A 72,089-nucleotide genomic window follows, 5' to 3' on the forward strand; every position below is an offset into this window, starting at 1 on the left:
TTGCATAAATGTGCCACATGCAGTACAAATTGCAGACACACAAAAGCAAAAGACATTCAAGTTGTATACTGCTGCAGAACAAAGCTCTGATGATGCAGAAGCTGAGTTTTTTGCTCGAGACTGTTAATAAATTTACTAGATTCTACAACAGATTGGTTTGTGGCAGAAATAAATTTACAAAACGTGAGTCCTAAAATATACAATGAAACTGAGTGCAAAGTAATTAGAGCAAGCTTATACAAAATGAATAGTGATGATTTGATGTTAAAAATAAAAAAACTAAGCTTGTTTAAAATAGCTCAAACAAGTCCATCTGACAAAGTCATCGTAGGATGTCCAGATAATGACAGATACAATTCAAAAGAGTTTGAAACGGTGAACAGGAAGTTCCAAGAGTGCTAAGCTGAAGATCCATCTGCCTATGCATATGATAAAATGGGTGTATGACTTGGTTACTTAACAAGATGCAAAACAAATTATTTAAAGATGTGATCAGGTATTTAACAGATTTGGATGCAGTAAGGTAATAATACATCCATTTGGTCAGTGTGCCACAAAAATACATATACTAGGTAGAGTGTCATTAACTCTGAAAAATAAGTTAAAAGCTGGCAAAATTCAATGTTACTGAGCAAATACAGATACTAGGTGCCAGGTTGGCACAATAGTCACCATGAAAAAACCAAACAAGTAAAGGATTCGTATAGATCCAAAAGATGCAAAAAAGTTTATAAAACATTAGCACTGCACTATAAAAAGAGTTGAAGTCATTTCTAGACTCCAGAATGCAAGATTATTTTTAGCTTTGAATATAAGTCAAAGGTTTGGGCAGGTCCAACTCAATGGTGATGTACTGCCTAACCTCTTGTGTCAATAAACGTGAATTACTGAATGATTGTTATACTGCATGTTATGATAAACCGCTTTCAGGTTTCAGTTAGACAAATTCTACATAATTGTCATTTCTACATATTTGACATTTCCAAGTATCAACAATTTCAAAAAGTTAAGAAAAAATTGGCAGGTCATATTTGTCTCACTTTGAAGTTTACTTTTCTCACATATTTAGCTCTTTTTGCATAAAAACTAAAGTTCGGACTATCTGGCCCACTCCATCCCCTTTGCACTGCTCCAGTGGTGCAAAGAACCAGAGCATCCCCTGATCTCCCTAGCTCAGCGTTCTTTTGATATGGAAATCCCAGTGGGCAAAGAGCTGGCATAGCCACCTGCTATACCACCCAATCTGCATACCCTGCCATGGGGTGTTCTGAGAACAGAAAGTAAAGAAGGGATGTGGCCAAAGGGTACTGCTAGGGGGGCCATAACCAACTGGCATATTTTAGAGCAGCAGGATTCTAAACCAGAGTCAGTGTACAGCCAGCCTCATAATCAGGGAGCTGTTTGCACAGCTGAGAAATTGGGCCCAAGTTTCCAGCATGATGAATCTCAAGACAAATCACCTGAAGAACTGTCACAGCAGTTTTCACTGATGCCTGGTGAGGTCTTAGTCCTCTGCTATTATAGATTCACTTAGACAAGATGTTGATATTTGTAAGTGTGCTTCATTAAACTTTATATTGAATGCCCTGTGATAGTATAAACATCTGCTGTTTCATGCAGTTCAGGTCTCAATGATTCCACTGAATAGCACACTGGAAATAACTGGTTTGGTGCAAGTTCTGCTCCTAAATAGGAGTTGCTATTTTGCTTTTATGATGGATGTTAATTAATGAAGGAAGATAAAACTGAAGTATCAGTCTATTTTTAATGCCAGAATCTCACTAGTTTTCCTATGTCCCTGTTTGTGCATGCATTTTTTAAAGCATCTGCTCTTTAAATATAGGACCTTTCATTATTAATAGAAATTACGGTAGTCATCCTCTAACACAGTTTGTGACAACAGCACTCACTATTATGATGGTCTTTTCAGTGCTGAGTTAAGTACAAGTTACAAAATATCAGGTGCAGCCAAGTAGATAGGAGCACATAATGGTGCTACAATGAAACTAGACAACCTGTCTATCCATTTATTACAACACTTGGACTTGTTTCAAAACACGTGAACCAACAACACGGACAAAAGAAAATTAATCTGTATCTAGAGCATTTCAGTAAATGCAAATTTAAATCATTGCAAACTCTGTCACCACAATGGGCCAAATTCATTGCTGGTGTAACTCCCCTGGGGTCAATGGAGAAACTCTATAGATTAATTTGGCTCAGTAACTCCTTTTTCCTCCCATTCAAGTGTTTTAAGCTGCTGTTGAGTTAAAATAATAGAATTATACCACATATAAACAAAGCCTGTATATAAAGGCTCCAGCAAGCCAAGAATACACCCCCACACAATTTTTTCCAGTGGAGATGAGCAGCTAGCACAATCCATTTTAACCTTTTTCAGTACATGAACTCCGTAAAGCCCCAATTTTTTTTTTATTATTATTTTTTTTTTTGCAGAATTTGTTCACATACTTGAATTCAGCATTACATCATGTTCTCTGTTCTGGACAAGCTGCTCACAGTGTAGACTGAACGGTGAGGAGGAGTGAGGGTGTGTGGGGAGTGAGAACAGTGGCTTTCTGCCACCTTTGCAGCTCCCCCATCCTGGACTGGTCTTAGTTACACCTGGCTACCTCTGGTCCCAAGGTAACTTTCCAACAATTATGGAATTACTGGAGAACAGCAGCAGTTTAGCCCTGGTGCCAGCCAGGGGAAGCTGATGGAGCTAGAACCAGTCCCTGGGGATTCGGAGGGAGCAGGCTGAACTAACTTTTTGGCTACTTTCACCTCTGGGAACAGCATAAAGCAGCTGAAGCAAAGGAATGAATCAGGGCGGCTCCTTTTTTGTATAACATGAAAATATTCCCATAAATGTGATTTGGCTAGAGGCATATCTTAGTTTTAATTGTCAAGATTCAAAAGGTAAATTTCTGAATTTATTTTGAAAATCAAATAATCTTCCGAACAGTTATGAGCAGTAATTCTTCCAGTTAAACTCTATAGTATAACTGTGGTTAAAAATTAATTTTTTTAAAAATGTGACCACCATATATACTGTACCCTGATCCAATACCTACATAATTACAATGTGCAGTTATATTGCACCTATAAACTAAGGTAACCATCAATTTTGTATGAACAACATACAGTATATTTTCAACACAACCTGAGGCAACTCTACAGATAGTGCAGATGCTAAATTAATGTGCTTGGTAAATTTCATTAGCCTAGGCTGTGTTGATGGAAGTTAACAACCTCCAACAGAGACAAACTGTCTCAACTAATCTTGGAATAAGGGTAAGAAGGAATTTATTATTTCTTAACATTTGAAATATTCCCTTAAAGAAACAAATTGCCTATTCAGCTGATTTCTACAGATGCCAGCTGCAGCAGTGCCAAAGTTGTGTGTAGTTCAGAACCTGCTGAGACTGCTCTTAATTCTGATTCAGGAAAAAAGAACTGATTTCATCTGCCGTGAATCTTTTACTCTTGGTTTTGGCCAAACCCTCCAGAATGCCAGAAAACAGGAAAGCATTATTTCCCCTTCGTCCAAACAGAGAAGGAACAGATGATATTTTACAGTCCAAACTGATCATGAACTATATGAATAGTAAGAGATACACCAGGAAAGGCTTGAAAGAACCTGTCCAACAATACTAGTACAAATAAATATTGCATGCCAGATCATATATGTTAGGGCTACAGAAACAGGCTTTTCTAGACTCTGCAATGTAACTTTCACATTAAATAGGGTAGTAAGTACTTCCAAACACACCTTGGCAGGGAAGAGAAAGAACTGCATTTTAAACTTCAGTTCTTTACAAAGCAATAATAATGCATTGCATACACTAAGTTCCTTACCAAGAAAATGGATAGCACTGTGACTGTTTAGGCAAACCCAGTAATCATTATGCAGGTAGTAATAGTTTTGTGCAGTATTGGCCATTAAAATTCATTTAACTGAGAAAGATAGAGAGAGAGATATTGAGCAAGATACCATGATGATTTGCTGCTTTTTTCAATTTCACCTATATTTCAGCAACAGATATCCCACTGATTTCACAGGGGGTGCACAGCTGTAAATGAGAGTAGAATTTGCCCCATGTTGCTTATTAAATAGTACCTTGCCATCCTCAAAGTCCAGAAGGGTTGACATACTCGTGGTGTTTTCCTCCTGCTATCTCTTTCTATATTCAGATTGAATATGCTATAGCTTACTGCACACCATTTTATTTTGTGTACATGTTAAAAAAGACAAAACAAAACATGCACAATCCAAACTATCAGACAATACCCCCATGTACATCATCAATGACCGAGATGAATGGTGCTCAAAAAATCAAATGAGAAACCAAATCTGACTCCCCTATACTCCCAGACACTATAAATCAATGGATCCTGAGAGGGTCAGCTGATGTGGGTTGCATGAATCTAAACCTTCAATATTCATGGATGAATACAAGGCCTTCAGATTTATTTGGAAGTTTGGGTTCTACTAAAAAATTCAACAAAATCTGACTTCCAAGGGATAAGCTTAATCTCTCAGGACACTCCATCAACTGTCTCACATTTGCTGTCTTTGGGGGAGGAAGGCAGTAGCTTGAACATCCCTGTGCTTGGACCAAGTGACCTGCTTCCAAGACCTCAAAGGGTTGCATATGACTGCATGCATGCAGAAATGGAGAGCATCAAAGACAGACTTAAATACCCTGCAACCAGTCATAGATCTGGGCTGATTGTTGGCAATTTTGGTTATAACGTTGGGTTCTTTAGGGCAGGAACAGTTGTTATTATATATTTGTACAGCACAATGGGCCTCAACCAGATTGAGTCTCTTTATATTGTGACAACAATATAAATAATAACTATGTGTGCCCACACAAGGTTCAGTTCTAGTAGACATCTGGTTCCTCTGTGGCCACTTCCTGTTTAGCATCAGTAGCATTATAATTTTCTGTAAATCTAAAATACATACATAAGAACATCTCAGAGTTTACAGTTACATGCAGTTCCCTACCTTTTCTTCAGCTGTAAACCAGTTAACAGAATTACGTGGTAAAACAGAACATCTATGAAATAGAAACTGATATGCAGAACATAATGAAGTGAGACATTTTAGTGCCTTTATTACATAGATGCTCTGAAAACAGACTCTGCTGCCTACAGTTAACAACTATTGAGGGATCCTGAATATATGAAAGCAGGGTCCCTCACAGCCTCTAAGATCATGAAGACTAGAGGTAATAAGCAGAATATTTTATGGATAGTACACAGTTCAGGGAAGAATACACTACCATTTAATTCTACCAGTGATTTGCATATCAAATATGTTCAATTTACTAGTAAAAAGATGGCATTTCTGGCTGCCAGCTTTGCAAATTAACTTAGGATATGAGAGTCAAGCTAGGTGTCTTTCATTCTCACAATCACTTGCCATAAAGCTTCTGCAGTCCAGATTTACTGCCAGTAAAAATAGTAAATTGACTACTACATAGATAATTGTGAAAGTTTCACACAACAGCCCATTTTAAAGATAAAGATACCAGCTAATAGGCAAGATAATTTTTTCACTTTTCATCAATCCCTTCCTCGCATATGCCAGAACTCACAGTTGTCCATCTTACTCTTGGTAGACAGCTACTCCCCATCCTGGAAGTATTCCAGTAGAGGATATAATGGCAGGTGCCAAGATAGGTGTTGTGGTTAACCTCTGTGAGGCATTCAAAACCTTCCAGATATTCCTTTATCCATCACTTTTCAAGAGACTTTTTACAGTCACTTGGGGTACCTTTTGAGGCCTCTGGTAGTTCTTCCCGTCTGTTTTTGGTGGAAGATAGCCCTCTGAGAGTTGATTCAAAGGTCAGGTTATCCTTGATATACCCTCAATAAAATGGTGATGGCAGCCTGTGACACCTAAGCAGCATTTCAGTTCTGTACATTTATAGCAGATTGCTATTCTTTCATGGCACTGCTCTTATCTGTCCCAGTGTCTAGATTCCATCAGCACCCATTGCAGGCACAAGTCTGATTCTTCAGAAGACAATTTCAAGCTATACACTTTCAGATGATTTAAGACCTCCAGTAGCCTGCTACTGCATTTCTGTAAAGGTTTGGAAAACAAGCCAGCACGCAGGTATAAGAGTATTTAACTGAAATGCATGTCTGCAGGCATTTCTTTATTAAATGCTCGAATGTGTTGGGTGCATTGGTGACACTTTGTAGCAATTTATTGAACTCTCAAAAACCCGAAGAGCAGACAAGAATAGTTTTGTTTATTTTTCTCCCTCTCAGACTGATAGTACTAGTTTTAGGACAACGATTGAAAGCCCAGGGGATCCATTTAGAGAATAAAATGATTCTTCTGTACCAAGTTAAATATAAGCACCTCCGATAGTCCTTAGATTCATCTTCCGATAATTGACAAGTCTGACTTTACCATTCTCCTTCTCACCTCTACTGTTGGAAATGCAGACGGGCTCTCAGATTCCCTTATAATTGCAAATTCCAACAGTATGTGAAGATGCTGCCTGCCAACTTTCTTATCACAAGGGTGCATTGCTTTTAAAGTGTCTGATCAGTGAGACAAATACAGTACTTAACAGCTATATTGTGTCAAAATCATAAGTCATCTAGGGCAAATTATTTCAGAATTGCATACAGCTTGCAAGTTCACTACTTCTACTTCACAGGAATCAGAGATTCTTCAGTCAAAAAGTAAGGTTAGCATTCTTAAAGCTTCCATTACCCCCTTTCTCTTGTCACACATGCTAATTGAAAGTTTGGCTTTCAAAGGCAAGGCATAGGCAGGGTCTGACACCTCAGTAATTATGCACTATGGTTGAAGAATTATGCTGTGGCATGAACTGTTCTTCTGAATCATTATCTTGTTTACTTACACCATAGAAACACTCAAAAGGGCACTCTCAACAGTCTCGATGCTAGGTAACAGACCTCCAACATGCTGTTCTTGTAAAAGGGATAGATTGTGGAAATCCTGAACGATCCCCATTGTACCAGAAACATGGACTCTTTGACCCACTGACACAATCTTGTTTCCTTTGTCTCATACCTACAATATGGAACAGCTGACTGCAATTCTCATACAGAGTTTCCCTTAAAATAAAAAATGCATCCTTTTCTGTGGTTGCTGCATCTCATAATTTACTGACAATTACATTGATGACCAATGTGACTCAATTAGATTGACCCAAGTTTCATAATTGCCTATGCAAAAATACATGTTTACATTTGCGCACAAAATTATCAGGTTTGTGCATACAACCACAATAATTATGAATGGTGATTATACTCATGCATTTTGTGAGCACAGAACTTGGTCACAATTCTGAAAGTCTGGGCGTTCATTTTCTTCTTTGTGTAAAGGATGGGTACTATTTTAATGGACTTACTACAGTAAGTTGTAAATTTCATGAATATTTTAAGAGATCTCTACCAGATATACAGATAGAACACAGACAGTGTTCTGCAATCACATCCATATTTGTTATTATATTTAACAAGACAGACAAAAAAGCCACAAAACCCAAACGTTTAATAGAAAAATAGAGTATCTGACTTTAAGTAACAAGTGAAAGTCTCTTGTCTGTGCTAACCCTGTAGACTGATTTGGATAGTTAGTTGGATAGCTGTCAGCAAAACCTGCTGCTGTACTTCCCACCACCTCTCTAATTGCACTGCATTGACTCATACTAGCAAATCCTTTAGAAAAATCTGTGAGGAATTTATAAACATTGTCAAATACACTCAGCTGCTCCATATTTGTGTGCTGATAGCAACTCTCTGGCTGCATTAAGAAATAGCAAAAAAACACAAACATATAAAAGCTGCTGATGTAATCAAAGTATTATTTATAGAGGTGATTTTAATACTGATGGTTAAAAATAGGTGAAGACAGACACTGGGTATTAACCTATAATGCACCAGTATTTATTTGCAATATGCAATGAGCCCCCTTATAAAGAGATGGTTATTTTCTCTAAAAACTTCACAACCAGCAGAGTAGTCTCACCTTGTCTACACTACAACTTACTTTAGTATAATTTACGTCACTCAGGGGTGTGAAAAAACACCCCTAAGCAACATAAGTTACACCAACCTAAGCGCCAGTGCAGACAGCACTATTTCAGCGTGAGAGCCTCTTCCGCTGACATAGCTACTGACTCTATGGGACATGGAGTAATTAAACCAATGGGAGAGCTCTCTCACGTCAGTTTAGAACATCTTCATCACAAGCTCTACAGTGGTGCAGTTGTCCTGCTGTAAGTGCTGTAGTGTGATGTAGCCTCGGCTTGTCTACATTGGCGCCTATGCTGGCAAAAGTTTTGTCGCTCAGGGGTGTGAAAAAACACCCCTTGAGCAACACAAGTTTTATTGGCATAAGTGCCAGTGGAGACAAGCCCTCACTGTAAAAGGAGAAGGATTATCTCTCTTTCTTTTCATCTCAGAGAAAGAATAGCGTATGCTCACTGTGATCATATGCCTGAATATAAATCTCAGAGCCAGTTCAATAAAACTTTGTTGGAGAAGGGGTTCAGAATCCAAATCCAGATCCCAGATGGAGGAGGTCCTGCCACTTGGTGTCAGGGTGCGACACGAGGATAAGGAAGTAAAGGGGATGGATCATGAGCACATACAACTGTTTCTTTTGTGCGATTCAGACACAGGCCAGCTGCAGGTCTCATAGCCAGCTCAGGTGGTACAAAGGGGTGGCTGGGGAGGCTCATGGAGCAGAGGCCCAATGGTAAGATCTGGAGGGCCAGGGTAAGGCACGGGCAAGGAGCACCCTCCCACAAGACCCACTTCAGGAAAGCATGAGAGGCAGGCAGTAAGGCTACCCTCACCTAGGTTACATGCTGGGAGATTCGAGGGGCGGAGAGCCCCATACACTGGCTGAGCACCAGGGGGTCCACCCAGTCCCTACAGTCATAAAATCACAGAAGACTCAGGTTGGAAGGGACCTCAGATGGTCATTTAGTCCAACCCTCTGCTCAAAGCAAGACCAACCCCAACTAAATCATCCCAGCCAGGGCTTTGTCAAGCTGGGCCTTAAAAACCTCTAAGGATGGAGATTCCATCACATCCCTACGTAACCCATTCCAGTGCTTCACCACCCTCGTAGTGAAATTTTTTTCCTAATACCCCCATTGCAACTTGAAACCATTGCTCCTTGTTCTGTCATCTATCACCACTGAGAACAGCCTAGCTCCATCCTCTTTGGAACCCCCTCCTTCAGGTAGTTGAAGGTCGCTATCAAATCCCCCCTCACTCTTTTCTTCTGCAGACTAAATAAGTCTACTTCTCTCAGCCTCTCCTCGTAAGTCATGTGCCCCATCCTCCTAATCATTTCTGTTGCCCTATGCTGGACTCTCTCCAATTTGTCCACGTCCTTTCTGTAGTGGGGGGGCCCAAAACTGGACACAATACTCCAGATGTGGCTTCACCAGTGCCGAACAAAGGGGAATAATCACGTCCCTCAATCTACTGGCAACGCTCCTACTAATGCAGCCCAATATGCCATTAGCCTTCTTCGCAACAAGGGAACACTGTTGACTCATATCCAGCTTCTTGTCCATTGTAACCCCCAGGTCTTTTTCTGCAGAACTGCTGCTTAGCCAGTCAGTCCCCAGCCCGTAGCAGTGCATACTGAGATTCTTCACGCCTAAGTGCAGAACTCTGCGTTTCTCCTTGTTGAACCTCATCACATTTCTTTTGGCCTAATCCTCCAATTTGTCTACGTCATTCTGAATCGTATCCCTACCCTCCAGTGTATCTACCACTCCCCGCAGCTTAGTGTCATATGCAAACTTGCTGTGGGTACAATCCATCCCATCATCCAGATCATTAATGAAGATGCTGAAGAAAACCAGCCCCAGGACAGACCCCGGGGCACTCCACTTGATACTGGCTTCCAACTAGACATCGAGCCATAGACCACTACCTATTGAGCCCAATGACCTAACCAGCTCTCTATCCACCTTATAATCCATTCATCCAATCCATACTTCTTTAACTTGCTAGCAAGAATACTGTAGGAGACCATATCAACAAATTTGCTAAAGTCAAGGTATATCACATCCACCACTTTCCCCACATCCACAGAGTCACTCCTCTCATCATAGAAGGCAATTGGGTTGGTCAGGTATGACTTGCCCTTGGTGAATCCATGCTGACTTTTCCTGATCACCTTTCTCTCCTCCAAGTGCCTCAAAATGGATTCATTGAGGACCTGTTCCATGATTTTTCTGGGAACTAAGGTGAGGCTGACCAGTCTGCAGTTCCCCGGATCCTCCTTCTTCCCTTTTTTAAAGATGGCCACTATATTTACCTTTTTCCAATTGTCCAGGACCTCCCACAATCACCACAAGTTTTTAAAGATAATGGCCAATGGCTCTGCAATCACATTAGCCAACTCCACATTCAGCACCCGTGGATGCATTGCATCCGGTCCCATGGACTTGTGCATGTCCAGCTTTTCTGAATAGACCTAAACCTGTTCTTTCACCACTGAGGGCTGCTCACCTCCTCCCTGTACTGTGCTGCCCAGTGCAGTATTCTGGGAGCTGACCTTGTCTGTGAAGACAGAGGCAAAAAAACATTGACTACTTCAGCTTTTTCCACATTATCTATCACTAGGTTGCCTCCACCAGTCAGTAAGGGGCACACATTTTCCCTGACCTTCTTCTTGTTGCTAACATACCTGTAAAAACCCTTCTTGTTACCCTTCACGTCCCATGCTAGCTGCAACTCCAGTTGTACTTTGGCCTTCCTGATTCCATCTCTCTGTGCTCGAGCAATATTTTTATACTCCTCCCTAGTCATCTGTCCCTGCTTCCACTTCTTGTAAGCTTCCTTTTTGTGTTTAAGCTCACCGAAGATTTCTCTGTTAAGCCAAGTTGGTTGCCTGCCATATTTGCTATTCTTTCTGCACATTGGGATTGTTTGTTCCTGTGCCCTCAATAAGGTTTTTTTAAAATACAGCCAGAACTCCTTTCCCCCTCATATTAGGCTCCCAGGGTATCCTGCCCATCAGTTCCCTGAGGGAGTCAAAGTCTGTATTTCTGAAGTGCAGGGTCCATATTCTGCTGCTCTCCTTTCTTCCTTTTGTTGGGATCCTGAATTCGACCATCTTATGGTTACTGCTGCCCAGGTTGCCACCCACTTCTACTTTCCCTACCAATTCTTCCCTGTTTGTGAGCAGCAGGTCAAAAGGAGCACGGCCCCTAGTTGGTTCCTCCAGCACTTGCACCAGGAAGTTGTCCCCAACACTCTCCAAAAACTTCCTGGATTGTCTGTGCACTGCTATATTACTATCCCAGCAGATGTCAGAATGATTGAAGTCCCCCATGAGAACCAGGGCCTGTGATCTGGAAACTTCCATTAATTGTCTGAAGAAAGCCTCATGTACCCCATCCTCCTTGTAAGGTGGTCTATAGCAGATGCCCATCACAACATCACCCTTGTTGCTCTCGCTTCTAAATTTAACCCAGAGACTCTCAACAAGCTTTTCTTCAGTTTCGTACTAGAGCTCTGAGCAATCATAGAGCTCTCTTACATATAAGACATCTCCTCTGCCTTTTCTCCCCTGCCTGTCCTTCCTGAACAGTTTATACCCATCCATGACAGTGCTCCAGTCATGTAAGTTACCCCACCAAGTCTCTGTTATTCCAATCACATCATAGTTCCTTGACTGCCAGAATTCTTCCTGCTTGTTTCTCAGGCATCTTGTGTTCATGTACAGGCACCTAAGATAACTAGCCAATTGCCCTACCTTCTCAGTATGAATCAGGAGCTTCCTCCTGGTATCCCACTTCCCCACTTATAGTCATACTCCAGTAGGACCCACCTCTGGCACACCAAGGGGGACTCCGCCACCTCCCACACCAAGATGGGGGTTGTGTAGCAGGGGTTTGCAAGGAGATCCTCCCCTTCAGTGGCCACCATGGACCTGGTCGCCAAGATTAGCTTCCAGGTCCAGAGAAGTCTTGGAAAAAGACCAGCAGTTCGGAAAGATCTCTTGGGAGACCCCCTCCAATGGAGGCGAAAAGATGTCAGTAGTATCAGAGCCCTCAGAGGCAGTGGAAGACGGAGTGCACCACGCTGGACTACCTGCACTATAAGGGAATCTCTGAAAGGCTTGGAGGTGGAAGACATGGACCTGACTGCAGTGAGTCATGGCACCTATTGAGTTTCTGGGGAATGCGCCTGCCCACATCTAAAAGACCCTCTCCCAGCCTAAGACAAGCAGCTACTGAACCTAGGGCTCAAGTAAATTTGGGGGGCAACAAATGAGAAAACAGGGATGGGAATGAGGGTCACAGGTTAAAAGCAAGAAGTCAGAGGGGAACACCAAGCAGAGAACCCTGGAGAGCACTCACTGTTCCTCAAAGATGTCCAGGGAGCCAGCAGACATGGCCCAAAGGAACTCCACCCAAATACATGACCTAAAGTAAACTTCACAGTTGCAGAGCACCCCGAGTCCGATATCCTCCTGCTGGTATGATAGATAGCCACCTTGGCCAGCGCCAAGAGGTGATTGATGAGGAGGTCTTGTGACTTCTTGGGGCCACGGATGGGTGTACGTAAAGCAGGAGGTGTGGGGAAAAGTGCAGCCAGAACCTTTTCCTCAGGTTCTCGAGGAGCCGGAAAAGGGGCTGCAATCTGGCACTCTTGAGACAGATGTGCACCAGGGTCTCTCATGCCACAAAATGGGCAAGTATCGCAAAGGGGGATGAACCACGCCAGGTGCACGTCTGCGCTCACGGCTCCATGAAGGAGCTGCCAACTAATATCCCCGGCGAGCTGGGGGACCAAGCTAGAGTATAGACTGAACCACAAGGGCACCTCATCCTCCATAGATGGAGAAGGTCCCACCCCTTGGTGTCGGGGTGGGGCACGAGGGTGAGGAAGTGATGGGTATGGCGCATGAGCATGTACAGATGTTTCCTTGATGCAATTTGGAGGTGGCTTGGCTGCAGGTCACACAGCTGGCTCAGGTGATGTGGAAAGGGAAGCTTGCAGGGCAGGAGCCCAATGATAAGGCCAGATGGCCAGGGGTGAGGCATGGGCGGGAGCACCCTCCCACAGGGTGGGAGAAAGCATCAGAGGTGGGTGGTAAGGCTGTCCTTACCTCCTGGAATATACTTCGGGGTATGTGAGGAGTTGAGAGCCCCATGCACCAGTCGAGTGCCAGGGAGGTCCATCCAGTCACTCTAATCATAGTCCAGGAGGTCTCCAATCCTGGTGGTACCAGGCAGGACCAACCTCCGGCACACCAAGGGGGCGCCACCTTCACACCAAGACAGGGATTGTGTAGCAGGTCCTCCCCTTTGCCACCACAGACCTGGTTGCCAAGACTAGCTTCCAGGTCTAGAGGAGGTCCTGGAAAAAGATAGGCAGCTTGAAGAGGTCTTGCAGGAGACCCCTTGGCTGGAGGTAGAAAAGCTGCCAGTCGTATTGGAGCCCTTGGAGGTGGCAGAGGAAGGCGTGCACCAGTGCACTCCATGCTGGACTACCTGCACCATAAAGATGTCTCTGCAGGGCCTGCAGGAGGAAGATATGGACCTGACTGCGGTGAGTCATGGCAGGTGAGTGAGCAGCCCTGGTCTAGCTGTGGGTTTATCTCACACTGCATTGGAGCTGGAATTCCCAGCTCAGATAGACATACAAGTTCTAGCCTTGATCTAGCTAGTGAGCTACAAAAATAATATACGTGGATGGCAGGTATAAGAGGCTAGGGGAAGGTAAGCCTCCCCAAACAGAATGTGGCACACTTCCCTTTGGAGGCGTACCGGCCCACCACCTTTGGAACGTTGCCATCAAAAGGATGCCGGGGTTGTGGCTCCAGCCATGTTCCACCCCAAGGCCTTATTCCTGCTCGTCCTCTTCCCCTGTGGCCCCGCCCATGCTGTTCCTCTTCCCATCCTCGCTCCGCCTCTTCCCCTGAGACCCCCTCCCCCCCGTTCACCACCCACCACCTCTTCGCACCCAAGGGCCTTCCCCCGCCTGCCACTCGTGCCTCTCCATACCTGAGGTCCTCACCCACTGGAGAGGTGTGAGTAGGGGCTTTGGGGTAGAGGGCAGAAAGGCACAGGCATGTGGGGGCTTCGAGAGAGGGGGCTTTGAGCAAGCAGTGGACCAGTGCAAGCAGTGGACCAGGAGGCCTCAGGAAAGGAGGCAGAGAGGTGCAGGTGGCGAGCAGGGAGGCCTCAGGGTAGGGGACAGAGAGGCGTGAGCAGTGGGGCCTCAGGGGAGGAGGCAAAAAGGCATGAGCGGTGGGCAGGGAGGGAGCCAAGCAGGAGCGGGACCTGGATTGGAGCATGGGCAGGACCTCAGGGGGAGGAGGCTGAGCAGGAGCGGGCCTTGGGGCAGAGCAGCAGGGCAGGGTCATGGTCTGGGTGCCAATGCGTCCCCCCCCCCCCCCCCACACTCATGCCCAGCCTCCTAAACGCAGGAGTCACGCGCCACCCATGGCAATATAGCCACAGTGACATGGGCAGTGGGACCAGCTAGCCACTCCAGTACAGCCCCATCCAAGACCGAAGGTACATACTCCAGGCAGCTCAGTCTTATTCTGAGACAGAAATACTTTGTGAGTATTATAGCTTTGTGAGCCACATGGAAAATAGGTAGAGTTGCAGAATAGGAGTGATCCAATTTGAGACCTTCTACTATATGTACAGTGACATTAAGGGGCTTCTTAGCAGTCCTGACACCTTATTAGCTTGACAGAGTTCATTTCCATAAACAGATACATGGTCATCTGTGGCCTGATGACACCCTATTTTGTGCCTTTCTAGTTGATAATTAACTGACCAGATTCAGCTTTGTGCATTTTCCTTAGTAACTCTGACTTAATGTTCTCCCTAATGTAATGTGCAGATCACTCCCAATGAGAGCTATCACATATATCTCCCTTCATATTATGGATACAAATGTAAAAGTTTTTGATAAATGATGCTACGATGCCTCCATCCATCTGCCCATCCATACATTAATAATGACAGTAACCATTATATATAATATACTTGAGGTTCATCGGCAATCTAAATACATGCTTACTGTAACTTGCCTAACTGCTGTCTATTAAACTTGAAAACTGCCCTTGCCATAATCTTTATAAGACAAAATATTGGCTCCTAAGAACACAACAGTAAGGATGACACAAGATATCAAAAAAGATTTAAAAACACTCTGCAACATACGTTTTCACAAATACAATTATCTCTGTACCTCTCTTAGTTCTTTATATAACATGTCTCGCATTTAACAATGTTCATAGCTCCTATTACAATTCTGAGACCCAGAACTAAGGCCCAGATCCACAAAGGAACTTGGGTGTTGCAACACTGAGCATAGTGCTGAATAGAAAATCCCTGGAACACTTCTATTTTTAACCCAAGCCACATGAGCCCAAGTCAGTTGTCCAAGGCTCTGACACCCACCCTCATCACCAGATGTCAGAGCCCGGGTTCCAGTCCATGCCCAAATGTTTACACTACTATTTTCAGCCCTAGAGTGCAAGCTTGATTCAGTTAACTCAGTTGACTCGCTGTGTGGGACTTTTTTTGTAGTATAGACACACCCTAAGTGTACAATCTTCCTTCAGATGTGAATGTATAACATAGAACTTTGTATGGGATGCCATTTCAGTTTTTGGTAGGGAGCAGGCAACTTTACCCATGATTCCAGGGGCTACTTAGGCACCTAAAAACTCGAGGGTTTGGGGGGTTTTTGTTTTTGTTTTGTTTTGGGGGGGGGGGGGTTGGGTTTTTTTTGCAGATAATAACTTAGAAATTAGCTGACAGGAGCCCTGTATCTAATTCCTATATAAAGAAAGGAAATTAAATAAATATTAGACCCACTCAGCTCTAATACTAACATGTTCTGACATTTTGTAGCAAGTCATTTAAGGGACAGGAGTTAGATTTAAAAGTTTAATGTATAGTCTTACTTTGTTACTAACTCTTGAATACAACATTTGTAGAAAACTCTAGATTACTTTCTATCATTTAGACTACTTACTTTTTGCAGTTCATCAAGTTTGGAATAGATCATTTAACTACTGGAAACATTCTACTAAAGCAAGGCCCCATTCATTTATATCATCTGCCTGGGCTCTAGGGGTGTTACCATACTAAAAATAATAGACTAGAAACTGACAGGAGTGAAACTGACACTTTAAAGTCACTTTTACAGCATTGCCAACCCAAACTGTTCAAACATCATGACATGGGCTTAAAATAATGAGATTATGTAAAAATAATAGATTTGGTGTTCTTTTTATTTGTCTTCTGTTTTATGAGCACTTAGGGTGCACTGGGGTCACATTTGAAGTTTTCTGCACAGCCTCGAGGGCTAGAAAGTTACTTTTTCTTTAAAAACGAAGGCTGAAGTCATCACATATCCACTTGATTCCTGGAGCTGGGGCTTTAAGGAAAACAATAACTATCATGAGACTTATGACAAAATCATGAGAATTGGCAACACTGCTTTCACTTCTGTTTAAAGGCTAGTTACTTTCCAGAAGGCTCTTAAACGCAACACTACAATGATGGAGTTGCAGTTCTCACAGCAGAATCTTTAAAACCAAACACCAAGAAAATAAAAGTTGAGAAAAAAAATTGAGTGTTCTGAGGTGTATCAGGGCCGCTGCGGGCAGAAAAGGAAAATAAACGGGTACAGGCAGTTCTGGGCAGCTCATCCTCTTGAAAGAAAGTTGGAGGGTCAAATCTCCTAGTCCTTAATCAGATAAAACTTCTATTGCTGTCAGCGCCTCCACTCAGAGATATTAATGCATGTTCAATAACTATACACTTCATAATTAAATATCTGAGCCATCTTATCCAGGGTACACATCTTATACACATTGGCTCAGGAAATATATTTTCTGGCATATTCTGAACAGTGCTGAGCACATAGATGGTGTCCAGTGAATAATACAAATCATGACAACAATCATTGACTTTATGGACTCTGTGGATGCAATTTCTGTTTCTTTGTTCTGGAATTGGCCAGAATATAGCTCAAATCCTAAGAATTTGAGGCATAAACACATCTGATATTCATACAACACTTTTTCATTCCTTCCTTTTCTCAAACTCAGAACAAAAAAATGACAAAACAAAATGGTTTTCAGTTAAAAATGTAAAACTGCACAACAGCCATTGCTCTACAACCCAGCATGAGGCAGAACCTGCCACCCAGTGGGGGCTAAGTGATCTCTCATCTGTCTCTCATGTTCTCTCTTTCTTCATTCTTCCTGATCTCTGTGCTGCTTTTCATCCTGTCAACCATGACATCCTTCCCAACAGCCTGGGACCATTTGCTGGACTCTCAGAGAACTGGCCTTCTTGGTTTTGCTCCCATCTATCAGAATCCTCTTTTTTTTTTTTTTTTTTTTTGCACCATGCAGCAGAGAGAAAGGCTGATCCAATGGATGGGATGCTAGCCCTGAAAGACCTGGGTTCTACTTCCCCCATGGACTTTCTGTATGTCCTCAGGCCAGTGCCTTAGGGACAGAGTTTTAAAAGTTTTTTGGCATCCAACGATGCAGCTAGGCATTTAGTGGGGTTTACAAAGCATCTAACCTTTTAGGTGCTTTTGAAAATTCCACTTGGTGCCTAAATACCTTCGAAAATCTGGCCCCTAGTCTCTCTGTGCCTTAGTGCCCCATCTGTACAATGGGGATAATAACACTGCTCTATCTCACAGAGACACTGTGAGGAGAAATAGGTTAGACATTGTGAGGCTCTCAGCTATTACAGTGATGGGGCCACATAAATACCACAGGTAGAGTGGGAACTTATACCACTGCTATCCCTTCCCTTGGTTTTGGCCCCTTCTTTTCACCTATTCCCCTCACATCTCCCTTTTTTCTGAATGTAACCTTGGCTATATTGCTTCTATGCTGATAGGCAGCACATGAACCGCCCCTTTGAGGAGGCTTGCCTCCCCTACTCCCACCCCTTCCACCAGAGGCTCCACCCACCTCCTCCACCCAGGCCCCTGCGGTGGCCAGAGGAGTCCCTCCCCAGCCAGCCTGAGTCCCAGGCCCCACCCCAGGTTGCCAGCCAGCCCCGGGCGACCCCAGCCCCAGAGTGCCAGGCCAGGCCAGCCCAGGCAGCCCTGGAGTGCCAGCCTGCTTCAGGATGGGGGATGCAGCAGGAGGGAGCAGGGCCATGCCTGGCTGTCAGGGAAGACTATGCCTTCACTGGCCTTATGGACCCACTGCCCGTGTCCTGTGGTCTCTCTTCAACAACAGCCCTGCAAAGGGATTCCTGTTTACAGACTCATCTAATGACTTCCAGAATTGCCCTACCCCACCCCAATTAAAATGAAAACCTTTCAGGCTGTCTTCTTATATAGTAAAAATGGGCACAAATCCTTTTTTCCCCCATTTGCAGTATAGCGAGTTCAATTTTGCCTCCTCTTTATTAAAAGACCATTTCCATCAAAGCTACTGATTGTTGTCAGTCCCTTAAGTGGTCACTGAGACCAGGTTTCATTGTAACATAGTAAGTAAGGGTTTACATAAAGTCTCAACACACATGGCTCTGTGTGTCAAGCTTTCAGAGATGGCACAGCACTAAGAGGCTGGAATGTCTGAGGAGCTAGCAAGGTGCTCAAAAGTCAGGCTTGCAGGCCAGGCAAAGGTACAGTTCCCTTTGTCAGACAAGGCAGAATAAATCATGGCTGTGGGCTATAACTATGTTTACTGCTATCATATTCATTCTGAAAGTTTAGATGTAATCTCATTCACTATTAAGAGTTGATGGTGTTCACTGATTAATCAGGAAGAGACTGAGACAATGTAGTCATAACTTGGGGTTAAAATCAATAAATGTGGGCTCAAACAACCAAGAAAAGGAGCCAAATCAGAAGCAGAAGTAGATCTCTTACCACCTACACGAGTGTTCTCCCAATCCCAAATCTCACTAGGCCTGCTCAGAAAGGGGCCTTGAAGAGCTGGCTCAGCAGAATAATGGAGGGGTGCCTTAAAGGTACAAGACACAAAGTGCTCTATTTCATTCAAAAGACAAAATTCCCTGGTCTCGGCTTTGACATATGACTACGATGTCATGAAAGTTTTGGTATTGATATACCTGTTTCTTGACTGCAGACCTCCACCAGTGTTCTAGATATGGTTTATAGATGGAGTAAGCATTCCTTACTTTGGCGGGGGTGGCGGAGGGCAATTGTAATTTAAAAACATATTTATAAACAGACCATTGTTATTCCTTAATATAAAAGAGTAAATGTCAATACATACACAACTAAAACATTAAAGGTTACTTCAAGGTACCTGAGCCTCCAAAAGTGGCTTAACAGGAATTTGTCTCTAGATTTTGCTTTTTTGTTTTGTTTTTAATTTAAAACCAATCCTTGCTCTACTCGAGAATTCGTAAGCAAAGCAAATACATGATTAACAGTAAAAAATTGGTGTCTGTGGGAGGAGTGCGTGTTTGTTTTCTGATATTAAGATAGCGGAAAATCACATTTCTGCTTTTTTAAACAAATATCCTATGGTACATGCACAGGAACTGAGCTCCCCCTCCCACTTTAGAAATACAGAGTTATTATACCAATGAAACATGATGGTAACAAACTATGGTATGTTAGCAGCTTGTTGTTGGGAAAAAGAGAGAGAAATCACTTTTCATAGCGGGACTTCTGAAGGTCATCACCTGCGGGTAATATTTCAGGCTGGATAGGAACCATGAGATGGAGAAGCAGCAGCATGTCTCCAAAACAAGTATAGATGTAGATTAATTTGTATATAGTTTTTAGTTTTATCAAGTGTATTCCAATACTAAAAAAAATAAAAATAAAAATCAGCAGAAAAGCGGTTGGAATTGGGGCAACACTCAGTTTTAACTCTGAAAAATTCTGCCATTTAGTCATTCTGCCTCCAGTTTCAGTCAATGTTTATTACAATTATTTTAACGCCAAGAACCATTTTATACCAGGCCTGGACTGCACCCTGATTTATGAATCAGTAACAGAGGGGGGAAGGTTCCAGTGGAGATGCTCCCCAAAGGCCTTGAAGCTGCACAGCAGGAAGGAGAGCAGCATTCAAGTACAGATTGTAAGAGCCAGCGGAAGCCATTCAACCCACCTCTTCAGCATCCTTGTCAGTTTCTGACAGGTTTTAATTGTTTACTTTCCATCCCCTCTGACCAAGAAAAGCTCTCCAAGTATGTCCCAGCTGCTGTGCCACCTCAGAGGCATGAGTTGCCCTCTCTGTACCAAGTGTTAACTCTGGAGCCTAATGGTGGTAACTTCTGCTTTCCTGGGGACTGTTCCCTATGAAACATTCTGCCATGACCCCACAGAAAGGAGACAATGCTACAGAGCTGGTTCTGGCTCTGCCGCTCACCGCACCCCCAACCCTGCCCCGAGCCTGGCCCCCGCCCCACAGGGCCAGCACCTTCAGGGGGCGAAGGGTGCCCCGCTGGGATACACACCTAGCAACGGCTGACACCACCCCACCTGCTAAGGAGGGGATCTGGGGCGGCTCAGGAACGGGGTGGAGGTTCAGCCTTGCGTAAGAAAGCAGGCAGGGGCGACACCTCCTAGCGGCGGGGCGGAGAGCAAGGGGTTAACCCCCAGTCCCACAAGGGGCTACGCCCTGCCCAGGAAGAGAACAAAGAACACGCAAAGGAGGGGGGGAATAGAAAGTGACATACACATACGCTCTCCCTATAGCGCATGCGCAGGGATGGATTCCCCCCGCTGCGCACCGACTCTTGTCTGGTCCGGTCACTCCCATTACAGTGCATGCGCGCTCCCTGGCCGGACACTGGAAGCCGTCGTGACGCCCAGTCCGTGTCACATGATTTCGGCGGCTGGGTGTTGACGGAGGTCAGGTGAGAAGGAACGCAGCTTGAATCACGTGACGTGATCCGGGCGATGCTGTCATATTGATGGCAGGCGCCCTTGTGGCGGTGGCTGCGCTGCGGCCGCGGCTGGCGGGGCTGGGGCGGAGGCTGGAGCGGCTGAGAAGAGTGGGTGGAGATGGTGGGTAGGGAGCTCTTCAGCGGGGGCTACCCCAGCGGCCCGACCCGCGGGAGGTAGCCGGTGTGGAGGCGTTCGGTCTCACAGCGGATCGCCCTGGCCCTCTAGGGACCTGCCCCATGTATAGGCGGGCTCTGCTATCCTGCCTGCGGAGAGAGGGGCACCTTCCCATGGGGCAGCCTAGCGAGAGCTCTAGACCCGGCTCCTCATGCAGACTTATTCCCACAGACCTCGGCTTGTCACTGGAGCAAGGACTGCCCTGGGTCCAAGAGAGACTTTTTCCATTACAAAAGTAGAATTCTAGTGTGTAACGTTTTCGTAAATCACCCTGCCTCAGGATCCGACTTCTGCTGCGCTGCTCTCAAAGCATCAGACCGTGAACGTGTTTAAAAAAAAAAAGGGGGGGGGGAGGTAAGGAGGGGTTCTAACTTTGGCACAAAAGCAGTAGGCTGACAAGAAAACATGCCTCTAGCCTGTTTCAGTATTTTTCTACTCAGCTGTTTGTGAGAACTAAAATTAAATATTTTAGGGCTAGGTTTACCTGTTAGGGGGCAGGTGTTACTGTCAATGTTGCAGGTGTTGTTATATACTATTGATAGATACGAAAGTGTAATGATACGGGAAAGCAGGCAGGGCTGTTGAAAGACTGACTGTGAGGCTGATTGTAGGTATTGCCAGACATTTTTGTGGCTTTCTAAGGAGGTCTTCCCCCCTCCCTCCTATAGATGCCTTTTTAGTGAAGGGTGCTCTCTCTCTGGAGAAGTTGAAAGACCTTTGTAAAGAAGATAAAGAAAATGTAAATCCTGCAAATCTTTTGCAGCTTTATACACAGGTATGGTATTTAAATAAGACATGCTTTAAGAAACTCTCAAATTTTATAATTAAAACTAAAGGAAAGGTGACTTAGCATGGAAAACATTCCTCCATGTTCTTATTAGTTAGGTGCCTGTAGTTTATTTTCTCGTGGTCACATCACAAGCATTTTCAGAAGACTCAGGTCACCTTTTGCCCTGGATCCAGAGACAAGCCAGAATTGATGGGAGTTGCACCAGTTAGTGGAGGACAAAACTGGGTCCTGTGTCTATTATGTAGATTGAAATTATTGTAAGAATTTTAACTTTGAGTGATTTTTCTAAATTCAATGTTACAATTTTTAAAGTTAATTATTTTGTAACATTAACAAGCTCATATTTCACTATATATAGTTTTTAATGAACTTGTTTGCTGACTATTTTGTTAATATTTTTTATGCCTTATGTTTCTCCCCTTTTTATAGATAGTCTTGGACATCACATATTTTGAGGAGAACCAACTTGTAGATGAAGATTTTCCAGAAGATTCTTCCATACAGAGAGTTAAAGAACTTATCAGTATTCTTTTAGAACCAGAAGTTTTAGTTAAAGAAAACAACATGCATCAAGATGTGAGTACTGAATTTATGTCAAACTACCTTATTTCAAATGTTTGGGGGGGTTTTAATAGAGAATGACACTTATTTTTATTTTTGATGGGTAAACCACAAAAGATTCTGAGGCCTTTTTAAAAGGTTCTGATCCTTCTATCTATAAGCAGTGATCCTTGAATGATGGTCCACAGACCATTTTTAGAATTAGTTCAGTGGACTACCACAGTGGGAAACAAATGGTTCTTCTTGCTAGTTGTTGTCCAGTCCAGAACTCACTTAGGGTTTCAAGAGACCTTTTTGGCTAACTAATTTCAAAAAAATAAACTCTGTGTCCTTCATAGTTGTCACCTGTTTCTTTGTTTTCCTAGGGATAAAACAACATTGTTTTATTTTTCTTTGTGAGGCTCAAAAACTTCATTTTTTTGTTCCGCTTTTGAGTTTTATTTCAGCTACTCAGTGTTCTTGGTGCAGAGTTGTTAGAATGTCTAGCTTGGAGACGAGGAGCTTTACTCTACATGTATTGTCACACTGTAAAAGAAAGAGGAGAGTGGCTAACAGAAAACATTGACTTGTTTAAAAAGGTAAAACCCTTTCTTATTTAAAATTTGTATTTCTAGCAGTCTGGTGATCATGGGGTAACTGTGATCCATAGACAAGCTGTTTGCTTTGAGTTAGAATCGGAGTTGTTGACAAAATCACAACAGCCACAAATTATATTAGATTTTGAATCTATCCATAGTTTTCTCTTCTGTCATTGGGCTGTCTCAGTTTGGATCACATTTGGAAACTTAGAGTAAAATTTTTAGAAGCAACTAAGTGACTTGGGGCTTGTCTGCGTGGGAAATGTTTATCAGTTATGCTGATATTGTTAAACCAATATGGTAACAATAAACCCCCTTGTGGATACTCTTTCAGTTTTCTTGAATGCCTTCCAAAGCAACATAGGCTAAACCAAAAGAAGGGCATTCCTAAATGGAATAACTCTATTGATTTAAATTTAAACTTGTAATGGTATAACTTTTCCATATAGATGAACCCTTAGGGATCCCAAATCCTATTGCACTTTTTGAGATTTAAGTGCCTAAATAAATATATCACACTTGAAAATAGGATTTAGGCTCCTAAATTACTTGGTCACTTTTTTGAAAATTTTACCCTTGGAGACTCAGTGTATTTAGAATAATAATTTATTGAACTTTTAATCTGTTTAGCAGCCATTTGAAAAGTTACTTGAAAATACCTCTCTTGTGTTACCAATTAGTACATAAAATTTCAGCTCAAATTACATTTTAAAACATAATTTCTGTAAAATAGCAGTTTATAATGGAAGGGCTGACAATCTTAACTAAAGTCATAAATATGCTACGTAATCCATATTAGTTTGCTGTATCTGAGCATGGGAAGATGAAAAATTAATTTCATGGATTTGTGACGATCCATAAATTAAAATGACTTTTGCCTTTAAAATTAATATACTCCTTTTTCTTTCCTTTCACATAAGTATTTGGGAAACATTTGATTTAAAATAATTCTGATTAGAACTGTTTAAATTACAGTTGATCTAATTTGTTACTGCTGTTCTAACACATCTCCATTTTCTGTGTAATTTACATTCAGTGTCTTAATGATGGAATCTATTACTTGCTGAAGATGCTAAGATTTAGATGCCTTACTCCGCTAAATGATATCTCATTTCAGGATACAGACACAGCTAGACTGCTCAGTGAAGGTAAATTGTTCTTCTCCTGTTCCCTCTCCTTTCTAAGATCCTCTACTATATAATTTTTAAAAAGGCAGGTTGAACTTCACTTAGATTAAAATTCTATCACCTTTTAAGAACAATAAATCATAGAAATAGGCAAGACTAGTGGACACAACAAGGTGTCCCCTTTTCCTGTTCTGAATTGTGGACTTGGGAATGGGGGCGGGAGAGAGAGAGGGGGAATAAGATAATTAGCTGACCTATAAATTCATCTAAGGAAAATGAACAGCTAAATTACCTCGTTATGGGATATAAAGCCTTTCACATCTAGGTCACTGGTCCAGATTATCAGTGCCCAAAAGTCATTAACATCTGAAGACTGTGCCAATATGTTTCGTGATCTGTCCAATTCTCAGTAGGCAAGTGTCAACAGCACAAAACCCACCACAATTGGCACTAAATGGTATCTTGCCAGCAGTCTCTGCAGACATGCCTATGATTAAATGGATGCAGTTAATGGATGCAGTTAAATGGATGCAGTTAACTGTGTTCACAGTGCTAGAGATGGTATTTCCAGAACTGGGTTGAGTCATACTGGGTAGAGTTGGGACAGTAAAACTGTCCCTGCCTATGCTGTACCTGTTCTATGGTTATATTATGATTAGTGTTTCTATAGTACTTTTCATTTACAGTAGAATCTTGAAGTTACAAACACCTTGGGAAGGGAGGTTGTTTGTAACTCTGAACAAAATGTTTATAACAGAACATTGACTTAATACAGCTTTGAAACTTTACTATGCAGAAGAAAAATGCTGCTTTTAACCATCTTAATTTAAGTGAAGCAAGCACAGAAAGTTTCCTTACCTGGTCAAATCTTTTTTGAAACTATCCTTCTTTTAGTAGTTTGTTGAACACAGTACTGTACTGTATTTGCGTGGGTTTTTTTTTTGTTTTTTGTCTCTGCTGCTGCCTGATTGCGTACTTCCAGTTCCAAATGAGGTGTGTGGTTGACCTGTCAGTTCGTAACTCTGGTTTCTTAACTCTGAGGTTCTACTGTAGTACTTTAAAAAACTCAATTTAGCTCCACCCCCACCCAAAAAAAGCACCATCTGTATATAACATTTTAGTCCGATGTTAAAAATAAATAAAAAACAGGGACTCATTATTCAACAAATCCTTTTTAGGTGGCATTATGCCTATTATATAAATGATGAAATTGAGGCACAGGCTGGCTAAATGTATTACACAAATTCAAATAGGAAGTGTTTTGGAGTCAAGATTAAGACAGTCACCAGAGCTTTCAGTTCACCCTTGCCATAGCATATAATTCACTTTTTAAAAAGTAAGAAGAGTTAATAGGACTTTTTATCTTACAGTCCTTCTCTTCACTTATTTAGTAATGTTGTTGTAAAAGGCCATGGATATCTAGTGTATGACACTATATCTAAATGCTAAATACTAAAGTTGCTGTTTGCTAACACTAGTGGGAAGCTGCTTTTTAAACACCACCTGCATCTGAGGAAGTGCAGAAAAAGTTTATCTGTTTAAAAAAAAATCTTCTGCCTCTGTAGTGACATTCTGCATTTTTATAAACCATTGCAATAAACAAACACTAGAAAATTGTGTATGGCAAAGTCAGTATTAAAACCCCTCTTTTACTGGAAGGCAAGTGAACATAGTTAACGAAATAGGACTCAGACTTGGATTCTTTTCTTGGCTTTGCCACTGGCCTGCTGGGTGACCTTGGACAAGTTACTTCACCTCTCTGTGCTTCCATGTACTCTTCTGTAAAATGAGGATGATACTTACTGTGTTTGTAAAATTCATTAGATCTGTTGAAAAGCACTAAGTTAGTGATTATTTGTTAAACTGAATAATTAAGGGGGGAGGGGGAAGGAGAATAGGTGTTATATTAGTCAGAGTCCTAAATACTAAACTGTTTTTGCAGGTATATTTAGTGATACCCATGTGCTGGCCATGATGTATAGTGGAGAAATGTGTTATTGGGGACTGAAGCACTGTGGAGAAGAAAAGCTTGGAAGCCATGAAATGGATTCTGAATCTAATACTGAACTGTATTGCAGCTCAGATAGTGCGGTGCTGGATTTCCGAGAAGTAGGAGAAAAGATGTTAATGAAGTATGTAGCTGTGTGTGAGGGACCCTTAAAAGGACAAGACTGGAATACAACAAATGCAAAACTAATCTTGGACTACTTCAAGAAATTCCATAACTAGCTTAATTAACCATTGCTGTTATCCATTCCTTAGAAGAAGGTTTCAATATATGAAGAACACAAGTAAAAATATCAACATTAAACTGAGACAAAACACTATTAAAACCTCAGTCTTGTGTCTATTTTTCTTTTTTTGTGGTGTTGGAAATTTTAAAGTTGCAGTTTGGAAAGCTAGTGGGGAGAATTACTACTCATTTGATTAAAAGCAATTTACACTTTAGCGAGCCTCCAACTACCTGCTTTCTCAGTATTAAATTCTGAAGCGGGTGGGTGGGCACACACAAGTTGTGTGTGTGTGTGTACACACACACTTCTGCTACTTAATGGTTAAGGAGGAGTCACAGGACTGTGCTGATTGTATAACCTGTTGAGGATAACACAGCTGCTCTACAATCGTTGTCATGGATAACTATGAGAGCACAGAAAACTGCTATTCAGGGGCATTTCATGATGTGTATGTATAGCTATTATCCACTACCCACCTCAGAGGCAAACAGTGAAAGTGAGAGACTGTTAAGGCTTGGCTTTAAATACTGTGGTTAAACCCTAAATATCCTCCCTCTGGTACAGGTGGTAGATAACAGAGAGGAGAGGGGTTGAGGGTGTTCATGGAGAAGCCCCTGTCCTGTTGTGGGGTGCCTCATCCAGCTCGTGTTAACAGGACACTGGCCCTGGGTGCCTACAGCTGCTGCGGCCCCTGTAGCAATACCCGGCCGCGGGGCTCAGTCTGAGGCCCAGACCCGCTGGGCTGAGCCTGCTCGCCGGGCTGGCTGCCGTGCGGCCGCGGGAAACCTGCGGCTTCCTCCAGCTCGCTGCCCCGAGCCGCAGGGGCAGGCGGGGCACCTGGGTGGCCACTGCTGGGGGCGCTTGGCGGAGCGGAGCAGAGCAGCCCGGGCGGGCAGGTGGTGACCCGGCAGTGCTCCCATCTTTCCTCTCCACGTCCCACTCGCAGCGGCCTCCCCGCCAGCGAGCGGGACCGTCAGTCGCCAGCGAGCTGGGGGGCGGGATCGCGGCACCGCCGGCCGAGAGCGAGCAGCCAGCAACCCGGGGGCTCCCCCGGCCGCCGCGGACGGGCGGGTGAGGCGATGGCAGCGGGCAACGCCGGAGACGGGAGCCGCCTGGAGTCCGCCTTGCGCAGCAGCCTCCGCTTCCTCAGGGATAAGTGGGCCCGGGGGCCGAGGCAGTGCGGCGGACAGGCGGCGGCCGTGGCCACGGAGGGGTCGAGCGGCGGCGTGGAGGAGGCCAGCGAAGAGATTTGCGCCCTGCAGGCGTTGCCGGTGAGTGACCTAGCGCCAGTGCTCTCTCCCGGGCCGGCTCCGGCCCAGACCACCAGCCTCCCTCCAATCGTTAACCCACCCACACCCCCGGGCTCTCCTCCCTGGCTCTCTTGATCCCTCTGGACCCATCCTGTGTGCAGCGTTTGGGTCCTCCTATAAATCAAACGCATGATCCTATTGCTATTCTTGCACACCCTCGGAATTCACCTGCTGCCCTGGTTTCATGGCTGATACTACCTGGGTTTTTAATCTCCAGCAGATAAAGGCATAGCAAAAATCCAATGGCTAGAAACGGAAGTCATCAGAGTTCAACTTGGAGATAAGGTGCACATTTTTTTTTAACAGTGAGGATAATCACCCATTTGGAGTCTAAATCCAGATGGGACCTCTTTCTAAAAACTATGCTCTAGTTCAACCACAAATTGTTGGACGGGGTGCACAGATAATCTGTGGCCCCTGTTATGCAAGAAGTCCCTTTTTGGCTTTGTAGTATATTGACCCATTTCATGTTTTACTTTTGCGTGAAATAATAATGCTTTTGCTCTTATTTTTCCTGCCTCATCTCTTATATTAGCATCAGTGAGGTCCTGCATCATTAAAACTGCTTTTCTTCAATGTTTTCAGATTGATGTGCAGTTATATGTTATGTCATTTCTCTCACCCCGAGACCTGTGCCACTTGGGGAGCACAAATCAGTACTGGAGTCTAGCTGTGCAGGATCCATTATTATGGCGATATATTCTCTTGAGGGATCTCCCTTCTTGGTCTTCTGTTGACTGGAAATCACTCCCCAAAGTGGAAATCTTTAATAAATCCTTTTGTGAACTAAATGATAACGCATTGTGTGACTATATGACAATGTAAGTATTTTACTTTTCTCCAATGTGTATAAAGCAGTATAACTTGCCTCAAAACCCAGATTTTAAAACCACACGAATACAGCTCTGCTACTCTAAATATAAGAAAATATTGCTTGACTCTTGAAGTGGTTTTGTGGATAAAATGCATTTCTGGTTCCTTGAAAGAAAGTTTCTAATTATGTAACAATTCTGTCAGTTCTTTCTGTTTATAATATTCTTACATTCCTATGTAAAATGCTTGAAATCCTTTGGAATTAAAAATAAGAAACATACAAAACCACAAAAATGCAGGCACCTTAGAATAGGAGCTAGCCAGCCAGCTCACAGCATGCTATTTAAAAAGTGTGATTCGGGAGGATTTTTGTCCAGAAGACTTAAGCAAACACCTACTCTTACCAAAAGTATTATGGAGAGCAAATGGGAATTGGGTTTTTAAAGTTTTATCTAACAGACCTGGATACAATAAATTGCATGGAACTCTGTCTATATACACATTCAATAAACTATATTAAAAGACTATTAATGTTGTAAAGTCAAGCACTCACCAAATAAATCAGGAGTCCTTTGTGGAAAAAATAGTATGTCATGTAAATAGTATAATATTGCATATGCACAAAGGGACTGAATTAAGGTTGTTTTGCAGTGCCATGCTTTCATGGCTATTTGCTGACAACAGAGGAATGTAGATGCTGAGGACTTCTGGGTTCAATTTTAGGTTTTGTTCTGAAGGGAGCAAAGACTCTTCTACTCCTGTGCTACTAGCCTGTCACTGTCTCCCTTTCTTCCTAGACATCTCCTGATCCTGCCGCTCTTCCACTCTACTCATAGTAAACTCCCCTACCCTGATTCTGCCCTCTTCCTCCTGCGCATCTGTATACTTCCCCTATTCCCCACCTCTGCAGCTGTCCACACGCTTACTCTTCTGCTGCATCCTGTCTGCTGGCCCTTCCATCCCCCTGCTCTTCTGGGTACAAATCCAGTGCCTTCACCACAAAAACATTCCTCACTGAACTGAGACTTCTAATGTATTTACATAGACTACATAACACCCATCAGTTAACTACTCTGTCACTATTGACTTGTGATTGAAATGAATCAGCAACCTAAAGGTAAGAAGTTAAATACATTTGAGACCTAATTTGGTTGACAGTAATTAATATTTGGGACCTAATTTGGTTGACAATAATTAATATTTCTTCTGTATTTTGTGTTTAATTTCTAGTTATGTATTTTATACAGATACAAAAAGAGCTGTCCTCAGAGTAGAAGATATTTGAAATCAAGCCGTCCCACATATGGGGCAGTGACTTCCTTTTTACAGTCACTGGTCACACAAGCAGAACCTCGCTTTGCCCTTTTTGGACCAGGTTTAGAAGAGTTGGATGAATCTTTGGTGCGAAGAATGATGACTTGCCCAGAAATTTTGCCTGTAGCTGGCTTACCTCAAAGACAAATCCATGGTAATACTCTGTAGTTTTTTAAAAACATATTCTACAAAAGAAAAGATGCTTTCTGTACCTTCCTTTAAAACTAATATCAGTTTTATGAATGGTGTTATACAGGAGATAAGACTAAATGATCACAATGACCCCTTCTGGCCTGGGAATTTATTAATCTAGACTAAAGCTTGATTTCTTTCTTTCTTGGTTTGATTGGAAGAATAAAATGCCATTATAGAACAATAAGCACTTGGGTTGAAATCCTGGCCCCTTGAAGTCAGTGGGAAAACTCGCATTGAAATCAGTGGGGTCAAGATTTTACACTTGGGGCTTGGATTTTGGTCCAAAACTTAATGTCAAGCATGCTGTGATCATGGATAAGTCTCAAGCCCAGCTTTGTTTAAGTGACATATACACTGTGTGTTTTGTTTTGTTTTTTTAATTACTTTTCCTTGTTTATATACAAAAAAGGAAAAGTGGATGAAAGACCCAATTTCCTACAATACTATCCTACTTCAATCTAAGTTAAATATGAGATTGGTCATGAAATGCCTTTATTAAAAAGACCTAGGGAAAAGGAGGGAGGTTATTAAATGATTAATCAACAGGAAAAACTTTTACATAAATCATAGTTCTAAACATCTGCAATTTCCCCTCACTCCAAACCAGAATATGAAAACTATCAAGAATTACTTGACTGGAAAACAATATTTATTTATTCATAACTGAATTGGAATAATAAAGTTGTGCTCATAGGTAGTATATGCAAACATGCATTCTTAGTGCTATTACCTTCCTCCTTTCCTGCTGTCATATGTCGCACTTGTTGCATCTTCCTTTAACTTAGGTGTAAGATATTTTGAGTGGGAACTTAATTTGTGATTTAAAAACAGGTAGTGCAGTAGAACTTGATCCTGATTGGGGCATCTCGGTGCTTCTTCAGTACAAATGTTAAATAACTACTTTAGGTACTTGAAATAATTGAAAGTGCCACCCAATCTTTTGTAGCAATACTGAATTAAATTCATACCAGCATCTCAGTGTGATCAATTTAGTGTATGTGTGAAATAATTAATATATTTTCTTGTAATATAGAGACACTTTTGTTAGATGTATCCAATTTATAATCTCTGTGGATTTTTCAGCCTTTGGCTTTAGCTGTCTTCAGCACCTGAATATTTTGATATCCTAAATTCATTTTGTTTCTCCTGTAGGGATTGGATCAGGAGTTAGTTTTGAGCTGAATAACCACCAAAAATTCAATATTCTGACATTGTATTCAACTACCAGGTAACGCTTGTTCCCTACAAAAATAAAGCTAAATGTTCTCAGTTATTTCTGCTTTTTCTCCTAGTCTCAGCTGCTGATGTAATTCGGATATCACAGTACTTGATTGTTTCTGTAAATCAGGTGGGTGGACATCTCTAAATTACATCAATTGCCATAGCAAAATATAATTTTTTTGACCCACAAATTGTATGGCAGAAGATAGACCTAGTTTTTCAAATCTAGCCCAAAGAATCTCTGATCAGCATGAGTATGTGTGTGTAATGCATAAAGGCAGTGCCTTTCCTTTTTGAGTGTCTTGATCACTTTTTTTTTTCAATTTATAATCATGAATCTACCCATTGGGGCATGTTAGTGTGGATTTTGCAAAGCTGGTTATCAATACGTACAAATTATAAAATGTTGTTTCAGGGATGAAATGTTCTGCATGTTTTGGCCATCCCCCACTCTTCTCTTTGTGGAGTGCCTACTCCTGGCTTCACCTTTCCCATTTTCTAAATTAGTCTGAACAATTTTATTAAATGTTTGGGGGTGTTTTCATGTTTTCCAGCATGGAAAGAAAGAGAGCAAGAACAGAACAAACTGTTACAGTTAATAAGATGTTTTACCAAGAAAACAGCATAGGAGGGAATCAACAGGCAGTACACTATAATGTAATTGCTCAAGTTAAAAAGGTGTGCGAAGTGGTTGATGGATTCATCTATGTTGCTAATGCGGAAGCTCATAAAAGTAAGGAATGTTTATTTTAACTATGTTGACTCATATTTTGTGGATGCTTGACATGCTGCTAGAACATGAGAATACATTTATATTTTGAAGGACAAATTCTGTCACTTTTATTCATCTTCAGAAGTGCAGAGAAAGATACTAATCAATATGAATAAGAATCATGGGTCCAAATGAATTTAGTGTGGTTTCAGGACAATCCTTACTAAAGCTTGACTAATGAATCTACTATATAACTTGAGGAATTTAATTTTTCAAGGACACTAATAAGCAGATTATATGTAGTTTTGTTACTATATAAAAGCAAGGTGTAGTAATTTATTCCTTTTGTGTAAATAATTGTTTGGTATGAATTCTTAATAGTCTAAACTAAAGATCAGAGAAAATGTGATGAGGATTTTAAAATGTCAGAAGGAAAGATTTAATTTTGTTAATGGCTTTCTTGTTTAAGTAAAGTCCATTTATTCATGTCTGAATATTGGTGACATCATAGCAGAATTTTTGGAAGCCTTCTCGATCTATCACTAACTTTGCACACACAGCTGTTGACTTTCATAGAATCATAGAATATTAGGGTTGGAAGGGACCTCAGTTTGTCATCTAGTCCAACCCCCTGCTCAAAGTAGGACTAACCCCAACTAAATCATCCCAGCCAGGGCTTTGTCAAGCCAGGCCTTAAAAACATCTAAGGTTGGAGTCTCCACCACGTCCCTAGGCAACCCATTCCAGAGATTCACCACCCACCTATGAATTTTTTTTTTCCTAATATCCAACCTAGACCTCCCCCACTGCAACTTGAGACTGTTGCTCCTTCTTCTGTCATCTGCCACTACTGAAAACAGCCTACCCCCATCCTCCCTGGAGCCCCCCTTCAGGTAGTTGAAGACCTTTATCAAATCCCCCCTCACTCTTCTCTTCTGCAGACTAAACAAGCCTTGTTCCCTCAGCCTCTCCTCATAAGTCACATGCTCCACAGCCCCCTAATCGTTTTTGTTGTATACATGCATTGTCTTCTCTGTCCAGGACATATGCAAGTGTTTTTGCCAGCACCACATCTGTAATGTCTTCTTTTTCTTCTTGTCAGCTATATTAATTTTCCAGGATTCACATCCATCAATCTCTATGGAAAAAATTAAGCTTTTCTGCAATCTAGCCATCAAACATTTTCATATGCTATATTTTTTCCACACTATCGTGAGGGTGGCCATGACTGAGCAAACCATCTCTAGTCATCTTCAGATTTCTTTGGAGCAGCCTCCTTGGTAGAATATGTATGATCCTAGATAATTAAATTAAGCTATTTCTTCTACAGCTTGACTGCTAATTGTGATGTCTCTTGCTTCCTGTTATTATTGATCATGTCAATGTAAATTAATTTCACTTTAACCACATTCAAGAATAGTCTGTATTCCTCACTAACTGTTTTTACAGACTCCAACATTTATTGCATTGCATCAATGGTTGCAGCAAAGAGCATTGTATCCTGAGCATGTCTGAGGTTGGTTAAAAAGTGTCCATCAATGGAAATGCCAGTTCCTTCCACTTTATCAAAACCTTCCAGGGGATGTCTCATAATAAATTCTGCATACACACTGAAAAGACTTGGGGACAGAATGCACTCATGTCTCGCACCCTGCCCCATGGAAAACCACTCGGTGTTGCCTGCTGCTGTTCACACTATGGTCCATTGTTGACACTAGAGACTTGCAATGAGTTCATTGTGATACTTTGGAGTACTCAATGAAACATTATGAATGGGTGATTATACTCCCTGCATTTTTCATGATATGACTGATATTTGTGATTTGATCATATGTACCTCGTCCCTCTCTGAAACCAGCTTGTTGTGGTGGTATTTTTGCTTCAGTCAGTTGCTTCATGCAGTCCTGAATTATGCAGAGCAGTACTTTATTTGCATGTGATATCAGGGACGTAGTTTAATAGTTGCTGCATTCTGTTATATCCCTGTTCTATGTAAAAGCAGAAAGATTCCCTTCGTCCAGTCGTCCTGCCAATTTCTAATCATCCATACATCATTGCAAATTTTCCACATGAGATCAATACCACAGTCACCAATTGCTTCTAGCAATTCTACTGGTCCATTATCTACCTCTGCAGCTTTTAAATGGAGAAAAAAGTCAGATCAGGAAAGGAGAAGTGGAAGAAAGAGGAAGGTGGGGCAACTCACTGTCCCAACTGCCTCTGTGAAGTTAGGAAAATGGCCTGTTGTGACTTTGGTTATTATTTCTTGGAAGGCACTCAGCTAACTACAATGATGGTTATCCTCCTAAGAACCAAGATAGAAGAAAATGTAATAAAGATAACTTTGATTGTATGTAGTGGGGTTTGTATATAGTCTAATACTCATATTGCAAACTGTTTTCTAGAACACGACCGTCAAGATGAATTTGCTCATATTTTGGCAATGATAGATCCAACTCTTGGACCTCCAAACAGACCTGTACTGGTTTTGTCCTGCACCTCTCAAGCTGATATCAAAAGAATCCCCTGTGTTTACATGGCACATCAACTGCAATTAAATCTGCTAAGCCAACCATGGATGGTATCTTTACTTCTTAAAATATTTGATTTCTTTTCACTCTTCCTCTTTATATTGTTTTGTGAGTAAGCATTAATGTTTGAAGTGGACTCCAGTTGATATTGTGAATGAAGTAATATGTCAGAAAACAGCAGAGGGTGAGAATCAAGAGAAAATTCTATAGGAAATCAATAACGTACAGCTTTTCTAATGTCTCTCTTAATTCTTCCTCTACTATGTATATCCATATACCACATTAACATCTGCCATTCTTGGTTTTACAGGTGCAAGACACTGTAGCTGCTACTTTAAGTGGACTGTTAAATGGAATTGAGTGGATACTGGGAGAAGTTGAATGTAAAAATGCACAATGATCAGACTTGCTTGGTCATATTGTATGGACTTGATTTGTCATACGTGCAAAGCATATGAAGTGAACATCTCACCCTGATGTACTGACTGATAAGAGATTTAAAAAGCAGTCCTCCATGATTGCAAATATTTTAATAATCAACATTCTTCCAAATGTGGACTTGAATTATAACTGAAAGCAAGTTTGATTGGATACCAACATTTGACAAAGAAATAGGTTTGAATTTTTTTTTAATTTGGGGCTCTTTATATTGCTTTTCATTCACAGCCTATTCTGTAATATAGATTATTCTGCAAAATTTTTACCCATGGTTAGCTTAATGCCAGCACAAATCTCTCACCTAGGTGTACATCATAATCAGATTTAAGCATACTACATGGAGAATCCCTGACAACATAGACAGCCATCTCCTATAGTGTATTCCTTAAATGGAGAAGAGACATGCCACATACCACACTGTGGGCTTAACTGATCATCTACTGTACCAGGTCTCCCAAAAGGTTCACATCGTATTTGATATTTGTTCCAAACGCTGAATATGGAATAGCTCTCAAAAAGGAAAAAAGAATTCTCTCCCACAGCATTGTCAAGGGAAAAGAGGTAAACTTGAAGAGGAATTGTTAGCTTAGACCAACATTTTAAAAAATGAATATTTGATTTACTTTTTCTTTTTGTGTTGTTCCTGACTATCAATAGACATCAATAAAGCTTATGCTGCATTAATAATATCCTGAATTTGACATCCATCTGTTGCCATGGGAACAAATGTCCTATTACAGCATTAGGACATCCTGACATTATCTTCTAGGCAGAGAAAATAGGATCTCAATTGGAAAACCTTTACATAGATAGTTTTGGCAGCCAGCAAATATATAAAATGTAAATGGCTTTGTTTACATCTTCTGTGGAGCTGAAATATTTGTATAAAATGGGGAAAATATTCCTAGAACTGGAATTGCAGGTTACATATTGCAATGTACTGGGGCCAAATAGGCTTTTTCTCATGCTTTAAGCTAAGTAGTTCCCACTATCTCTTTGTTGCTTTTTGATGAATTATTGGATGGATACCAACACGCTTTTCCTTGTCTTTTCGTTGGCTCCCTGTGTATTTGTTTTTTAATCTTCTTGGATTTTTAACTGTATTTTTTTTCCTCATTTAGCTCAGTAAAACCTTCCTACTAACCAGAAAAGTACATGTTCCTCTGAGGATGGTGACATAGACCAGACATAGGTCAAAGGGTAGCTCTGTGGAGCTAGGCCACATGTGTTTTCATGACTAAACTAAGGGCTATGGGAGCAAAGAGAAACTTGAGCCTGCAGCCCTGTATATGTGAGTAGCTCCCACAGCTGGCTCCAAGAGGCTGCTGTGGGATCAGAGCAGGAAGACAGGTAGTTTTCAAGGAGTCATTGTCTGCTTTACCTCTATCCATAGCACTTGGATACTACACAATGAGGGTCATACAAGTACCTACTTTGATGGTGGGAGCCCATTGTGTTCATTATAGACCAATGATATTATTCTGTATTCATTCTGTAACAGCTCTGTACCTCTGACATAAGCATATTTGGGTGAAAGTTCGATCAATGGTATAAAATTAAGCTAGTTCCACTTCGTTTTACTATTCAGGATCTCAGTGAGAGATGAGGGCACTCAACGTTTTGGAGGCATGGGCCTCAAGCAGAATTGTCCAGAGTGTGGCCAACAAAGAGAAAACACAAAAATGTTTAGATGCCTGACCATGGACAGCAAGTGTTCCAGAATAACTTCTTCATTCCTCCTATCAAATTACAAGGAACTTTACAAGTGGCCCTTACCCCCATTATCACTGAATGGAAGGTAAATACTATTTAAGTGATCTCTCTCCTGCAAAATATCTATTTCAAAACATTCCATTTGGAAAGTTCCCATTTTTAAAAAAATCACCAGTGATTGATATTTAGGCCAGAGGTAGAAATAAAGGAAATTCAAAAACATTTCCTATTTCTATAGCCTCACATAGACAAGGCCTCCTAACTTTTGTTGTATCGCTGCTGATAAGGGACAATTTTGGGTTCTAAGATTAGCCCTGGGAGCTCTACTATACCTATTCTAGCTTTTTTGCTTTTTTTTTTTTTTTAATAGTGTGTGTTGTTCTCTTGTAAGATACTCTACAGAACAGATGAGATAAAACACATGTCTAATGCAATCAATATTTTGGACAAATACCTTAAATACCTTAAATATATTAGTAGGAAATAGTCCTTCATCTTTAGGTTTAACTTCAGGCCAGATCTCAGCCCTGTCACAGGCAACACTTATCCAGCTACACTCCATAGTTCAATACAATTGAGAATCAGTGGGAGTTTTGACAGGCTTCAGTGAGAGCAGGAGCAGGACCTTAGTCAGGAGTAAATGACTTTTCCTGACTATCATCTAATCTTTAATATCAGAGTTATGTCCAGTGTATAGTGGAGCATAGAAGAGTTCACATTGTTGCTGCCAGGTTTGTATTTTTATTTTGTAAGTGCACATAGGGCCAGTTCCTACTTCTATCAGCATGGATTGATTAAATCAAAGTGATATTAATCAAGATTTAAATCAGCAAGCAGGTATCCTGGATTTATATAATCAATTTTAATCTTATTTTGCAATTGTACTTTAGTTATTTTCCTAAAGAAAGTTCATTTTCATTGGGTGATATAACCATTAAAACATAGAATCATAGAAATGTAGGGCTGGAAGGGACCTCAAGAAGTCATCCAGTCCAGCCCCCTGTGCTGTGGCAGGGCCAAGTAAACCTAGACCACCCCTGACCATCATTTGTCCAACTTGTTTTTAAAAGCTTCCAATAATGGAGACTTCACAACCTCCCTTGGAAGCCTATTCCAGAGCTTAACTACCCTTATAGCTAGAAAGCTTTTCCTAATATCTAACCTAAATATCCCTTGCTGCAGATTAAACCCATTATGTCTTGTCCTTCCATCAGTGGACATAGAGAACAAGTGATCACTGTCCCCTTTATAACAGCCCTTAACACAGGGATGTCAAACTCATTTGCTGTGGTGGTCCAGATTTGAATTAAATGTACTTCAAGTGGGCCACACATACCATACTAGGCACTTTTGGAGCATTGCATCTCAAGCACACAGCGCTCCACACGCTGCCGCCAGAGTACACAGATCTCATGGCAGCGTGCAACGGCGCAAGGTCTCATGGTGTCGTACTCTCTGGCGGCAGTGTGTGATGCTGCGACATCTTATGGCGTCATACTCTCCGGTGGCAGCACGCAACACCACAAAATCTTGCGGCGTTGTACTCTCTGGCGGCAGTGTGCGATGCTGCGAGATCTCACGACTGCATGCAGCCGCCAGGGGCCAGACCAAAAAGGTTGGTGTGCCATATCCGGCCCGCGGGCTGGATGTTTGACACCCCTGCCTTAACATATTGGAAGGCTGTTCTCAAGTACCCCCTCAAATTTCTTTTATCAAGATTATACATGCCTGGTTTTTTTAACCTTTCCTCACAGGTCGGGTTTTCTAAACCTTTTATTATTTTGTCCTTCTCTGGATGCTTTCCAATTTGTCCACATCTTTTCTAAATTGTGGTGCCCAGAATTGGACACAGTACTCCAGCCTGGGGCCTCACCAGAGCCGAGTAGAGTGGGGCAGTTACCTCCTGTGTCTTACATACAACACTCCTGTTAATACACCTCATTATCATATTTGCCTTTTTTGCAGCTGCATCACATTGATGATTCATATTTAGTTTGTGATCTACTATACCCCCCGATCCTTTTCAGCAGTACTACCCCATAAACAGTTATTCCCCATTTTGTAGTTGTGCATTTGATTTTCACTTCCTAAGTGAAATACTTGACACTTTATTGAATTTCATCTTGCTGAATTCAGACCAATTCTCCAATTTGTCAGTCATTTTGAATTTTAAACCTGTCCTCCAAAGTGCTTTCAACTCCTCCCAGTTTGGTGTCATATGCAAATTTTATAAGAATAATCTCTACTTCGTTATCCAAGTAATTAAATAGTACCGGACTCAGGACTGACCCTTTGGGAACCTCACTAGAAATGCCTTTCCAGTTTGACAGCAAACCATTGATAACTACTCTTTGAATATAGTCTTTCAACCAGTTGTGCACCCACCTTATAGTAATTTCATCTAGATCACATTTCCCTAGTATGCTTATGAGAATGTCATGCAGAACTGTGTCAAAAGTCTGACTAAAATTCCGGTATATCATGTCACTGTTTCCCTGCCATCCACTCGGTCAGTAACCACATCAAAGAAGAAAATTAAGTTGGTTTAGCATGATTTGTTCTTGATAGATCCATGCTGGCTATTCCTTATAACCCTATTATCTTTCAGGTGCTTACAGATTGATTGTTTAATAATTTGCTCCAGTATCTTTCCATGTATTTAGGATAGGCTGACTGATCTATAACTCTCTGGGTCCTCTTTGATCCCCTTTTTAAAGATAGGTATTATGTTTGCCCTTCTCCAGTCTTCTGGACACTTTCCTCACTTCCTTTAGTTGATTTGCAACCTAATATAGCCATTATGATAAATTTGGTATTTCTTTTTTGCTAATGAGGAGGATATACTATCCACATTTACTTAATCAGTTATCTAGTTTAACATACATTTATTCAGATTCTTAATCGTTTGTTAGAAAATCATGAAAGACATTTCTTAATCACTAGATGATTAATTGTTTACTTGTGATTTGTGTGAAGCTGCATTTGTATGGAAATTGGAATTGCCCAAAAATAGCATTTTAAAATTGTTTACTAGCTTAATACAACTACCTTAATGTGTTGGATAAATAAAATAGAGGGCAGTGAGTTTATCTCAACATGCTTTTGCATTTAATTTTAAAGCAAATGTGCTTATTAAACAAAGGAAGTATCTGTAGTTAGTGATGTTCTACAAGATTTTAGAACTAGCAGATCTTATTCTCTTACACGTCTTTTTTTACTTAGAGATTGAAAAAAGAAAACAAGCCTTTTCAACTTCTCGTTAGCTTCTCAACTTTGAATGAGCTAGTCATTGAACTGAACTAGTTGAATAAACTGAAATGAAGTAAATATTCTTTCTGCATCTTTAGAAGAGATATAGCTGTCAAAAGCTGATTTAGCACTTCAGCAAACTTTGGTTCCAGTTGTTTAACCAGTGATTTTCCCCATTTCAATGGTTTCGTTTTCTTTAAAAGTTCAGCAGCAATGTGTTCTGCTTAAATAATTCACCCCCAGCCCTGAAATTTATTATGGTTGGCTTGATTGATGGATTATTATTAGACCCTGTCACAGCAGCATCTTCTAATTCAGTAGTCAGACATTTACCTTGTTAGTGTGTTTTGAGGATATTATCCAGAAAAGGAGGCAAAATAAGAGCTTGATCCATCCACTTCTTCACTGCATGCAATATAGCTTTGTTGTTGGGCTTTTCATTCTGTAGTGTTTTTTGAAGTTCTTTCCAAATACCAACACATCAGCAAATTTGTCCAAAGCTATAGAAGTATTCAGCATGTCTTCTACATTTCTCTTTAGTCCGATGTTGACCATTTTTGCTGTGATAATTCCATATATTTTGTCACAATTTTCTTCACAAATTGTCATCGGAATAGGCCATTTTAAAATAAATATCTCAACTGAATTCTGTTGTCTATCTTGGGGGAGAATGAGTTTTGATCTTCTTTGGTCGAGTGAAGCTGAAACAAAGTGGTTATTATAGTAATACTACAACTTCAACAACATTCCCCTTTATTCCGGCAGTCCTAAATCACAGGGTAAAAGAGGCATTAAATGAGCACTGAACCCATATATTATAACTTTCAGGTTCACTCCATTACCTTCTCATCTTAATTTTGGCATATTATTTTTTATTTAGTTAAATTTTTTTAATAGTTTATAGTTAGTTTAGGCCTTCAAGTGGTTGTCATAATTTCAATGTTATTTTTAACAGGTTTATATTTAAAATTTTTTTTTAAATTAACCTCATCAATAAGAGAATAAAACAAATCATCAATTGTTTATCCAACCTGGTTCCCATTGCCTTACGTTAGAGTAAGGTCAACGAGTTTTATCCCATACAGCCTCTCAGCTCAGGGAATTCCAAAGCTCTTTATAAATCATATAGAGGAATTGCTTCCCCCACGACTGAAACAGACCCTCTGTAGTGAAATATGGTCACAAAATAGTTCAGAGTAGCAAGTGAAAAACACATTCCATTTAAAGAAAATACAGAGGTGATTGTATAGGGTGATTAAATATAGGGGTGAAAATACCAGGGAAATTAAATGGATAGAATATAATTACTAAGTCCCTCTCCCCAACAAAAGAAAAATGTGGTGACAACATTAATTTACATAACTGTTAGTTCTTGAAACTTGCAAAAGCAAAAATATTTGATAAAAGTTCACAATAAAGATACAAAGGTATTTTTTTTAAAGGCTTCAGGATAAAGAAGAAATTAGTAATAATGAATTATATAGCCATTCTTAATGTCCCTTCACTGGAACTGCCTGTGGATGTGGTAAAGAAAGAATTAGAACTGAAGTATGAAGCCTGGAACACCACATCTCAATGTAATTTCAAAGAAATTGTGACTTTCCTGGCCGGACACTGGATGTCAGCATTGTTGCATAAGACAAGATGGGTGAGGTAATATCTTTTATTGGACCAGCTTCTGTTGGTGAGAGAGACAAGCTTTTGAGTTTACACAGAGTTCCTCTACAGGACTGGGAAACGTACTCAGAGTGTCAGTTAAATACAAGGTGGAACAGATTGTTCAGCGTAATTAGTCAACACATTTTGAAAGGGATCATTCCAGGTGAAGTGGCCCATTACCCCGTTCAGTCGTGGAGGGAATGGAGGGGGGGGGGGGGGGAAAGGCAGCTGGGCTGGGGGGTTGTTAGTCGGTTATAGATAAACCATAAATCCAGTGTCTCTATTCAGTCCATGATTTTAGTGTTTAGCAAAGTTATGAATTGCTACATGTGACACATAATAAGTGTATAGATGAAAGAGCCTTTTAGATAATTGGGTAAGTTTTATTTTAAGAAATCAATTAGACTGTCAGTTTCTCAGATGCCACAGCACATAGTTACTATGCTATAGAAGACCCTAAGAGAAAATGAATTTCTATCAATCTGACATGTTCTTTGAGGGCATTTTTGTACTGCTTCTGCCCATGTGACGGAGTCCTGTTCTCTTTCCTTTTAATCTGCTGGCAGGCATCTGTGTGGACTTGCGATGACATTGAGAGGCGTTGGTGCTGGAGGATAGGTCTGGAGTCAGAGTCAAGTGTAACAGTGCCTAATGAGAAGCAGAAACCGACATAAGCAATTCCAATGTTATTGAGACTGTAATAGTCACTGCCGATTTGGTCTTCAGTGTCATTTTTGATATAGCCAGCACAAACAGTGCTGGGTAAGGAATTTGCTTCCAGGATAAGAATGAGGAGATTCCAGCTTCAGTCCTATGATGTAAGGCAGCACTGACGGTATAGCAGCAAGATATATCTTGGGTCCTTTGTCAGATGATCTCGGCCCTCTGGCTGGTCTCAGTACCCTCAATGGGCCGGTAGAAGTATCAGACTGTAGGCATTGAGAAGCCAGATGAGCCTGGAGTTTCAAGAGTCTCTCCCTTCTAATGTGGGGAGTGACAGCCCAACAAACTGCCCGATGAGCTGCTGAGTGGATCTCACCCAGAGAGGCACTACATGTGGTGTCAGTCTCCAGTATGATGGCTGGATTGGAGGCACATCTCTAGAAGCCCTTATAGGGTACGTGGACCAAGGATCCAAAGGCTCCTGAGATAAGGGCATGCTATGTATGCTATATTAGTATTACACTACACAAAATAACCACAAGAAAATAGTAAGAATAAGCTAGATGAAGAGAAGATGTAGCTTATGGTCATTTAGGCAGGTTCTGTTTCCTCCCTGAATCAGCAACGAAGGAACTGAGGTGGTTGGGGGAAAGAGGGCTTCACTCCTTTATAAAGAGTAGGGAGATGATGCATCCCCCAACAGACAGTCTTTTTAAGGCAGTTCCACAGTTTGAGGCTAGGGGCACCATATCCCACAAGTGTGAATGAATGAAGGCAACTCTCAAACAACAATAGTTAGTGGCAATTGACCTCTCTTTTCTATGTTTGAACCAAAGAGAATTTGTGATTTTACAAAATGTTCTTATACCAGGTTCCTAAGCAGCTGAACATGTGTCCAGCAGCTGTTCAAAGCTATCTCCTGTAGGACTCAACTTATGCACTGCTAAGCAATTGCTGTTTTTGAAATTCAGTGGCTTCAGTTCAGTGACTTCTTTTGTGAAGTTCTGTAGCTAGTTAACATACAAACCAAAGGCATGGGATGTATGTGTAAACAAAAGTTTAAATTCAATATGTATATGTACTATAGATTACATGAATACATCCAAACACACTAAAATGCAGCATGCTTAGTTGAGTAGAACATTGACTGAACTAAAAGAAGCAGAAGTGTTAGCAAAGCTAGGAAATGCACATTACAAATACAGAAGTTTTGAGAAACCAAAGAAGGAAAATTCCTTTAAAGTGTTTTTCAAGTTAGAGAGATCTGAAAGTCAAACTATGTTTTAAGAAAGAAACTTACCCACTCACGTATGCTCTTTGTGTCTATCTTCCTTTCTCTTCTTGCTTCCAAATAAAACAATAGGACCTTAATCATAAAGGTATTTTATTCATTTATATTTTAAATTCACTTTGAAATTGTTAGTAATTTGTAAATTTAAAGGATCTGTTCCACAATACTGGGGGGAGGGGAGATCCACGAAAGGAACCAAATAGTGTAAGCATGTACAGATTTTCTATTGTTTTGCTTATAATTGTTTAAATGTGATTACAATTGTAAGTGCTTGTGAAGGTGAGCACTCACTGCAGGTGCCGCCTATAGGTCAGGGGAGGGTGTAGCAGGTTCTCTTCTTTACTGGTGCCCCTGGTTAACAGACACTCTGGCCCTGCAGGAAGTCTGCCACCCATAGGACCCTGGATGGGGCTCAAGGTGGAAACAGGGAATCTGGACTAGGAAGACCCCTACAACCTGGAGGGTCACAACTCTTAGACCTTAGCCTGGTGACGCCTGGAACTCCTTGCCTGACAATGAGACTATCCTTTGTTGGACCCTTTATGTCTCTCAAAAGTGGTGGATACAACTTGTGACCTGGCCAAAGACCTAAATCACAGAAGGCATAGATAACTGCAGGACCACAGTGTCTGTTAACCAGGGGCACTCTCTGCTCAGTGCTGGTCACTGCAGTGCTGAAATGTCCTAATCTATGCAGCTAGATCTTCCAACAGTGCAAGAACCTCCTTTGGGGTTTAGCAGGGACTCCCTGAGCTGTGCACTCACTTACTCTCTCAGCTTTCAGACTCAAAACTGAAAACTAGCAAATTCGGCATCTGAGTCAGGCTGTTCCATCATTGGGGTCTGTGCAGCCTTAGCTTGTTAATGGTCCAGTGGACTGCTTGTCCAGATCACCCCATGCAGATGCCTCACTATTGATCTCAGAAGGGCTTTCTAGTTTCTTCTGTCCCCACTCTTGGCTCCATGTACACTGAGAAATGGTATCAAAGGGCTCTGACCTGGTAGCCATCTTAGTTGCATTCCTTTCAGTAGGGCCCCCCAGAGGCTCAGTGCAGAGTTCCAGCAGATAGCAAACCCCAAGTGGGGGGTGGTTGTTGTTGGTAGTCCATCGCTGACGATTATGACAATATTGTCACCATTCTTATCTATGGCTACATATGTAACTCTGAAGTCCAAACCCAGATGCACAGAGTCGGCTGCACTGAGGGCATGGGAAGTCCATGTCTGTGATGTTTGATGATGTGGCTTTATGGCACCTTTCACGTGCATCCTGGAGACAATTCCGTCAGTCCTGTTCAAACGTGTTACATGCTGATCTTATCAGACATCGCCAGTGAGTCCTGTTCTGAGCCACTTGCTCGAGTACTTGGAGATGGATGCCAGCCCATTGAAGACTGCTCTTCAGACTATCTTTAAAGTGTTTATACAGACAACCATTCTTTCTTTTGCCCTGCTGCAGCTCCCCATACAAGATTTGGAGACAGTGGTCTTCCATTCTGATGACATGTCCAGTCCCCCTAAGTAGCATTTCCTCAATGCTGATTGTGTTTGCTTTCTCCAGGACCTTTATATTTGTCACTCTGTCCTGCCAGTGAATGCTCATTATTGAATGAAGGGAGCACATGTGAAATTGCTCAAGCTGTTTAATATGCCTTCTATGAAGAGTCCATGTTTCAGATCCACACAGGAGAGATGCTAGAAGCACTGCACTGTAGTTCTTCAATTTGGTGGAGAGACGAACGTTGTGCTGGTTAAGGACTTTTGTTTGGAGTCGGCCAAGGGCCTGGCTAGCTTTACTGCTTCTGGAAGCAATTTCCTTATCCAGGGAACTGTCACTCAAGATGGTGCTGCCCAAATACTTGAGCTGATCCACATTTTTCAGCTGTATGCCTTGGATGAAGATGGCTAGGGCATTGGAATGAGGTGCTGGTTGGAACAAGACTTCTGTCTTTCTGAGATGGATGGTGAGGCCAAAGAACTGGAATGCTTCAGAAAACCCGTCAATGATGACCTGAAGGTGATCATGTCTATGGGCCACCAAGGCGCAGTCATTTCCAAAAAGTGCCTTGACGAGCAGTCTCTCCAGTATCTTGGTCTTAGCATTAAGTCTTCTAAGATCAAACAGAGAGCCATTGAGTCAGTAATGGATGTATATCCCCTGATCCAAGTCCTTTGTGGCATGGCTGAGGACACAGCAAAGAACAAATTGAACAGCACTGGAGCAAGTACACAGCCTTGCTTCACTCCATTTGAGATTTCGAATGCGACAGAAGACTCTCCATTAGAGAGCACTTGCACTGTCATGTGGTCATGGAACAGATGGATGATTTGTATGAACCTTCTTCGGCAGCTCGGTTTATGTAGAAAAGCCCATAGACCTTTTCTGTTGACAGTATCAAAAGCTTTGGTTAAGTCGACGAAGACTGCATATAGGTCCATGTTCTGCTCTAAACATTTTTCCTGGACCTGCCTGACAATAAAAATCATGCCCATAGTACTATGACCTGGTCTGAAAGCACACTGCACTTCTGGCAGATTCTCCTCAGATATGTTTGCAATGAATCTGTTCAGTAGAATGCAAGCTAATATATTCTCTGCTGTACAGAGGAGAGAAAGCCTCTGTAGTTCTTCGAGTGATTGCTCATGTTCATTCCACTATAGGTGAGTGCACGCCACCATGTACGGTTCCCGGAACCTTTTTCCCCTTAGCAGATTCTGTAGGGCCGGCTCTGGTGCCCCCTGGAGTCCCGCGCACATGCCGCGGTATATGAGGCACTATTAGCCCTACGGTCCCTCAGTTCCTTCTTTCCACCCATGATGGTTGCTGGAACTAGCCTTGCTCTCTGCAAATAACATTCCCCATTGTTTGAACTCTTTGTTATTGAAAGTACTTTAGTTAGTTTTAAGTAGTTGTTAAATAGTGTTAAATAGCGTTAAGTTTAATTAGATAAGAAGTCCCTGAGGGACTTAGGGAGGCTGGGCTATTCCCCGGTCGCCTGGATTTAAGCCGTGTGCCTCGTGCGGGAAGTCTTTCACGCTCAGTGACCCCCACGATCAGTGCTTTAAGTGCCTGGGGGCAGAGCACAGGAAAGACAAGTGTAAGATCTGCAGGACTTTTAAATTGCAGACCCAGAAAGACCAAGAGATTCGGTTAAAAGCCCTGCTTATGGAGGCAGCGCTCCACCCGGCATCTGAGCCATCCCGCTCTACCTTGGCACCGAGTGTAACCTTGGTGCAGAGTGCACTGCCGGCACCGACCTCAACTTGGCATTGAGCGACATCCCCGGTGCCGAAGAAGAAGGATCAGTGCATGGAGCGCGGACATTCCCCTGTGCCGCTGGTAAGGGCAGGGTCGAGTGTGGAGATGCATCAGGTACGGCCCATCAAGTCTTCTCTGGTGCCAGCATCTCCGTGCAGGGAGCCACCCTAGACTCCTGGGAGTGGGAGAGTGCCCCTGCAAACGCCGTCAAGACTGGAGGCTTTTCAAGCGGCAAGAGCCTTGTTGGCCTTGCCTCCCCCCTCCCGAGGGAGAAGGGATCGGTGTCCCAGGACAAACCCATGCTGGGTCCCCCCGAAGGGCAGTGGAGATCCCCGGAACAGGTAGAAAGCTCTCCCGCCAGACAGCCACCGGGGGTAGAGCGAGGACGCTCCTCCAGCAGTCGATCCAGGTCAGCATCATCGAGCCGGTCTGCGTCGACTCAGGATGAGGAGTCCCCCTCTCGGTGCCAAAGTCGATCCCCGGCACCGGAGGCAGCACAGACCAGAAGGCGGCACTGGTCGAGGTTCATCAGGCAGCGCTTGGACAGCTCCCGTTATTGATCCACGGCACCGAGGAGTTAGCCTGCACTGAGGCGGCACGGAACCCAGTCACCCAATCGAAGGACCCAGCACCGAGAAGTTCACCCACACTGATGTGGCGCAGAACTCGGTCGCCTTCAGAGGACCCACCACCACGGAGTCCCCAATGTGGAACCCGGTCGCCAGAGTCTGGATCGGCATCGCAGAGCTCCGAGCGGTGCTGGTCCCGATCACCAAAAGGCAAACGGCACAAGTCATCGGTGCCGAGTTGGCACTCAGATACATCAAGCTCTTCGGAGCACACCTCCGCTTGTTGGCACTGCTGGCACTCATCATCCTCCAGGTCGGAGGCGTCGAGAGGATGGTCCGGAGGTTGTGACTTCGATCTTCCAGAAGTGGGGTGTTCCCCAACTGGACCTATTCGCGTTGGCCTGGAACATGAAGTGTCCAAGGTTCTGCTCACACCAGCGTCGCGAGACTGGGTCAATTTCCAACGCATTCCTGATCGACTGGACAGGGAGCCTCATGTACACATTTCCGCCCATTCCGCTCCTGCCCACGGTCCTGCTGAAAATAAAGAGGGACAGGGCAGATGTGATACACATTGCCCCAGCCTGGCTGAGACAGCATTGGTTCAGCATACTTTTGGACCTCTCGATCGCCTCTGGAGCTCCCGAGTCGGCATGACCTTCTCTCCCAGGACCATGGTCACCTATTGCACCCAGACCTGGACTCCCTGCACCTCATGTCCTGGAGGCTCTGTGGCAGACAGAGGGAGAGAGAGCCTGCTCGGTGCAGGTCCAACAAGTCCTGCTGGGCAGCATGAAACCTTCAATACAGGTCATGTATTGGGCTAAGTGGAGACGGTTTACCTGTTGGGCGGAGTCCTGGGGTATTCCGCCAAGCCTCTCACCTATTCAGGCGATCCTGAAGTACCTGCTCCAGCTAAAACTCCAGGGTCTGGCGCTCCTGTTGTTGAGGGTTCACCTGGCGGCCATTTTGGCCTTCCACCAGCCGCTAGAGGGGAGATCCCTGTTCTCCCATCCCATGTCGGTCAGGTTCCTCAAAGGGGTGGGAGAGGCTTTACCCGCAGGTCCGTGACCCGGTGTCTCTCTGGGACCTCAACCTGGTCCTCTCCAGACTCACGGGGCCCCCCTTTAAACCGATGGCTTCATGCCCTCTGCTCATGCTTTCATGGAAGGTAGCCTTCTTGGTGGCCATTACCTCAGCTAGAAGGGTCTCTACAATTAGGGCCTTGACCTTGGAGCCCCCTTATACAGTATTTTATAAGAATAAGGTGCAGTTGAGGCTGCATCCAGCCTTTCTGCCCAAGGTGGTTTCCCAATTTCACTGTAACCAAGATATTTTTCTCCCCGTGTTTTTTCCCAAACTGCATGGTTCGGAGGAGGAGAGGAGATAGCATTCACTGGACATGAGATGAGCCCTGGCCTTCTACATCGAGCATACAAAGCCGTTCTGGAAATCGACGCAGCTCTTCGTTGCAGTGGCGGACCGAATTAAAGGCTTACCTGTCTCCACCCAGCGCATCTCCTCATGGATTACATAGTGCATCAAGTTCTGCTATGAGCAGGTGAGGGTGGCGCTCCCGGGAACCATCACAGCGCACTCAACCAGAGCCCAAGCCTCATCTACAGCCTTCCTTGAGAAAGCGCCCCTGCAACACATCTTCAAAGCTGCCACCTGGTCATTGGTGCATACCTTTGCGGCCCACTACGCCATCATCCAGCAGGCGAGAGAGGATGCGGGATTTGGCAGAGCCGTGTTGAGGGCAGCTCACTGGTAACTCCTACCCACCTCCAAGGTATTGCATGTTAGTTACCTATAGTGGAATAGACATGAGCTATCACTCAAAGAAGAAAACAAGGTTACTTACCAGGAACTGATGTCTTCGAGATATGTTGCTTATGATCATTCCACAACCCACCCTCTGTCCCCACTGCCAGAGTTGGCAGAAAGAAGGAACTGAGGGGCCATAGGGCTGGCAGTGCCTCATATACCGCGGCATGTGTGCGGGACTCCAGGGGACACCAGAGCGGCCCTACGGGGTCTGCTAAGGGGAAAAAAGTTCTGGGAACCGTGCACGGTGGTGTGCACTCACCTATAGTGGAATGGACATAAGCAACACATCTCAAAGAACATCAGTTCCTGGTAAGTAACCTTGTTTTTCTGCAGTCAGCCTTGCTGCCTTTGTTTTTGAACAGTGATACAATATTAGCATCTTTGAAGTCTTGTGGCATTTCTTCTTCCCCTCAAATGCTATTCAGGATGTCGTGAAACATCTTAATAGCTTTTGGGCCTGCTATTTTGTTCAGGTCCAGGATGGAATTTCTGCTCAAAATGAAAGACAAAGGGGGGCAGATGGATTTTTTTAAAAGTGGGGTTTTTTAAGTAGGGTTAGCTAACTGGGGTTAAAATAGCAGTGAAGAATGGGCAAGACTCAGCTTTTGACTTAGGTTAACAGCTCAAGTTCACCCCAGGCTCTCTGAATGACTTTAACTCACGTTCAAGTCCATGCGGTGCAGGAATTCAAACCCAGGTCTCTGACAACTCAGGTGAATGCCATAACTACTAAGCTATTAACTACTGTGTGTGTGTGTGTGTGTGTTCTCATTCTCTTGTTCTCTCTTTCTCTCTTTTTCTCCTCCCCCCTCTCTTCCACCCTCCCCAGTTTCATCCTGATGTGGAGTGGAGACAATTTCGGAACTCTCGAAAACATTCACAGGACAGGAAAGCCATTTCCTGCCTCGCTCAGCTCGGCTGCAGTTTTCTCCTCCCTCATTGAACAAAATTCCCCAGGTGAGTGAGTGAGTTACTGTCATGACATTGTTATGGTTTGGTCAGTCTTTCAGTCCCAGATATGTTAAGCGTTCAGTTTTGCTGTTTCTAATCTTGTGCTCTCCTGCCTTTCCATTCAGAATACTGATGACCTTTCAAACAGAAGGTGGGTGAGATCCAAGAAGACCTGTCCCCCACTCCACCTTCACTCTCTCCTCCTACTTTCCTGTCACTGACACATAGACTTTTTGACTGCTTTCCTCTTCTAATCACTTTACCTTCCACAGAGAAAACATTCCCTGTCTCCTAGTGACCCCTTGAGCCCCACCCTCTCTCCTTAACCTCTTACTCTCAGCATGTTCCTTCTCCTCACAATGCAAATGTTATGGTTTCCACCTTCCCAAAAAATCCTTCCCTAATGTCATTTTCCTCTCCAACTACCGCACCATCTTCCTTCTCCTTTTCACCTCCATCCTCTGTCTGCAATTACTGCCTCAACATTTCTTCCAGCTTGCTCCTGGATCCTCTCCTGTCAGGCTTCCACCCTCTTTACTCTTCTAAAAGGCACTCTAGCAAAGGTCTCTGATGATCTTTTCATGGCCAAATCTCCAGGCCTCTACCTTGATTCTCAGCTGCCCTTTACACCATTGATTGTACTCTTCTTCTTGAAATCTTGTGGCTTCATGACCTTTTTTTCTTCTAGATCGACTTCTGTATCTCTGGTCAGTCATTCAACATCTCTTGGTGGGTTCTCCTCCCTGGTCCCATTTTTCATGGGTGTCCCATGGGGATTTGTCCTTAGCCCCTTTCCATTTACACCCTTTCTCTAAGTGACCTCATCTGCGCACATGGGTTCAATTACCATCTCTATGCCGATGACTCAGAAATCTGCAGGCCTGACCTTTATTACTGATTTTTTGGAATTGCGGTAGTACCTCAGAACTCCAGTCATGGACTCAGGACTCCACTGTGCTATATGCTGTACAAACACAGAACAAAAGATGGTTCCTGCACCAAAGAGTTTACAATCGAAGTAAGACAAAAGAGCAAGTGGATACGTATAGACATATGGGGGAGCAAAAAAAGCAATGAGACCTTGCCAACCAGCATGATAGGCAGTGGTCTCAGCACACTAGCTGCCTAACTGTTGTCATTTTTTGTAGGTATCCCAGCACAGCGGAGTTTTAAGGAGAGATTTGAAGAAAGACAACAAGGTGGCATTGCAGATGTTTATGGGCAGCTCCTCCCATGCTGAGGGACAGAAAGACAAGCACCTTTGCATTGAAAGTTTAACAAGGGAGAGATGGAGGCTGGTATCACTGGCAAAGTAGAGGAATCTGAGCTTTTGTTTCTGTGTTTGCATGTCTCACCATCAGCTTAAATTTAACATGCCAAAATCGAATGCCTTGTCATCCCTTCCTGTTTTCCTCTTTCTCTGTTGCTATGGATAATGCCACCATCTCCTGGCCACTCAAGTCTGTTAACCTTACTTTTGTCTTTGACTCTGTGCTTCTCTCTCTTGACCTGCACAACCAGACTGTGTTTAAATATTACTGGTTCTTCCTTCATTGCATCTGTCAGACCCCAACCTTTTTTCTCGCTGCATATAGCTAAAACTATTATACAGGTGAAGAAAAATAGCCTTCTTAGCAGAGTGGAAGAACAGTGCAGTAAGATTTAAGACTAGGTAATAAGGGATTGGGTCCAAAATAACTGCAAAAGCCAAGGTTCAAGACTGAGTATTACAAATAAGAGAGAAACAGGAGAGGTTTACATGTTATTACAATGCTTTGCATAAAGAACCCCTACCAACTCAAAAATTACATTTGTCTGAAAATTTTGTACTTAATATTTCAAGTAACTTCCTGAGATTACTAAAGCTAAAAGAGAGAAGAGGAAAAAATAGTTTCCACTTAATTTTGTGCATTTGACGTATGTGTGTGTGTATACAGTCTCCCTGTTTTGTTGGTAATCAGTTGCACTTCCTGTTTCATGCTCTAGCATGATGAAATTGTTTGCATGCACTGTTCTGGGCAGGAATCATGAGTTTGCTTTTTCCCACATCTTCCAGGAAGATGTTTGCCAGCAGCAGCAAAGTAGAGTCAGCAAGCAAAAATGCACACAGAAGGAAGAGGGATGGGAAGGGTGAATGGCCGTGAGCATGGTGTGTGGTTGCTCTTGGACCTACCAAATCCTTTGCAATCTAATCCCTAAAGGAATTTTTTTTTTAAATACTCAGAGGCATACATTTCCAAGAATGCTCCTTGTATTTTTTTGAAATAAATGTGTCAGAGTGCAATATCCCATTACTGCAATTTGTTTTATGTTTAAATGTGCCATGAAACCATTTTTCATATTTAGAAGGTGCTGCAGGCAATTTTAACAAAAAAAAAAGGACCTTACATTTATTGAGCTGTTTTCTTTTCATATCAAAAGAGAACTTACATTTCTATTAATTTTTTTATTGGAAAAAAGCACGGTTAAATTAAAATGTAATATAAATATTAATGTAATATTAATTCTTGGTTGAAAATTAATTATATGTAATACCATACCAGAAATGCTGTAGAAATTTGTTATATGAAAGTAAGCAATTATATTGATCTTGTACTTTGCAGAATAATTTCCCTTGCAGTTTGTTGCATACAGAAAGGAAAAAATTAACTAATAATTACTGTGATGGGTTTTTTTTCCCCCAAAAGCAGAAAATAGAAAGAGGATGCAGGAAAAGGTATGTATATGGGTAACAATTTGTGCAGTATCTAAAGTTGACCTGAAGGAATGAACATGATATTTTCACAGCTAATAGGAGAGGAGAAATAGTAGAACAATCTAAAGAAGGAGAGGAGAATCGGTTGAGAAACAGGGAATATATCCAGAATTCACAGGCCCCCTCTCCACGGGCAATAAACATGCTAGGGGAGCCAGTTCTTCGAGATGTGTTGCTCATGTCCATTCCACTATAGATGTGTGCATGCCTCTGTGCACAGCTACTGGAACTTTTTTCCCCTTAGCAGATCCCATGGGGCCAGCTCCGGCGCCCCCTGGAGTCCCACACGCATGCCGCGGTATATGAGGCACTGCCAGCCCTACGCCCCCTCAGTTCCTTCTTTCCGCCCGTGACGGTTACTGGAACTGCCTGCACTTCCATTGCAAGTGCTTTATTCCCCATGTTTAAACTTTAAACTAGGTTTCAGACTCCAGGAAAATCTGCATGAAAGTCCAGCTCACGGAGCCCTGAGCCGGCTCCGAGCCAACCTCTTCGCTGCGGTATCCAGCATGCTGCCTGTACAGAGAGCACCATCAGCACCGACCCAACATGGCACTGCGGAGATGGAAGCACTCGGATTCCCCCTCACTGTCGGAGCAGGCGGGGTGGAGCACCGATCCGCACCGAAGTCGGATTGCAGAGACCTGCTTCCAGAGCCAGTGTCTCCAGCCAGGGAGCCTCCGCTGACTCGAGGAGTGGAGGAGCCCCTCGGCACTTACCGGCTTCAGTGGCTGAAGGGTGGCAAGACTTTGTTGGCCTTTCATATGCCGTCACCGCCCATACCTCCATGAGAGAGAAGGGGCTGGCGTTAAGGGGAAGCCCATGTTGAGACCCCTGAATGGCTCAGGAGATCCCCAGTATGGGGAGGAAGATCTCCTGCAGACTGGTTTCCTAGGGTAGAGCAGCATCGCTCCCCTAGAAGTCATCTGAGGTCACAGTCGCCGGACCAACCTTCATCAAGGCGGAGAGCGAAGCCACCTGCCTGACACTGGTCTCGACCAACCGACACCAGGTAAGGTCCATTCCACTGCTCCAGCACCGAAGAGTTTGCCAGCAAGTACTTGGCGCTGATCCCGGTCACTGGAGACAGTCTCAGTACCGAGGAGCCGGGGCGGTGCAGAACCCGGATGCCGGAGACGGACTCAACACCGAGGAGTTCACCCCCCTCACCGAGGCAAGCCTGGATGCCGGAAGCCTCAGAACCAAGGTTTCGCCCCCCATACTGGGCTGCGCCAAGCCTGATGGCCAGAGACAGACTCGGCACCGAGGAGTTCGCCTTGCACTGAGGCTGGGCAGAGCTGGTCGCTGGAGTTTGACTCAGCGCCGAGACGCATGCAGAGTGCAAAAAGTCCACGGTGCAAGGATGATGCCTGGGTCACCCTAGCTCGCCAGAGAGTGGTCCGTATGCCTGCTGCGGCCGCAGCACCCACAACAAACCTGGTAGTCGAGGTGGTTGTTGCCGAAGGGTTGCTCCCTGGAGCGACAATACTGCACAGTAAGAGGCTTTGGGCAGCCCCAGCAGTGGTCTGTCAACGGTGCTTCAGTGTCCCTTTGGGGATGCAGTACCTCAGGGAGCAACTATCAGTGAAGGTGCCAGAAGCCCAGGCAGATGGCCTCAAAGGCAATGGTCACCCCAATGGTTGTATGGGGGCCTAAGTGGTTTCTTGAAGGGGACAGGACCACGATCCGTCAATGACCATCAGGAGCAGGGTTTCCCCAAAGGGAATCAGTCTGTATCGTCCTGCAGCACGAAGTGTCCACGGTGCTGCTCCCTCCACAGTCAAGGGGCAGGGGTGCTCGCCGATGCCATTTGTCTGTAGCGATCAGAGACCTTTATATTCGCTCTCCTACCCTTCCCTCCTGCATACAGTCCTGCTCAACTAGGAAGGGCTAATCAGATGCCATCCCAATTGTTCCGGCTGGCCACGCCAGCAGGGGTTCACCGTGCTGCTAGATTTCTCTGTCGCCCACCTCGGGAGCCTCTGAGCCAGCGCAATGCCAGCTCCCATGATCACGGTCACCTGTGGTGCCCAGACCTGGATCCCCGACATCTTGGGGAGTGATAGATCCGTGGCTGAGAGGCGATGAGCGAGCCGCTCAGAACAAGCCCAGTGTGTACCAATGGGTAGCAGGAAACCCTCCACACAGGCTGTGCACTGGGTTAAGTGGAAGTGGCTGTTCCTGCCGGGAGCAGTCCCGAGATACTCTGCCCGGCCTCTCGCCAGTATAGGCGAGCCGGGAAATACCTGCCGCAGCTAAAGCTCCAGGGTTTGACTGTGGCCTACCTGAAGGCCCACCTAGCAGCCATATCGGCCTTCCATCAGCTGCTTGAGGGGGGATTGCGGCCCTCCTGTTGGATGGCACTTCGGCTCCTGAAGGGGGTGGGAGGCTCTATCCGTAGGCCCCCAACCCAGGGCTTCCCTGGGATCTTGACCTGGTCCTTCTCCGGCCATGGTCCCCCTGCCCCCCCAAAACCCACGGCATCATGCCCTCTACTCTGACCGTCTGGGAAGGTGGCATTCCTGGGGGTATTTACCTCGGCAAGGAAGGTCTCCAGAATCAGAGCTCTGATCCCAGAGCTCTTTCCTCATACTGTAGTCTATAATATAAGGTTCAGTGAGACCTCAATGGGCCTTCCGGCCCAAGGGGTTGCCCAGTCTCATTGGACCAATCATATATTCTCCCCAGGTTTCCTAAACCTCACGGCTCGGAGGAGAGAAGAAGGCAGCACTCGCTAGAACATGAGTGGGGCCCTGGCTTCTACATCAGATGTATGAGGCCGTTATGGAGAGCAATGCATCCAACCAGATGACAGGTTCACCGGTCTCCGCCGGCGCATTTTCCCGGTGAGTAACCCCTGCATCATGTTCGGCTACGAGCAGGTGAAGGTGCCGCTTCCAGGTGCCACCACAGCTCATATACACCTTCCAGCTATATAATGCAATAAAGGAAAAGAAAGCAAAGCTGTATCTCATGTAACTGAGTAGCATCCACTCAAAAAAATCACTTACTGTAAGTCCCCTCTCCTGCATCCTGCACGCCAGATCTGGAGGGCTGGGACTGGCTCAAACCCTTCAGGGTTGAGAAGAGGTCCTAACTCCCCATGTCACCAAATGACTCAGTCCCCTGTTCTGCATTGTCCTCCAACTTGACCTCTTTGTCCATGACTTCTTCTGTCTCCAGGCCCACAGAGGTATCCATGGGTCTCTTGGCGGTGGAGGTGGGTCGCTGCCGAGGATGGCTTCCAGCTCCTTATAGAAATGGCATTTCCCACGTTGCACATGTAGTTTTTCCTTTTCCAACCCTAACTATCATTCTCTCGTCTCTTTCTATGATAAGAAATTGTGATGTGACAAGTGTAGAATCTGCTAGTAAATGCAGAATAATATCCTGCTCACTCCTGTTATCAAACTATTGTCATATCTGCTGAATGCTCTGCTGGGTGCTTGGCCCCTGGCATGCCACTATAACACATTATACAGTTATGCTGCAAGAGTAAGCAGGCTATAATTTAATATCAGCACTGTAAATAGGCTGCTTGGCTGACAAATAATGCCTTCAATCCACACACAGGTTTCCTGAAGTACAGATGTGCCAAACAAGCTTAACAATATTTTGAACAATACAAATCCTGTTTCAATCCCGGGTCTGCAAACTAATTTATTGCCTCAATTTATTCCTGTCAGTCTTTTTTTGCTGGTAACTAGCATGGAGAAAAAAAAGGGGGGGAATTGAACAAAAATTATGGTGCTTAGCTTCAAAACAGTTGAGATTCCCCACTCTGACAGTTCTTCTCCTATTGTGTATTACAGGATTTACTTGAAAAATGAAACAGCAACTGCAGATGAAAGTGTAACACAAACAAATCTTTCATTTGGAGCAACAAAGCAGATGATGGCTTTCCCAACTGGAGATTAAGAGGTAAGTAGCACGAATGATGGAATCGAAATCTGCTGTCACAGCTCAACACTTCTGGTAGTCTCAATTTACATTTTTTTAATCACTGGACAACATTACAATGGAAACCGCTAGCTTGTGAAATATGATGGCTGAAATAATAGGGTGTTGTACAGCAGGACCGAGGTGCACTGACAGAAGGACATAGGAAAGACTGCAAGATATCTGCCTCCCTTAAGCAGCATATGCCAATGGTATTATTCCTTCACTTTTATTAACGCTGAAAGTGACTCCAGAAGATTTTGTAGAGAGAGAGCCTGGATGATGAGTCATCAGATGTGATGTATAATAAATGCTTTTTTTTTAAAATAGGCCCTTTTTCTTTGTTTATATAGATGTAACTGTAGCTTTCAGCAGCATACTTCATTCATTACTGTAATGGGGCATCAAAGACAGCATACAAAGTGGGGAATGGGAAGAGATTTCCAGTTAGGAATAAGCAGCTGGAGCAAATGGACTTCAAAGCAAGTTTTTGGGGCCTGATTCTTAGTTACACCAAGACCCCTTTACGTCCATTCTGGCAGTGTAAAGGGCATTAAAGAAAGCATGATGTAATTTACACTGCCAAAGTGGTGTAAAGAGGCCTTGTTGTAACTGAAAATCAGGACTTCAAAATTCATACAAACATCTCCATAAGAAGGATATGTAAAAACAGCTGAAAAGTATCGACTGACTTTTCACCCAGTCTATTTGCAATTTTGTTGTTCATTAAAAAGTAATATATTGGCTTATGCAAGTTAAGTGAGGATCATACTTCCATATTTCTATACCACAGGCAAAGACAGTTACTGAGACCAACTCACAAGTTACATTAACCAGAATAATGTCTTTTGGTTTTGGTGCTTTTTTTTATAGCTAAGTCGGTAGATACCAACAGAAGCTAGTGGCCTTCTGAGCCCTGTATCTCAGGGCGTGTCCGCTGTACTCAGTGAGGTACTAGATGTTCTAAGGTAGGAAGCTATTCACTAGAAAAGTAGGAAACTGACATGATTTTTTGGAGTCTTTTAAGCATTCATTTTTAGTTCCGCTATCTTTTTTAATATACAAAGTGTGGATTCCATGCTTCGTCTTTCATTGCAATCCTGTTTCAGGAATAACAAAATACTGCATAGCTAAGGAAGGAGATCTTTAAGAGACCCTCTTTTCTTGCCAGTTCCACTGCGTTCTATTACATTTTGTTTGTTATTTGGCTAAGATGGTGACAAAGCTTGAGGACATGATATAAGGTTTCTGAAGTTTAATTAAGGGGCTTGGAAAATTGGATGTAAAAGTAAATTAGGATGCTGCTGCTGCAGAAAAAACCTCTATTACACTATTGACAGCTAACCAATTCCCCTGTCTCTGAACTGACAAAGATTGGCCACATGATTTTTCAGTAATTTGAACATCAGATGTTATATTCAGTGCTCTGAATAACATAAGCACTTACAATGCAGTTCACATTGGCCCAATTTAGTCTTCAGTGCAACTAGGAAAGTTTCATTATGAGCTGAAAGTGGCTTTCCCTACTGTGAATGAGTACAGTGTGTCATTTAAATTTTTGCCCTAAACGTTGTCTTTGAGTGTTTTGAACCAATACCGTACACAATACAATACAATACACAAATTAATGACAGAAGATGCCCAAATGTCCCCTTTCTGCTTAAAAATGTAAAGCTGCCATTGAAGAGCTAAATCATTAGGTTGGGTTCAATTCTGTGCTCTGCCACAGACTTCCTGTGTGACTTTGGGCAAGTCAGTTAACCTCTCTCTGCCTCAGTTACCTATCTGTAAAAAGTGGATAATAGCAATGCCCTGCCTCAGAGGGGTGCTGTGAGGATAATTGTGTTAGATTGTGAGGCACTCAGATACTATGATAATGGGTGCATATACATATCCAAGAGAGTTTATTCCATTCCCTATCCATTAAATGGAGGCACAAGCCAATGCAGGCTGAAATTGGGCCTAGATAATTTTTTTTAAATTACCTGAAAGAAATCCTGTGCATTTATATTAAAACAAAATATCATGCACAATTCTATGTTGGTCAGTAATTATCAGTAATGATTAAGAACCATGACTGATGTGACTTTTTCACAGGTTGCTACAGTTTGATGTTATTCACAAACTGCTTTTAAGGTCGTTTAATTGCACAGCGAAAGTAAGAAAGGCAAAGGTGTTAAATTGCGTTAGCCTAGTGTCAGAGCAGTATAGGGACCTGATAGCCTGTGGGGTTATCTGCAACTTTTCTGTCTCATAGGAATTCCTCTCCTGTTGTCTGGTCTCATGTGAGGCTGTGGGTTTGGGATGGAGGGAGGGGGGACAGCAAATGGATCAGAATTCCTTGTCCTTTTAAGCATCCAGCAAGGGTGAAAAGAAGGGAAACCTTCCTTTTCCTTCAGCAGCCATGGGAAATTCTTATCAAGAAGATAAGAATGAAATGGCCATAGGGCTTATCTACATGGGAACTTAGTGCATGACAAGTTGGGGTGTGAATCTACTGCACAGTAACTTGCTATGCACTAACTGGCCATGAGGACCTCGCTAACATGCTCTAAAAAGTTTTGTAGTGCACTTTGTTTGTTGAACATGAATATAAATTAAGTAGATGCTGTCTGGAACAATGAAAACCACATAAGCTTAGCCTGCTATTCACAACCTGTATGTAACTTTTCTGGAGCTGTCTCTTTCTGAATTTGTAGGATCCTGGTAATTTGTTTTTCTTACAGAAAAAACATGGTCTGAATAAACAGATTCCTTTAACCAAGCGTGCACACAATACCAGTTCTTTTACTAACTCTTCCTACAGAAGCCGGTTTTGTTCAACATCTTTATTAATGATCTGGAGGATGGGGTAGATTGCACCCTCAGCAAGTTTGCGGACGACACTAAGCTGGGGGGAGTGGTAGATACCCTGCAAGGTAGGGATAGGATACAGAGTGACCTAAACAAACTGGAGGATTTGGCCAAAAGAAATCTAATGAGGTTCAACAAAGATAAGTGCAGAGTCCTCCACTTAGGAAGGAAGAATCCCATGCACAGCTATAGACTGGGGACCGACGAACTGGGCAGCAGCTCTGCAGAAAGGGACCTGGGGGTAACGGTGGATAAGAAGCTGGATGTGAGTCAGCAGTGTGCCCTGGTTGTCATGAAGGCTAATGGCATATTGGGCTGCATTAGGAGGGGCATTGCCAGCAGGTCACGGGAAGTGATTATTCCCCTCTATTCGGCATTGGTGAGGCCGCATTTAGATTATTGTGTCCAGTTTTGGGCCCCCCACTACAAAAAGGATGTGGACAAGTTGGAGAGAGTGCAGCGGAGGGCAACAAAAATGATTAGGGGGCTGGAGCACAGGACTTATGAGGAGAGGCTGAGGGAACTGGGCTTGTTTAGTCTGCAAAAGAGAAGAGTGAGGGGGGATTTGATAGCGGCCTTTAACTACCTGAAAGGGGGTTCCAGGGAGGATGGGGCTAGGCTGTTCTCGGTGGTGGCAGATGACAGAACAAGGAGCAACGGTCTCAAGTTGCAGGGCGGGAGGTCTAGGTTGGACATTAGGAAAAAGTTTTTTACTAGGAGAGTGGTGAAGCACTGGAATAGGTTACCTAGGGAGGTGGTGGAATCTCCATCCTTAGAGGTTTTTAAGCTGAGGCTTGACAAAGCCCTGGTTGGGATGATATAGCTGAGGTTAGTCCTGCTTTGAGCAGGGGGTTGGACTAGATGACCTCCTGAGGTCCCTTCCAACTCTAATATTCTATGATTCTATGATTCTAAGCTAAAGTGAATTATTCTCACACAGTATTTAATACCACAGTTTTGCTTATAGTACTGGATTCTCTGGTGCACTAAGGCCATTTTGTACTTATGTGGTGCAAAAAGCACCCAGAAATAGCTAATGGAGAATTCCCCCCATGCAGGGGGAACTTTCTATCAATGTGAACCTGGAGATAGTTGCTTTGCTACCTCCTGTGTCAGCCACCCCCAGAACATTACTAGTCCCAGCATGAGAGGAGAGGGTTGTGTGTCAGCGCATTGTGGGGAGGTGTTTGGGGCATGGAGAGTGCAGAGTTCTGCTACACCTGGTTCTCCATTGCTCAAATGACCCTCAGGGATCTTATGCCAGTGGAATAAGCAGAGGATGTTTTTGTTCAGCTCTAACTTGCACCAGGGCCATATGGCTGAGGAATATGGATCAGCAACGAGTTCCCTACAGCCACCCCCTGTCCACTGTGTCTAACTCACCAAAGCAGAAAGGAAACAGGGAAGCCAAAAGAAATGCTTTAAAGATATGCTGAAGACACACATCAAGAGATGTGGCATCAACATCACACAATGGGAGACAGTAGCCCAAGGCAGGGCTAACTTGTGAAGACTCGTCAGAGAAGGAACAACCGCTTTTGAGGAAAATCGCCTTGCCCTGATCACAGAAAAACACCAGAAAAGAAAAGACAGACAACTGTCATGGCCCAACCCTGCCTCCCAAAACCACCTGCAACATCTGCCAACAAGTTTGTGGCTCAAGGATTGGACTCTTCAGTCACCAGAGGACCCATATAAAATAAAACCTGTGAAAAAGATCATCCTCGACTTTCGAGGGATTGTTGCCGCCACCGACTGTGTCTGAGCAGAGCGTGGCCGAGTTGAAGAATCTGCTCCTTGACATAAGAGTTACCATTATCATGTTTACTCATGTGACTAACAGGTGTTGTGTGATAGATTGCAAATCTATTAAGTGTTGCTAAGTGAACTCTGCCATCTGCTGGTGGGTGGGGTAAGATTTCTGCTAGAATGAGCTAGGACTGATAAAGTACGTTATTGTTTGCTCCATCCTATCCTAAATCCCATGATATACGATCTGATGGGTCAACCCAGTGAGGTTAGCAGTGGTGTAAAATAACACAGAACATGGCCCTTAAGCTATTGTTGCAGGACATAGAGAAGAGACCAGAGAATCAAAGTTCAGAACAGGATCCGCATTATTTTTTCCACAGCATTGTGGTGCTGAGGTTTTGGTTCAGCCTATTATAAAGAAAGGGGTCACCTGTGAAATTTAGCTCTAATTCTGAACTTTCCCAGGGTTTTTAAGGTGCAGCTTGACAAAGCCCTGGCTGGGGTGGTTTAGTTGAGGTTGGTCCTGCTTTGAGCAGGGGGTTGGACTAGATGACCTCCTGAAGTCCCTTCCAACCCTATCTTCTATGATTTGATGATTCAATGCTCAGTTATCTTTAGATCAAGTGGTTTGGTTCAGGCCTTTCTTCAGTAAGAACCTAATGCTAAAGAAACTAAACATTTTAAATATATGTATTATTGGTCTGCATTTCAGAAAAGCAGATGCAAGAGTGAAAGAGGTTATAAACCAGCTTTCCATTCTTCACAACTTAAGATGATGTTATGTTCTTCACAACTTAAGATAAGATGATGTTACGCTGGAAGGTGTTAATGGCTGCCATCAGTCACAAACCTGGTTAAAGCGGATGGGTGTACTAAACACCCTTCATTCAGGGCTGAATGGAAGGGACTATTCACTGCTGAAACAACAGATACCATAGCCCACCATGGCCAGCATGGCAAAGTCTTAGCTGTCTGGAAGCAGGTCTACAGCGGAGTCAGCCTCTGAGTTAATGAGTGCAGCTGGCCTATAGTAGGCTGCCAGATTGGTGACACTACCTGATTGGCAGGCGGAGTGAACAGACTGGCTCCTAAGCTCAGCAGCAGCAGTTCAGAGGTTGCTTATAGCATCTGCCCATGGCTGAGGCAGTTCTGGCGCTTGCTTGTTCCCAGCCTTGCTACTGCTTTTGGTCCACTCCAGGTAGCCCGGTTCTGACCCTGGGCTTTGATTTCTGACTCTGGCCCTTGGTTCTGCCATCTGGCCTCTGACTCCAGTTCTGAACCTGGGTTCCAATTCCTAGCTACCGATGCCTGCTTTAACCATTAGGCATGACCATCCACATCCCAGTTACTGACGTGAGCAGAAGCTAAGCCATGTGGGCCAAGGGTTTTCCCTGGGATTGACTGAAAACATGGGCTGAGGGATTATTTAGTTGCAGCTCTATATGTCTAGGTGTGTGGGAGGCAGGAAGCATCCAGAGAGCCAAGAGAAAGTGAGCAGAAAGCCAGGAGGGAGCTAGAGAAGCAATGGGGAGCACGAGTCTGGGAACAAGCCAAGAGGTAGAGCTGCTTTTTGGCACAATACTCACTGGAAAAGCAGACCTGGATTTCTGAACAAAGAAACCACCTTTTGTTTGTTTGCACTGTGTTCAGGGAAATGAGACTTTGTGTACGTTCTATATACACAAACACGATTGCCCCAAAGAAATACCTGATTCATATAATCGATTTCTCCGATCTAATGGAAAGAACTCGGCAAAGCCCTAAGTATCGCCTAACCGCTCAGGCCAAAGGGACAATGATAATATCTATCAGTTGGCAGGAAAGTGTTTCCTCTGACATATACATGTAATGAAAGTTTTAAGCTGTTACCTAATGCATTAATTGTTAAAATAGACTGAAAAACAGATGGCAATCTTCTTTTCTAGAGAATTTAAGCACGACAGCCCCTAAATATTGAGAAAGTTGGAAGAAACTGACAAATAGAAGAGAAGTGATCAAAAGCAGAAGAATGGCTATCAGTCTGCTTCTGCTTTCTTGAATTCACTCTGTGGGGGAAAACAATCCATTAAATTGCAACATGCTTTTCAGTTACTGAAATGAGAGGAGATGCAAACTGTCCATTGAAAATAATTTTGTGAACAAACTAATTTGCTTTCAAGGTAATTTGCTCTTTGCACTCATCATTGCTTTATGGGTAGATTTATACATGTCATCTCCATAATGCTGGTCCTTTTATTACTGCTATTGAGCATAGCAATTCCATGAATACAATTACCTATCCATTTTTTCAGGGAAGCTAGGAAGATTTTTTTTTTAAATCCCACATCTAAATTGTTAGTTTGCAAAGGTAATAGGTCATTTAAACCATAACGGATGGGCTGCCTCACTTGTACCTAGACTGGCACTGCTAAGAAACTACAACTTTATCTAATTAAATCTGCTATTTCAGAAAAGTCTTATTCCTTTTAACAGGGATCAGACTAATAAGGCCACCATGGACAGAGTCTTCCTTCCACAATCCCAGCCCAGAGAGACTCAGTGGGCCAGATCCTCAGGTGCTGTAAATCAAGAAAGTCTTATTGTTATGGATGGATCTATGCAAATTTAGACCAGTTGAGGATCTGGCTTATTGACTTTTCTGTAATCCAAGAAGTCCATTCCATTCCCCCCTGGACAGACAGGTCCTCGTTTTATATTCTGGCTCCCTTTGCCTTCCTCCCCTCTCCCTCTTGTTCAGACAGGAGTTAATCCAGGGAAGTTCTACACTTTGTGATATACGGGAGGACAGATTAGATGATCACAATGGTCCCAACTGGCTTTAGAATCTATGCACACGAGATCTAGATTCCAGAGATCCAAAAATCTGTTATTTATCCACCTCTGGATCTTGTTTTTGCTCTGCACCCTGGTACTATGTTGAAACCAAAGCATTCAGAACCCTACACTTCCTAATTTCAGTGATAGTGCCGTGCTAGCTCATCTGTTTGGAAATTTTATGCACAGTTTAGCTCCAACATGCACACTATGGGCACTTTCCCCAAAGCTTTTTAAATAACTAGCTAGTGAAAAAATATTAGGAATAAGTTGTATAAATGTCAATATCACAATATCAAGATGTGTCAATGTAATCAATGTTTTCAGAGCCTGCAGTACCTCCTGTGGACAACTATGCTTAGGGCTTTTGTTTTGTGTATGTTACTGTGTGTTCAGTGGGTATTTAAAAACATTTTTAAGGGACAGATTGGCAGTGCTGGGGACTGAATTTCTTCATTTCTCCCTAAGAACTACCAGCATATAGGCAGCAGCAGGAGAAGCTTCTGACATGATCCTGCCAATGGATTCAGAGGATCCTGCCATTCCTCTCCTCGGATCTGGAGGAATCCTTTAAAAGTGAAAGGTAGTTCAATTTCAATAATCTAGATTCTCATATATATATAAATCTCAGTTCTTTAAATATGGCTAGGAGTGTGCATGTGTGTGCCCCCTTCCCCTTTCCCCTCCTCTCCCCATACACACACATAAAACTGCATCTCCAAAAGTATGATTCAACATGTATAGCTTGCAGAAGAAATAATTAATGTTCTTTTATTTCTTCTATATCCTATTTCCTTTCAATATACTGTTACTTCTAAATAAATAAAGGCTACCCAAAATGAACCTGGTGGTGAGGCATTCAGATAAAAAAAAGTGATCCATTAGATGAAGTTCATCAGGTAAATACTGTAAATGCTGTTTTGAAATAACAAACAGAAGGTAAAAGCATTAACTAAAAAAATCCAATAGACTCAACAGTGGTAAATATAAAAGATGAGGGTAAATTTATATAATAAACTATAGTAGAATGGAAGTTTCTGTGAAAAAAAATCCAAGATAAAATTATTTTTAAAACAATCTTTTCTGACTCTAATATTCATAATTAGAACTGCAAATAAATTTGAGCCTGTAGGGTAATAGAGCCTATGTTTAATTGTTAATTGCTCAGAGCCAATAAGCAAGTCTGAAGGATTTTCAAACGTGAAATGGTCATATTTTGAGTGCTCCGAAAGTTCTTAAAATAAGTATAATTCTATCATTGTCTATGAAAGCCTGCAACAACTGGAATGATAGCTCAATATAGCACTTTGTGTTGATTTGACTTCCTCCATCACATGCCTAAAAATAGTTACATTCTAATCAATTTACCCGTTGTTAATTCCCAAATTTCAAAAAGTGGAAGTTTTGTTGCTATTTTCTACTATAAGGAATGTATTTCTCATTTAATAGCTGGTTATTATACTTTTTTTAAAAATTGTAATGATTTGCTTTAGAAAAGTGGGAAGAGTTTATCTATATTTGTTTTGTTAGGGTAAAGTTTGTTTTGAAATTTGAATAGAAGTAGAGGCTTTGCAACATAAAATAGACGCCTATGCTACCAGTCTACATGCTCCTTGGTTACAATTGTGGGAATGCACATGTGTGTAGGCCCCATTGGAGGATTCCAATACTAAATGCTGTAGATATCTATTTCAGAAGCATGCACCCATCAAATGGCAGATTTGTGCCCCATTTTGCACATTCAATGTGGGGTTTATGACTGAGATTGCATTTATGCCCTCTTGAAAAATTGGTTAACAAAGTTCAACATGTGTCAGCTACTATATACCAAGCCCTACGTACATGCAACACTTAATGAAAACTATATTGGATAACATATTTTGCATAATGAACAAATGTATTGCCTAAATATTCTTGATCACATATATGATTTTTAGACGAAAGCCTTTTTGTGACAAAAATTTTCTTTACTGTGTGTGTTTCTCTCTCTGAGGGCATGATCTAAAAAGCCCCACTGAAGTCAGTAGAAAGCCTCCCATTGATGTCAATAGGCTTTGGTTTAGACCTTTGGATCTGATCTATTTGTGACCTTCCTGGATGCCTCCCTCTGACTCTGTGGAGTAGAGACAGTTTCTCTGAACAGCCATGAGCCAGGCAGGAATCTCCTCCTCTGATGTGTGGTACCTGAGTACACCTGGGACTATGGTCATCTGGTTCTGGAACAACTGTCACCATGTGAAAATTTCCTTACGTTTCAAGTCATCTAATAGCAATGGTGTGTGTGTGTGTGTATTGTTCTGAATGAACACCACTAAGGGTGAAATCGACTTCACCCACGTTTTTCTTTGCCCCTCCACTCTACCCCCTCTCACCTTTTGAATATTGATATAACCTTACGTCCACAGGATTGTCTAGTGACCCCTGAGAGACCCTGCAAACCTCTGGCTTCTTTGGAAAATTGTCCCTGGCAAAAATGTTCACTTATTAGTAACTAGAGGGGAACTTGTCAGTAAGCAGAGCACAGAGCTGGTTGGAAAACATTGGCTGAAGCTATGCACTGAAAAACTCTCTCTGACTGTCCTTCATGCTGGCTTCATAGGGAATCAGAATGTAGACACAGCTAAGACTTGCTTCAATAAGTGCTTCCCCAAAAGCACTTGCCATGTGACAGTTTTCTTGGGCGTGGAAAAGAAGGGCCTGATTCTGCTCTGTTACAACTCAGTTTCATTACATTAGAGTTATTCACTTTTTACACTAGTTTCATTGAGAACAGAAACAAGCCTGAAGTATTCTACAACTGGTACAGGCACCAGCCTGCTGCTGTGAACCCCTTTTTTCTGTAGGGCAGACAGGCCTAAAGATCAGCTCTTGTAGCATGGAATATTTCTGTTTGTCACAATCTATAGAAGTTGCTGAATGTGAAGTAATAAGAGTTGAGTCAAAACACACAAGCTGAAAAGGAAAACATTTTTCTACTGGGAAAAATGAGCATAGGAAACTGCAGCAGAATTTATTGAGGAGTTCTCTGCTGAAGTTCTCTGCCAGGGCCCATTCGCCTGACTTTTCAGTCAAATAACAAGAAATTTTACAGAGGAAATCGTCCAAGCAGGTCTTTTCCCATCATGAAGGAAGAATGAAGCTAACAGCAGGTTATTGGAAATATGTAATTAATGTGATGTTGCATATGGCAGTCAAAGAGGATGTTTATGTTATCAAAGAAATGACAAAATTGCAGTTTACATTTGCCTAAAATTGTAATGTGTATATATATATTTTCTTTTCATCTCTCCATTTTTTTCTAGCAGAACAAACACTGCAATACTAGCTAAGTCTTTAAATGGGAAGTAAAATGGTTCTGATTAAAGGAAGTACTATCATAATGGAGAGAGAATCTGTTAGAGGTATGTGAAAAATTTCACATTATATGGGCAACCTGAACTGGAAATGGGAAAATGCACTCGAGCAGAATTAATGTAGTCAAGTCAACGATTGCAGCTGTGAACTGGGCTGTGGGGCCTATGGAGCCCCTAAACAAGCCCAAGAGAATATAATAGTTCTTTCTAAGTCCTCTGGCTATTTCTGGATTGACTGCAGATGTCCCAGAATGCAGCATCATAGGATGGCACAGATACTGTTAAACTCTGCTATTGAACTGAGTTGGTCCAAAAAGCTCCCTGTAAGTTGAATTCTCTGTTCTGTATATGGCATCATTTTCAATGTCACCTTCGGCTTAATTAAAAAAAAACACTGAAAATGGTATTCAGGGATTTTTCTTATGCGGGCTCCTATATCCCCTCCCCCTCATCCCCCCCTTCCCTCTCACCCTCTGTCCCAATTTTTTACATTTGCTATCTGGTCACCTTAATCACATCTAGCACTGGTCACTGATGGAGATAGGATACAGGACTAGATGGACTTTGAATCTCATCCAGTCTGACAATTGTGTGTGTGTGTGTAAAAACATGTGCGTCTATACATACAGGGAAAAAAAGTCTTTCCTTGGTTAGGATATAGTCTTGCAGCTTCTAGCTAATGACATACTACTACAGGTAGAAATATGCCAGTGAGTTTTATAGGCTGGAATTGAGCAGCCTGTAAAAGTGTTAGCAGCTTCATTGAAAAACATGTGCAACTTGTGACTGGAACACTGAATAGGTAAAGTAGATCTAAATGAAAGTTGCCCTGGGCATATGCATGGCAACAACAGATATGGCAGCAAATTCTAACCCAAGCATGGCTGATAGTCTAGAAATTGCAAGACAACGTGGGATCAGTGAGAACTGTAAAAGAGAAAAACAAAAGAGTCTTTCACCTTCAAGATGAGAACAAAACTTGGATAAAATCATGAGTCCAACAAAAGTGACAGGGCAAAAAAAAAAAAAAAGCGAGCAAGAGAGAGAGATTTTGACTATCATCTCTCTCTCTCTCTCTCTCTCTCTCTCTCTCTCTTTTGGCCTGTCACTTTTGTTGGACTCTTGAGTTTACTCAAGTTTTATTCTTATCTTAAAGATGAAAGTCTCTTGTTTTCTCTTTTTTCACTCTGGTTTCCAAGTGGGGTGGAAATGCTTCAAAGTGCCATTCCACTTTTGATTCAACTCACAAGAATCTTTTAGTCAGTCATATCATATATAAAATAAATCCACAAGAAAGAATGCTGCATCTGGCTTCAAACTCATTTCCTCTCAAGTCTTAGATACTTTTTTTGAAAACTGAAACAGTTACTTACGTGCTGCTTTGAGGATGAATCAGCCTGCCACTCACTCTCCTCTCTTCCATTCTCAGTTTCTTCTGATGCTTTTAGAAAATAAAAAGCATTTATAAGACAGTGCTATGGCCCACTTTGTGTACTCCACTTAGGTGCAGCCTAATGGACGAGAGAGAGCTCCCTGCTGACATGATGAAGGGATAGACACTTATTTTCTATTGTAAAAGCCTTTGACAAATTCAGAGATCAGCTGTCCTAGCTTAAATGAAATGAAACAAATTCTCCACTTTTCTAAATCTCTTTGGAATTTTTCTTAGTCCTCTTTCCCCATGTTATTCAAACTACAGATTTCAAGCCTTGTTTTTTCAGTCAGATCATTTTTTTTGTTTTGTTGCAGGGGTGATATAGAAAGCAATTTAAAATAATATTTCAAGGCTCCATCTGCTGCGCTTCAGGTTCCCCGCTCCTCTTAAAGCCTGATCTAACTTCCATTGAAGTCAATGGGAACTTTACTATGGGTTTGAATATTAATTGGATCAGGCCCTTAATTTCTTGGGTGGGCTGTTTTTGGAAAATTGTGTTAAATACCCTCTCTCTTCCTCCTCTCTCACATGCTATGGCTTGTAGTACTTATACTTTCAAAAGGGGCTAAGTCCTGTAAGGTGCACATAAGCTCTTGCTTAACTTTAAGCACAGGACTTCAATAGGACTGCTCCCATATTTAAAAGTGAAGAATGTGCATAAGTGTTTTGCTGTATTGGCCTTGATGGCTTAGCACCACGCAGGATGGAGCCCCCGGCTCTTTGCTCAGCGCAGTCATGGCAATCTCACCTGGCTCATCATGTGAATTAGACAGTAGCCTTTAGATTACAGTGGCCTATTTGGGGTTTTCAGACTCTGTAGTGAACTACAAAGATTTTCAGTTGTCTTCAGCTAGGTTAAGCAAAGTGCTTATTTGTGCTATCCGCTGTACAGAGCCTCCCGCCCCGTATAGTAAATGACTATTCAAGCAGCCTTACAGAACTTTATAGAAAATTGGCTCTCTCCTTTCATGCTCAAAGGTGTACAACTTCCAGTATTTATTTGATATGATAGCAGATTACACAGATATATTCCATTTTTATAGTAACTCGGCTATAAAGGCACACGAGCATTTCATTTTATTACATTTTCCTATTTAATATGTATGCCAAGATATATATTCATTTTGGGAGGCTAGAAGGTAAGACTTCTAATATGAGATGACTTTCCAAGTAGGTCATTTAAAAAATCTAATAAAGAGATGTTAAAGTTAAGTGAAATATTGATCAGATATTCAATAAAGAGACTTTAAGAAAGGTTCTCAATATTAATTCCAACCCACGGTTGTGATTTTGCCCATTTTATTTGCTCTTCGCTAAAATATTTACATAATGCCTTCTCAATTTTTTCCTTTAACCTAAAACTTTCCCAAGCTTTGAAATTTTTAAAAATTCAGCAAAAATAGGTCTGTCTATGCAGATGTTTCTGGTTTGTAGAGCTCCATAAAATGACCCTACATTTTGAGTTTGGGTTTGTTTATTGGTTTTGTTATTTTACTCAGAAGAAACAAATTATTTGGCCTTTTCTGCTTGGTACACCTCATCTCTCTCTCTCTCTTTGATCTTAAATGATGATTCATTTGTGAACATCAAGAAAAATAACTTGAAGTGCATTTCAAAACACAGGCCATTCATTTTGTTAAAGGCTTTTGAATGATAATTGGAGTTGCTTATGGCTTTTAGCACAATGGTACTCAATACACTAAGAAGGTGTGTGTAGATCCATTTAAATATTAGAGCAGAAGTTAAAAGTTTTTCTTCAAGTATGTGTCAGTGTGGCTTCTACTCTTTGTGCCCATGTGCCTCATGCATGTGAGACCAGAACCTTTTGAATAGCAGTGTCCATTAGGACCACCCCTGTGCACCACATGACTTTGTGCCTCCTCCGCCCTAGCGGAGGGCATTAAGGGCAGAGTGGCTGAAACCATTCCTCACTTACCTGCTACCATGCACGGCAGTGAGCTGGAACTAGTAGCGTATGCCCACCACCTCTTAGCATTTTTGTTTTCTGATGTGCCAAGTTAGAGCTAAAATTGTCTTCCCTTAACCTTGTTAGTTGGCATTTCACATACATTTTCAATTTAGAGCATTTTCCAAAGGAAGAAAATAACCTCATTTTCCCCAATGGTGCTTGATGCCTCTTCCTATGTCAAGTGGTAGACTCAAAGCTTTTGGTCTTTAAACCATGCCCATATCGTGATAGTTTAATCCCTCTCACCAGCGTCCAGGCCTGTTTATACCACCTCAATGAGAGCCACATTCCAGGTGGGTGTACCATATGCCTTTTTATTTCCATGCAAGGACACAGAAATAGACACACTGGCCTCAGCTTCACCTCCTTGAGTAGACCATGTGGGTAATGTTGGACACTGAAAAGAGAGAACTGGCCTCTAAAACATATCCAACCCGCTGAAATCCTCTTCTGCTTGTGTCCTTACCAGCTGGCACACAATGTCCAGGTACAATGCTGACAAGACTGGTGTCAAGTAGAGATTCACTGGCACCAAGAGCTGATACCGCATCTTCCCAGAGGCAGGGAAGGTCTGGGTAGAGAGACAGACCTGGCTCCAGAATTCAATCCATTTCCTTTCACAAGGAGAGGTCTAAACATCAGCCCTTCAGGGGGAAAAAACCCCACCCTAAACCCTTTCCTGTTACAGAGGCTAGGGATGCTGGCACAACACCTAGCAAAGTGCTAAAGAAGCATGGCCTGGCATCTCCATCAATGCTGGCTTCAATAGAAGTGTCAGCGTCTTCATCAGAGCAGGTATTGACATCAATGACATCTATGGAATTGTTAACAGGGCCAGCTGATTCCTCACTGGAGAAGACTATATTGCCCCCAGCAAAGTCCACATTATTGAGTCCTTCACAGTCAGCACTGGCGCATACTTCTGTTCTGGCACAAAAATCTCCTCCTAGACTGGCACACCTCTTGATGATGTCTACTAGATATCACTGTCACAGGGGCATGCTTTTTCACCCACATCCAGCAGGGAGCTTTCTCAACTAAGATCAGGAGTGGCATGCATTGCAGGGTCCCGACATTACTTCTTTGCAGCCCCTGTACAGCCACCACAAGGATGGAAATGG

At 42.7% G+C, this 72,089-nt stretch overlaps 2 protein-coding genes across 3 annotated transcripts; both read left to right on the forward strand.

The window, feature by feature from the left end:
• The first annotated feature begins 20,897 nt into the window (after positions 1 to 20,897).
• On the forward strand, positions 20,898 to 26,484 carry RIMOC1 (RAB7A interacting MON1-CCZ1 complex subunit 1). Of its 2 annotated transcripts, none has more exons than XM_067545577.1 (6): positions 20,898 to 21,036; positions 21,759 to 21,865; positions 22,310 to 22,456; positions 22,888 to 23,019; positions 24,137 to 24,167; positions 26,089 to 26,484. In XM_067545577.1, the coding sequence occupies exons 1-6, from the start codon at positions 20,943 to 20,945 to the stop codon at positions 26,373 to 26,375; spliced, it is 798 nt and encodes a 265-aa protein (XP_067401678.1). In that variant the 5' UTR covers positions 20,898 to 20,942; the 3' UTR covers positions 26,376 to 26,484. The 2 variants fall into 2 exon arrangements, with proteins under 2 accessions (XP_067401678.1, XP_067401677.1); XM_067545576.1 differs by having other exon boundaries at positions 20,900 to 21,036; positions 24,056 to 24,167.
• A 319-nt stretch (positions 26,485 to 26,803) lies between these two features.
• Positions 26,804 to 35,601, forward strand: FBXO4 (F-box protein 4). The gene is made up of 7 exons (XM_067545579.1): positions 26,804 to 27,651; positions 28,276 to 28,511; positions 29,751 to 29,971; positions 31,165 to 31,240; positions 31,788 to 31,966; positions 34,351 to 34,526; positions 34,787 to 35,601. The coding sequence occupies exons 1-7, from the start codon at positions 27,460 to 27,462 to the stop codon at positions 34,874 to 34,876; spliced, it is 1,170 nt and encodes a 389-aa protein (XP_067401680.1). The 5' UTR covers positions 26,804 to 27,459; the 3' UTR covers positions 34,877 to 35,601.
• Positions 35,602 to 72,089: the final 36,488 nt, after the last annotated feature.

Source organism: Emydura macquarii, unplaced genomic scaffold, assembly GCF_026122565.2.
Source record: "Emydura macquarii macquarii isolate MOO-44397 ecotype Brisbane River unplaced genomic scaffold, CSIRO-AGI_Emac_v2 contig_1045, whole genome shotgun sequence".
Classification (NCBI taxonomy): domain Eukaryota; kingdom Metazoa; phylum Chordata; order Testudines; family Chelidae; genus Emydura; species Emydura macquarii.

Coding starts and splice junctions, on each gene's coding strand:
- FBXO4 (XM_067545579.1), top strand. CDS start 27,460: ATGGCAGCGGGCAACGCCGGAGACGGGAGCCGCCTGGAGTCCGCCTTG. Junction 29,972..31,164: donor ACCTCAAAGACAAATCCATG/GTAATACTCTGT, acceptor TTTCTCCTGTAG/GGATTGGATCAGGAGTTAGT. Junction 34,527..34,786: donor TGCTAAGCCAACCATGGATG/GTATCTTTACTT, acceptor TTGGTTTTACAG/GTGCAAGACACTGTAGCTGC.
- RIMOC1 (XM_067545576.1), top strand. CDS start 20,943: ATGGCAGGCGCCCTTGTGGCGGTGGCTGCGCTGCGGCCGCGGCTGGCG. Junction 21,037..21,758: donor GAGAAGAGTGGGTGGAGATG/GTGGGTAGGGAG, acceptor TCCCTCCTATAG/ATGCCTTTTTAGTGAAGGGT. Junction 22,457..22,887: donor AAAACAACATGCATCAAGAT/GTGAGTACTGAA, acceptor GTTTTATTTCAG/CTACTCAGTGTTCTTGGTGC.